Source organism: Sarcophilus harrisii, chromosome 2 (genome assembly GCF_902635505.1).
Source record: "Sarcophilus harrisii chromosome 2, mSarHar1.11, whole genome shotgun sequence".
Classification (NCBI taxonomy): Eukaryota; Metazoa; Chordata; class Mammalia; order Dasyuromorphia; family Dasyuridae; genus Sarcophilus; species Sarcophilus harrisii.
Genome location: NC_045427.1, coordinates 146,724,426 through 146,796,514, shown reverse-complemented (window position 1 = coordinate 146,796,514; position 72,089 = coordinate 146,724,426). Strand labels below are relative to the sequence as shown.

General features: G+C 34.6%; 1 long non-coding RNA gene across 1 annotated transcript; it reads left to right on the top strand.

The window, feature by feature from the left end:
* Positions 1-14,246: 14,246 nt before the first annotated feature.
* On the top strand, positions 14,247-42,197 carry LOC116421441. Its single transcript, XR_004231810.1, has 3 exons — positions 14,247-15,546; positions 39,487-39,593; positions 41,545-42,197. It is a non-coding gene; the product is annotated as an uncharacterized LOC116421441 (long non-coding RNA).
* Positions 42,198-72,089: the final 29,892 nt, after the last annotated feature.

Here is a 72,089-nt window from a genome sequence, read left to right as displayed (position 1 = left end):
CCAGTCCTAAGCTATCTGTTGACCACCAATCTAACATCTCCAATTGCTAATAGACATCTTGAACAAAATATCCTATAGAATTTTTAAACTCAATAATTCCAATGTTGAACTCATTATCTTTCCCCCCAAACCCTCTCCCCTTCCAAGTGGTCCTATTACTGTCAAAGGTACCATCAACCTTCCAGTCTTTCAGGCTCAAAACCTATGTGTCATCGTTGATGCTATACTATATTTCATGTTCCATATTCAAACTGTTACCAATTATTTTATCTTTGTAATATCTCTTTCATATATTTCCTTTTTCACTTTAACACAGTTAACACATTGGTTCAGGCCCTCTTCATCTCCTCAGTGGACTATTGCAAAAACATACTGATTATTCCCCCTGACACGAGTCTTTTCCCACATTTTGTCCTCTATTCAGCTACCTGGGTGATCTTCTTAAAATGCAGATCTAATCATGTCATTTCACTTCTAAAAAAAAACAAAAACAAAAATCTATAGCAGCTTCTTATTGCTTCCAAATCAAATAGAAAATTCTATGGCTTTTAAATCATTTTATAACCTGTTCCTCATCCCCTATTTTCAGTCTTTTTATACCTTATTATCTATTTATTGTTCAATTTTTTTCAAAAACTGCCCCCCAACCATATCTTTTTAGTGTTCTTTTTATGTCCTAAATGTCTATACTCTCTGATCCAGTATTGCTGGCCTTTTATCTGTTTCTTGCACAAACACTCCATCTCTCAACTCTGAAAATTTTCACATCTCCAATGCCTGTAATGATCTTCCTTTGCCTCTCATCTTTCCTTTGCTTTGCCTTCAAATTCAAAGGTAAAATCCTACTTTCTCCATGAAACCATTTTTCATCCATCTTAATTCTACTGTCTTCCCTGTGTTGATTATTATTTACAAGTTATTCTCCATGTAGCTTATTTGCACATAGTTTAAATGTTTTCTCTCCTTCAGATTGTGAGCTCCTTGAGAATAAGATGACATTTTCTTTTCTTTGTATTCCAGTACTCATCATAGAGCCTGGTAAATAATGGATGCTTAAAAATATATACTGATGGACTAGCTGACTGGCCAGCTTGTGCCAGCTTACAAGAGCCTGTTGCTAAATTTTCCTACTTCTTAATTGTTCTTCTCTCTCAAATTATTTATCTGTGTACTTATTATCTGTAAATTTGAAAGCTCCTTTTTTTATTCTTTTGTCTTGAACTCCTAATACTTAACATAGCACATGATATATAATAGGTGATTAATAAATAATTGTGTTATTGTTGTTGAACTAGGTTGATCGGATTTAAACCCGAGACTTTCATCTGAAAACACATAGTTTCCTTTGAGAAAGTTGTCACCTTTACCGGTGTCAATAAAGAAAATTCTATACCAAAACTTTTTTACTTCCCTACTGGATTAATAATCTCATGAAAAATATAAAACCCTGTGGTCCATTATTAAACCCTACACTCTAATATCCCTTCCTATAAACCACTGCCATTATATCAAGATTTCTGAATTCTTCAGGGTTATACTCCCTCACGTCCAAATGAGATGCGAAATAAATATTGATTTCCAAGGAAACAATTAATCCATATATAGAAAAGATCCAAGGAGTCCTAGAGTATAAAAGTTAATTGACTATAGGGAAGCTACAGACTAAATTCATATTCTTTCAACTAAATTTAAACTCCTTCTAATTCCCAGTAGCTGTTCTGCCCAGAGAAATGACATTTTGCATGAGGAAAATTCTCATCGTGTGACATCTCTTTTCCAGTTATGATCATTTCCCAGAATCATTTCAGAATGATCATTTCAGAATGATTATAAATGATCATTTCAGAATGATCATTTCCCTGCTGTGACCCTTTTCCCTCTTCAGGAAACAAAGAAAGTCCTATGTGTATGAAGAAAAGAGCTATTGTCTAACAGCTAGCTTTCTTCTGGTTATCCTAATGTTTAGTCTCTGAATCCTACCAAAGCACCACCTGAGAGTACCGAGGCTGAGCAAATTCCTCTCAGTAGGATCTATGTTCCTTCTTAGAAAACTAATGATTTTTGGCTGAATCGCAGCCTGTAATCTCAAACTGCTGGGAGTCATCAATGGTAATTCCAGCACTAGGCTTCCACCTCATCTTCCTTCCTCTGTCAATTCTGTTTAGAGAGACTTTCCTGCCACCAGAGAGATGGTCTTTTCCATTCCTGCTCTACCAATATCAGCTTCTGATACCCAAAGGTCCAGTAAAAACTGTTAACACCTGCCTTACATAGAACTTGTCTGAGATACTGCCATACATACCCCAAACTTTTATCTCATTAATTTCATTAAGCATTTCCTAAACATATATATTCTACATTCAAAGCACTTTGCCAAATTCTGAAGAAGAGATGAAGATATGTTCTTTTCTCACTAATATGGGTAGGACAAGGGTTAAAAATGTACACAAAAATTATCAAAGTAAAAAATGCACATTTCCATAGTATTTTAAGTCTGTAAAAATACTTTTCTCCTAATAATTTTGTGAGATATGCAGTCCACATATCTTCATCCCTATTTTCAAGATGAAGAAAATAAGGCTCCAAGAGGATACATAATTTACCTGAGGCTACTCATATAGTAACTTTAACCAAGAATTGCACCCAGGTCTTCTAAGTCTAAATCTAAAACTCTCCCTTTTATGTGGATCCTTCTGAATTACCTCTGTGGAACTAATTTTCACTAAGAAATTAATACCTCTAGGGATTAGATGTGCCCTTTAGGGATTAGGTTGGCCTTTTAAAAGAAGACCAGGTAGACATCAATTTTAAATCCAACAGAATGGATATCTAATGGTAGAATTTTAAGCTAATGTACATAGGTAGGAAGGGGGCAAGGAATTTTGACATCTCTGAAATCTCACCATATAGGTTTGTGTTTAAAGCTAGCAATAATGCCCTATTTCTACTTTAGAAACTTGCCAGGTGTTCCACTGGATGTTTTTCTCTAAACAGAATTTATGGATATAATGTTGTCCCAATGTTATTTTAGCTACTGCTTTTTTATTTTTTTTGTTCTTTTCTTAAACCAACTGCTCTCCCCCCTCCCTTAAACTTCCTTCCAGGCATTTTGAGTCATTTCCCAAGCCCTTTGGTGGCTTTAGTTAAGGAACTTGGTACAAGCAGTGATTCTGTCATTTCTGGTGTTTGTCTCTCTGGAGAATTTATAAATGGGTATCAGCCTAAGCTAATTAAAAAACCAGCAAAGAAAGTGGAGCCTGGAAAGACTGATGCATTAAACTGATGACCTTTGCATTAAAGCCAAGCATTTATCACTCATTCTGATTTTTTTAAAAAAAGCATTAACCCTTGAATTTTATAGGACAAAAGAACTTGAAGAGAATCATAAAATATCAGAGTTGGAAGGGACTTCAATCCCTTCTAGTACAACCCAGACTTAATGAATCACTCCCTTTATAATATATATCAGACAAGTATGAAGACCTAAAGAGGGAGAATCCATCATCCCCTAAAGGAACCCATTGCACCTTTGGATGAATATAATTGTTGGGAAGTTTTCTTTTTTCTTATATCAGGCCTAAATTTGTTTATTTAGCCAAAATTTTTCTTGCTATTTACACTTTTTTCTTCTAGATCTACTTTCTGGGGTCAGCAAAATATAAGATAGCCCTTTAATTATTTGATGTATTTCCCTTTCTTCCTTCCTATCTCTGGTTCCTTCAATTATATCTCATTAAGTACCATGATATTTGTTCATAACGTCTTACTGGATGACTAGTATAGTTGAAGTTCCTCATTTGTATAATGAAAGCACTGTATTGGAGAATTTATCTCTAGGGTCCTGTCTAGCTCAACAGCCTATAGTTGCGTGATCTCAGGTTCTACAGGGAGAGGATATACAGAAAGAATAAGAATGGAATCAAAAGGAGATGTTCAAGACGCCAAAGATTTACTTTGCCTACTTCACAAACTTAAGTGAGGACAATCCACATCAGTTTCATATCCAATTCAATTCAGTACAATCAAAAATTAAGCTAGCTTTTCCCAATAGATTACAATCTTCTAGAGAGCATGGACTGATTTTTATATATATTTTTCCCCTTAGCACAGGCCTGGTACATTATAGGTGATTAATAAATGCTTATTGACAATACATATGAAATACAGAATTATATGCTTAAGATACAAAGATAACAATGAAAATTAATATTCTCCAGAAGTTTCTCTACTATATGCTTGAGACTATAATGTGTACAATTCTTTCTTTCTTTTTTTTATTATTATAGATTTTTATTTGCAAGATATATATATTTTTTCCAACATTGACAGGTGCAAAATCTTTTGTTCCAATTTTTCCCCTCCTTCCCCCCCACCCTCTCCCCCATTTGGCAGGTAGACCAATCAATATATGTTAAATACAATATATGTACACATGTCCATACAGTTATTTTGCTGCACAAGAAGAATAGGACTTTGAAATAGTTGTACAATTCTTTCTTGCTGACTCTTTCATTCACTCTTTCTCATCATATTCTGTAGGCTTTTTATGTGGTATTTAATGTGTGACTAAGTGCATATAAATAATTTTTTAATTTTTTGTTTTGTTTTTTGTTGATACACTGACATTCATTGAAGGTTTAAAACAATCAAATACTTAACTATATAGCTGAATCTCAAGGAACTCAAAGCTATCTATGTCTTTGCAATGCCAAGGAAAGAAAGAATGGTATATTTTGGTTCTGGGTTATTGTCAGAAAGACACATACACCAAAAAGGGCAGTAGTTTGTTCATGATCATTACATATTGGTAACAGACCTAGAAACAAAAACAAAAACATCAGTCCTTTAAAAATGGGGGAGAGAGAAAAGGAAGGGAAGGGAAAGTCTGAAAGTAGAGATTTAAAGCTGTGAGGAGCCTTAGAAAGCATATAGTTAAAGATTTTTATTTAATGTTCTTTTTATTTTGTTTTAACTACGATCTTAAGTATCAATGAACACAAACATTCTAATAAACAAAAAAGTTACATAAAACCACGAACTTGTGTGGTATGCATTTATATATATATATATAAAATTTGAAACCAGAATAATTTCCTCCTTTTCTTTTTCTTTTACTTTACTTCCTCCCTTCCTTCTCTCTCTCTCTCTCTCTCTCTCTCTCTCTCTCTCTCTCTCTCTCTCTCTTTCTCTCTCTTACTTTCTCTCTTTTTCTTTCTTTCTTTCTTTCTTTCTTTCTTTCTTTCTTTCTTTCTTTCTTTCTTTCTTTCTTTCTTTCTTTCTTTCCTTCCTTCCTTCCTTCCTTTCCTCTTTCCTTTCTTCTTTCCTTCCTATTTTTTCCCCCTTTTTTCTTTTCTACTTTGGTATGTCTGTTGATATGACAGTCTTTTAATAGGAATTTAAATGAATGTCTATGGATAGGACAAAAACCAATCTCATTATTTAGTAACCTAATAACTGGTCATTTTAATTCCCCTAGAGAGACAGTATTTCCTTCTCCTTGCCTAACCTAAGGAGGGAAAAAAAGCTAAAATATTATGAGTGGTCCACAGGAAAAGAGTATAGAAGGTTGATGGGTCTTGATGGATTCTAACTGCTACTTACTGTTGCAAACAACAACCAGGGGGGCAACACACTTGGGATATACTGTAGCTAAACCAGCAGGGTCACCAGGTGCCAAAGCAGAATGGTAGTGATTATACTTGAAATAAAGAACAGAATGGTAAAACTCTTGTCTTATCATCATTTACTTTGCTGTGACTCTCATATTGAGGCTACATCCAATTCCTCATTTCTTTGAGAGTCTGTTTACTTTCGGTATTTGTCATCTATTTAAAAAAAATTAGTTGTTTTAAGATTGTGTTTATTTTTTGAGGGGCTTCAAAACAAGACAGGACTATGATCATCCTAAGACACACAGAGAGGATATTCCTTTTCAAACATTGGTTTTTCAACCCTGTGAAGAGTTTGAGTTTAATAATTGAGACCACATATTATCATGAATTATCATGTATTATCATGTAATATCAAATTAATCTGCACTTATACCTGAACACAAAATAAGCCAAAGATGTTTTGATGGGTAGGGGCTTGATAAGGAAGAACAAGAGGCAATGATCAAAGGAATCTCCTCTCCCATTGTTTTCTCCATAGCTTATTCCAGAAACTCCTCTCCCCTAGAGGTAAATTTACCCTAACTAAATAGAAAACCAAAAATTAAGATGAAAGCTAGGATACTATAGTTCCCTGCACTCAAAAGTAGAAGGACAGAGATAGAAGTTAGTCAATTTTCTTCTTCAGACAAGTATTTCGTATCATCCCACCCTCCCAATTTTTGCTAGATATCGCTACCCACTAAATCTCACTAGAAGTTCTCCCCTGTAACAAGTAAGTATGATCAAGTAAAATGAATAAATAATATACTGTTCATGTCTGAAAACATATACCTTAAAATGTATTCCTATTCTGGTTACACCAGAATACCTTTTACATATCTAGCTTTTGGTTTTCTCCTTCCTTACTTCTCCTTCCCCCTCCCCAACTCAAGGAATGTTCCTTAGCAGAGTATGTTGGCATACTTACCATGCACATGCACAAGTAGTAAGTAAAAAGGCTTGACATTTTAATCCACTTAACTTTACAAAAATGTTTTTCCTCAATTAACAGAAATTGTTTTCTCTTCCTTTCATTCCCCCATTATTAAAAATTAATAAAAATAAAACCAAAACTCATAATAAATAGGTGCAGTGAAGCAAAACAAATTAAAATAATGACTATATCCCCCCCAAAAAATGTATTCTCATTCTGTCCCCGAGTCTATCATCTTCACTCTAACTCGTGAGTAATATCCTTTAACTTTCATTCTTTGGAGTCATGGATGGTCATTGTATTGATCAGAGTTTGTCATTTTTTCAAAGTTGTTAACAACTATTGCCAAACTGCTTACTATTTTAGGGAAAGGAGAAGAAGGAGTGAGAAAAATTTCTGATTCAAAATTTTGTAAAAATGGCTGTTAAAATTGTCTTTACATATAATTAAAAAAATACTGTTAAAAAATAGGACATGTCTTTGTATACTTAGCACAGTGCCCAACACATGGTAAGCTTTTAATTAATTCTTGTTCAAGGGAAAAATGTTAATAACACTATTATTATTGTATAAAATTTTCTCTTGGTTCTGTGTCCTGACAAATTTCGGCTCTTCTTATGCCTTTTATCTTATCTGACATTCCAGGTCTAAGCATCCCCTGTACCTGTGCCCTGTCAGGATACAGTGAACTCATTGTCTTATTTCTCCTGTTCTTCATCTCAACCTTCTTATTGTTTCTTTTCATAAATTCACCTTTTCCTTCCCATCACTCATCTTTTTAGGATTCGAAAAATAAAAATAACAAAACATATTTTTCATTTGCTGTTTCCTGACCATGTCACTATTAACTACTTTTGGCCTAAGTTCCAGACTTTTCTGGAACTCATTGCCACACCCAGGGATGGTGCAAAAGGGTTAGAGGAATTAGTTTTGCATGAGCTCACTTTGGTGGGGCTAAGAGGACATGTAGAGCAGAATGGCATTTCCATAAGGCACTAAACCAGGATATATTTCTTCTGATCTCAGGGACTGGGCAATGTGATCACATGGGCAATTTTTCCTTTTTGGAGGAGCTGACTCTGTTTCTCATATGTGAGTATTCTTTTTTCTCCTTTTTTCCAGCAGCCTGTAAAAGATCATGCCTGTTTTCCAGATGCCCTTCAAAGAATCTAAGTAGTGACTTGCTCATTCTTCTTCCACATGTCTTGGAGAACTTCCAGGTCTGCAGCCTATGATAGGTTCCAGGCCTTCTCAGTTACCATTGCTGGCAGAGATACTTGAAGAGGAGTAAATGTGGGGTGAAAGAATATACTCACTAAAGGAAATAGCTTACCTCCTAGAGTCCTAGGAATAGTGTGAGGTGGAGAGGAGAACTGTTGAAACTATTATAGAAAGGTGCTAACTACTTTTCCTCTTACTAGGAGGTAATAATAATAATTTATTTTTATGAATTGCTTGTTCACAAAACATTTTCTTTATATTGCATGAATTCATATTCACAAAAAACTTTTGGATTAGATACTTACCAGTATTGTTATTGTTATTCTATAGATGAAGAAAGTAAGAACCAAGTAGTAGAATAATTTGCTCATAACTTGCCCATGATACCTAACAAATATCAGAGGCAGCATTCAAAGACTTGTTTTCCTGATCCAAGCCCTACACTCTAGTTGCTATTCTATATTGCTGTGTCTTAAATATTAACTAAAGATAAGAAAATTTATCTTAAATTTTTTTTTTTTATGTATGGAGAGAGAGACAGCCAGAAACAGAAAGAGAGAGACAGAAAGAGACAGATTCAGAGACAGACAGAAATAAAGAGAAAGGGAGAGAGAGAAACAGAGCGACAGAGACACAAAGAGACAGAGGCAGAGAGAGGGACAGAGACAGAGACAAAGACAGACAGATGAGATGAGATGCTGAGTTTCTTTTAATCTAAAGAGAAATAATAGTTCTAATAGTCTAATAGTTCTGGAAGTAATCATAAGAGGGTCATAGACATCATAGTTCCATAGCTGGAAGGGAATTCAGAGGTCTTCCAGTTCAACTCTCATTTTTCCAGATGAAATCGTCTCTGGAGTTTGTTACTCACCTTTGCACATAGCAGTGTACATCAGAAGTGAGATTTGAACAAAGGCCTTAGGACCAGAACTAGAAGGACAAAAAGCAAACAACTTTCTAGCACCAAAATGGAGACTATCACAAGACCAATTGAAATATATGTGTAGAGCAAAGAACTAAAGTCACTGGAATGATTCATCTTTTTTTTGTTTCCTTGACTAGAGAAGAGTCACAAAAGATGAGGAGAAATGAGTATATTACAACCTGTGCTACTTCAAGACAGGCAACATCAATGAGATAATAGGTGCAATGAAGCATCACACCAACTTATTACAGGCATTTCCTCATCTATAGAATTTAAGGACACAATGATTCCAGAGAAGAAGATGTTTGCTGTAATAAGCTGATTGCATCATAATGCTTTTTATGGCTTAACAGGAATATTATCCATTTCCAAATCTAGACAGAACACATCTCCTTATCAAGATTCTGACATATACTTACTGTGTAATCTTAGAGATCTTCTGGGCTTCTGCTTGCTCATCTCATAAAATGAAGCTAATGGATCAGATGTTATGCAAGGTCCCTTCCAGAGCTATTAGACATCATTTCTTGTTCTTTTCCAGGGTCTTTTCTGGATTCTTGAATAGATGATGGTTGTTCTGATGCCTGATTTCAACTTCTGTTTGTGTTCCTCTTTTGCTTCTGTTTTGTGACCCAGTTCATATCATGTTTCTATTTCTGTTTATTTCCAGAATTTTGTCATTTCTACTTCCATTTCTCTCACTTTTTCCAAAGTTCCCAGCTATTTCATCTCCTCTGAGTACCTATCATACCAAGCCCCCCAATCCATATTATGGGAGACTGTAGATAGTCCAAACTTCTACCCTTAGTTCTAATCAGGGCAGGATCAAGCTAAACATGACATGTCCTACTACAGGGCATAGCACAAGAGAACTAAAGGGGATTTAGGAGTAGAACATTAGGTGAGGCAGTATAGTGCATTAGAGAGAATGATAGACTTGAAATCAAAGTATCAGCTTTAAATCCCAGTTTGGTTTCTTATGACTTATACAATGTAAGACAAATCAGAATAGAACACTAGGCCAGAATATGGTAATGCATCCAGTGACTTTAATTATTTGCTCTAAAAATCTATTTCTATTAGTCTTATGATCATCTCCATTTTGGTGCAAGCATTTTTAAATTTATTTTTACCAGCTCTGGTCAAAAGCCTTTGTTCAAATTTGACTTCTGATGCACTTTGCTATGGGCAACAAAAAGTAAAATCTGTAAGAGGTCACTAAAACAAGAGGATTGAATTGAATGGCTTTTGAGGAAATGGGAATAAGGAAAAACTGAGTTCAAATCTTGTTTATTGTAGTTTTCTCAAGTATAAAATGGAGATAATAGTAGCACTTATCTCCTAGAATTGTGAGAATCAAATGAGGCAATATTTGCAAAGGGCTTAACACAGTATCTGTGTTATTATGTGATTAATAAGTGCTTATATTCTCCCTCTCCTTTATTTTCGTGGACCTCAGTTTCCATGAAAGAATTGGATGAATTTGCTTCTGTAGCCCCTGCCAGCTCTCTTTATAAGATGTTCCCAAAATTCCCCCAAAATAAAACTATTTTAGGTTATAATATTTAATATACACATTTCTATATAGGTCATGTCTAAATAAACCAAAAGTTATTTTAAGAGTGAAAAAAAACCTAATCTTTCAAATGTTTAATTTAGTAATAAGTTTAATAATAATAATTTTATTATTTAAGCTAAATATTTAAGCTTTAATAGTTTAAAGTTTAATAGTTTAAAACATAAAAGATTTTAGTGTACCCTATAAATGCTATTATTATATGTATTTGTTAGGCAATTCTAAGACAATTCAAATTCTGTATAAATAGCTAGCCTTGACAAAGCTATTTAATTTCTATGTAAACTATATAAGTACTCATGGTCCAATTGTTTTTAGTGGTCTTTTATGTGCTGGAATAAAAAAGTCCAAATATTTTATGAATGACAGAAAACTTAGAAATATCAACAAGAATAGCTGGTGGAAAATAAGAGGACTTATGTTTGGACAAACCTAGAACATGAATTAGAACTTACAAGGCCTTAGATATTAGGAGTATCAATCCATTTTCAACAAAAAGAACAATTGGATGGAGAAACCTAGTAGTATTAAAGTCCCAGAAACTGTTGTATGGGGGGCTTAAAACCAGTAATAGAAATTCTGACCTCCTAAAATTTTGAAGTTAAAATGGAAATTTTATATCATCAGAATCCACCCACTCATTTTTTAAACTTCCATTTGCATTATGAAGAATTTGCATTGTGAGAATTGCATTTCTCAAGTTTCTACTTTTATATGATACACTGTGATACATACAACAAATGATACAAGATAGAATCATATAGTTGACCTATGAGATCACCTAGTGAAACAAATTAATTTTACAGATGGGAAAAAAAGACCCAGACACATATTTGAGGTCACACAAATAATAACTATCAGAAATGAGATTTGAACCCAGTTCTTCTCATTCCAAAAATCTGAGCTCTTTTCGTGGTACCAGACTGACTTCTTAATTATCTCATATAATTCCAAGGAATCTGTTGACATGGAGATATTGAAAGCAGAACAAGAAGCAAATCATATATGTTTAATTTCAGAGATCTTTTAGAGAGTCTGTGTTCTCACTATTGACATGTCCAAAGCTAACTTTAGAGAATAAGGAAATGAACTAAGATGAGGAGACTAAACAAGATTGTCGTGATTTCTCTCAGAAAATAATCAGTGATTCAAACTAGAAATAAATGTTACCAACCCCAGAACATAACAAATAAGGCAAAACAAATCAGACATCATAGTCCAGTAGTAGTAGTAGTAGTAGTAGTAGTAGTAGTAGTAATCCTAAAATCAGTATATTAAAATAATCCCAAAGACTTAATGAAACAAGAGCATTTGGGGAAATTTCTCAACCCAAGATCCTTAGATCTTCCTGGAAAATAATTCCTCCCATTTTGTCCATTTGATCAGAGATAAATTTCTTGATCTTTGTCTTCTTTTGAGTATTCCAGTGACCAATGACAGAGCCAACAAAAAGGGCAAATCTTAGCCCATATATTTTTATAGTTAAGCAAACAATCCCAAAGAAGTTAAATTATTTGTCCAAAGTCACACAGTTTGTATCAGAACCTAAATCTTCTGAGTCATAATTCTGTATTCTTTTTATCATTTTTCATCATATTTCAAAATTCTTCTATAATCTGGGACAAGGCACAAATGCTCTGGGCCTCAGTTTTCTCCTGTATAAAATGGGAAGAATAATAATAGCATCTACCACACAAAGTTCTTAGGACCATATAAGATGACACTTGAAAAGGGCTTTATAAACCTTTCAGCACTATATAAATATTAACTATTAACACTATTAATATTTCCATTATGAATATTTTCTACTTCCCAAGTAGAATTAGAGCATCCTTAAATAAGATGGTGGGAATTTGAAGATACTATTAGGTTTATAAATTTAGAACTAGAAGAGACCTGAGATGCTATCTGCTCATTCATTTCCCATGTGAAGAAATTGACCAAGGAAGGTTAAGTATGTTTTTCAAAGTCACTAAAATAACAAGCATCTAAGGTAGAATTTGAACCCAAGTCTTCTTACTCCAGAGGCAGTATTATTCCCACATTGATTCTTACAAGAAAATGGCAAAGCCATAAACAGAAACAAGGATTGATGAGACCTAGAACACATGATAAGTGAATTAGACCATGAGATCATCCCATCTCTCCCTATTTTTTCCTTTCCTCCAACATTTTCATTGACAGTTTTTTTGTTTTTTAATTCTGCATTTCTCATCCCAAAAGTACTCTTTTCATAGTCCCAGACTGAGGTTCTAATCATCTCATATAATTCCAAGTAACCTATTGGCATAGAGATAATAAGAGAAGCCATGTGAAGCAAATCATATATGTTTAATTTCAGAGATCTTTATTTCTGACTACATTTCTCTTTCTACCTCTATTCAGGGAATTTCATTTTATAGCAAAGGATAAGAAAGAAAAAGATTAAGAAGCAGTTCAACAAAACCAACTCATACATCAATTTTGTCAAGCAATATATATGATATTCTACACCTATAATACTCTACTCTGACAAAATGGGAGCAAACCTCTGCTTTGTATAAGGGATTACCATTGCTGAACTGATTATGAAGCAATCACATGAGCTCTGAAGACAATTTGAACAAACACAAATTCATTTGCTGGTCAAGACACAATCTATTTAGGACAAGGAGTCCTTGATTAAGGACTCCTTAGATAAAGAGCATGCATGATTCATTTCTCTAAAGCTTTGAGATCATAAATCAATGGAACGATGATGAGTAAAGTATTGCCAAGCCAGCTGCTACTCCCTCGCTAGTAGAAATAATGATAATTATAGCTATTTATATAACACTTTAAGATGTACAAACAGTTTTATAAATACTCTTAGTTTCTCATCACAACAACCTTTTGAGGTAAAAACTATTATCATTCCCATTTACCATGAGAAAACTGAGGCACAGAACAGTCAAATGATTTGTTTATGGTCACACTGCTAGTAAATACCTGAGGCAGAATTTGAACTTAGTTTCCCTACTCAAGGTTGAGTGCTTTACTACTTAACTGCTCCAGCAGGCAATAGGGAAAAGAAGAATGGGAATACTGGAGATGGTGATGAAGGATGGACAATCAATTGGACATCTAACATGTAAGTCTTTAAGATCTACTGGTAGAGTGCTATCTACCCAACTGCGGGCCTCTGAAGCATTCAGAACTACAGTGATTCTTTTCCCTTCTTTATTCCCATCTCCTAAACACACAATGTTTTAAATCAATTGTGAAAAAAAAAAGTAATAAAGTCATGAACAAATTGAAAATTTGTTTTGGAAGATTTAGGCAAATGTAGATTTTTAAACTTCTTCTGGTCTAAACCATGCCAAGAAATCTCTTTTCCCTATTTCCCATTCTCTTAATATCAAAGAAATTTTTAGGAGATCTATTTAATCATAATCTTTTTCAAATGGATCTTAGGAAGAGAATGTTTTTAATTAAGACAACTTATCAAAGTAGGATCCTGACTGGAAACAAAGCTAAATTATTTTCTGATATTCTAAGTTTAAACAGTTGCTAATTCACTCTTTCCCATGCACACCCAAACACTGTCTTTGCTGACCTCACCTAGGTTGACACTGGACATATTTATGTAGATCTATACCCCATCCTAGTGTCAAAACTATTCTTTGTGCAAAGGGGAGAAGCAGTTGTCAGCCTCTCATTTTTTCTTATGCAAAGCTCTGAAATCTGACTTTGATCTTCTTTGTTTTAGTCAAATAATTTAGCTTTATCCTTAGCATATTCTGAAAAAGTCAGGAAGACATTGGAACAGGTCAGGGCATGAAGAGTGCGAATATACAGCTAGAATTAAGGTAAAATGCTTAGAGCATTTTTCCCAATTCAGAAACTTGAAGATTAATAATAATTATGATGATAAAAACAAATAGCTTTTATATGAACTTTTTTTTTTGAGGTTGGGAAAGATTAAATTACTTGCCAGGAACCATTTATCAGTCTATATTTGAGGTAAGCTTTGAACTTAGGTCTTTTTAACTCTATATCTTAGTTCTCATCTCTCTAAACTTCAGGTAAGCTCTCTGCCATTCTACTTTTAGGTGGAATGATTTCGCTTTATCTTATTGTCTCTACTCTCCTATTCTCCAGCTGAGGACATCTATAAATTTTATTTCAAAGACTTTTTATATTCCACTTTCCTTTTGTTGCATTCAATGTTGCTTTGCAAAGTTAGAGGCCATCCATCGTATCTCATCATTTAAGTGCCCAGGCGTACACAGACTTCACCTTGTATAGGACTTCCTCCTGTCCTACAAGATCCCTCTCTGGGGTCATGCATCTCTTCTGTATTTGAATGAATTTTGGGATGTTGTGCAATATTTGGTGACTATCAGTAAGGAAGCCCTGTTGTACAGTCAATCAATTCTAAGATTTGCATAGCAATAGAAAAGCTTCAATTCCTCCTACAGTGAGTCTATAACTTATTTTTGATATAAATGACAGCAAAAGGTCAGAGCCAGAAATAGATCTGGAAATAGTCTGGAGACTCCAAATCTTCCCATTGCCCATATTACCTGTAGTGTGGAAGAGTTTAAAAACATACTTAGCAAGTAAAAATCAATATTAATCCCTGGGGTTAATAAGGTGTGTATGTGTGTGTATGTGTGTGTGTGTGTGTGTGTGTGTGTGTGTGTGTGTGTGAGTTTAACTTCTAATAGAGAGACTTAACTAGGGGAATGGTACCTATGGAAGCTGTTTTGATTTAGAAAGTCACTGCTTAGGACATTCAATTGATATTTTCTTTCTAGGTTTAATGGCACTATTCATTTGATTATTACTCCAAAGCTGGGGAAAGGGAAGTCAGAAGGAGCTGTGCTGCTTCAAGTAGGGGGTGGATAGTGAGAAGATGACTGAGATGTAGTGTGAAACATTCTGGAAACCTCCCTACCTAGTGCTGTTCATGAAAGGGCATTGCTAAGGTGATAAGGGAAATGGAGAACAGGAATTACAGAGCTGAAAGCCTTTTAGATCATGACCTCTGGTCCTAAAAAATGTAGGGGGAAATTACTACACCACACTAGGACTTGTGCTGTAACACTATGGACCAACTACTAAAACTAATTCTGGCAATAGAGGGTCATTCCAGAGGAAAACTCTATGTCATAAAGACAAGTCAATTGTGTGATGCAATGGACTGAGTATAGGACTTGGAGTCAAGAAAATATGATATAATTCCTACTTCAGACACTTGGAAACTGTGAAACCAAAGGTAAGCAATTCAGTCTTGTTTTTCTCATTTGTAATATGGGGATAATAAGAGTACTTACCTCTCAATGATATTGGGAAATTTTACTGAGATGACAGGAAAAACATTTTGAAAATCTTAAAAATGCTCTAAAAATGCTATCATCAGCATTATTATTGACTGGTACATGATCTTTGTCAGGACAGTAACTCACTTCTTCAGGAAAGAATAACAATAATTCATTTTTTAAAAGTATCTGATGGTTATAATATAACACAATACTATTTGCAAGCAGAGAGGTATTCAACAAGTCATCAAAAATTTATTAAGCAGTTACTATGTGTCAAGGACTGTGCTAAGTGCAGAGGATACAAAGAAAAGCAAAAATAGTCCACCATCTCAAGGAACTCAATCTAATAGGAAACACATTGTGTAAGCAACTGTTTATGGATAAACAGTATCAGATTAAATTAGAGGTAATCTCAGAGGGAAATTCAATTGTTTTACAATCATGTCTGACTCTTTGTGATCCTTTTTAGGATTTTTTTTTTTTTGGCTAAGATCTTAGTGTGATTTATCATTTTCTTCACTATCTCATTTTACAGATGAGGAAACTGAGGCAACATGTTTACATAGTTAGTAAGTGTCTGAGGACAGATTTGAATGTAGAAAAAAAAAAGAACTTTACTAACTCTAGCCCTGGTATTCTATTCATTGTACCATCTACTTGCCCAGGAAGCTTCCCTTCAGAGGGAAGGCATAAACATTAAGGGGGATCAGGAAAGGCTTCATTGAAAATATAAGATTTCACTGGAGCTTTAATAAAACCTGCCCTTTGGATATATTTTGTACATCTTCTTGTGGCTATTGTTTCACAACTCAATTTTAAAGTCTTTTTCTTATGTAGATGTTGCCCACTAAACCAACTCTTCATGAATATATATGATCAATCTTCTCTCACTCTCCCAAGAACATAGGCTTGGGCATTGGATAAGACTGCATGATACAATAGAAGAACATTGGATTTAGGGCCAGAACATTTGGTTCAAATCTACTTCTGTTACCTATTACCTTTGTGACCTTGGACAAGTGATTTTACCTGATGGACCCCAGTTTCCTTATTTTAAAAAATGAACTATTTGTACAAGATGACTTCTGAGATCATTTCCCAGTCTAAATCTGTTATCCCCTTATGCTTCTGATAATTTTGACTAATGACTACATGAACAAGAGTGGTTCCTTTATTCTACTTATGCCTTATCCCATCCTGCATATTTCTCAAGGACTAAACTAAGGAGATCAATCTAGTCCTCTACTATTTATCATTCTCCATCCCTCTGCCCTGTCCATGGAAGACCATAATGAATAGGTACTTTGGGGAAGGCTTTTTTTTTTAAATTTTGCCTTTATAACAGAATAATTTGTATGTGATAAGTTGTTGTCCTGGCCTGCAAGGAGCCAGGGAGGAAAAGACAACCTTGATAAAGAGCTACTCAAATGATATGAAATTCAATCTATAAGGGAAATACTGGGATATAAGAAGGTCTTTGCAAGCATGGCTCTCAGATAATTACAAGTTAATGGCAGCTACTCTATCATCCTGCTAACACTGACCCTACTTAAATGGAGATAACTCTACTTAGTGTGGGGTAGACAACAGAGGCCCAGGCCTTTAATTTTCTTCATTTTGAAAGAGATGAGGTGAGATCTCTCAGGACAATTGTGAAAATTGAGTAAGGCTTCATCTACTTCAGAGTTGGAGTAGGCCTGAAGGTCCTTGAGCATTGACTCAAGGGCAGACCTAAATCTCCTTCCTGCTATCCTCTCATGACATCATTTTCTCCCTACTTCAATCAAATATGGGCTACTATGTACTTAATGGCCAAGTTCAATTTCTTGGGTAGTTGCCATGTTTAGAATGTGAGACCCTTAGCCAATGAGGATGATGATTAGTGGTGGGAAGGGTGTTTGCATTAGGGACTATTTAAAGCATAAAACCTATCCCAGAAGGTGCCTCCTCGGAGAACATCCAATAAACTTTTGCTTTGCTCCTAGAGATCTCTCCAGCTTTTTTATTAAATGGTGACCCATCACCATTCTGAGCCACACAATTTCAGCTCTTGTTTCACTTTATTACCTGATTAAATTTGTAGAATCATAAAATATAATCATCTTAGAGACCTTTCCAAGCTGCTAGGTGAACTCTTACATTAGCCCTAACTTACTTTTATAGTCTCTGCTTGAAAGGCATGTAGTTATGAGGAATTTATCTGATAAAATTCCTTGTTGGCAGCTCTAATTTGAGAATAGTTCTACTTTATTGTAATCTAAACTCAAGAGAAACCCCTCTCAGTGATTATGGATCTGTTTTGTTGCTATTATCTGCTCCAGTCAGATTTTCTTTTATTTGTAAGACCTGAATTACTTCCTGCCCCTCATCACACACCCAATAAGTCAGTGAGACAAGAAACATTTATTAAGCATTTACTATGTGCCAAACCCTGTGCTGAATCCTAGGGATTCAAAAAAAGACAAAAACATCTCTGTCCTTGAGAAGCTCAGTATATAATAGAGGAGATAATATGCAAACAATTACATATAAAAAATTATATAGCAGTAAAATCCAAATTAGAGTAAAATTTCAAATTCAGAATTACAAAAAGCAATTTAGCATTTCCATTCCAAATGCTCATATAGATAAACTGTGATAGAGTATTTTGAGTACACATTGGTCTGATCAACCACAGTTAGATGCTATACTTGACCCAACATTGTAATGTCAATTTAGTCCTCTTTGAGAATGAAGAACAACCAATACTAGATAAATAGGAAATAACTCAGAGAAGAGACACACTAGAATTAAGGATTGGAAAAGGTTTCCTTTTGAAGGGTTAGCTGGGACTAACAGCTAACTAAGGAAACCAGTAAGTGGACATGAGGAAAGAGAGCTTTCCATGGAGAGGGGTCAGGCAATGAAAATACCTAAAGCCAAGAGATAAAAGTCTTGTTTGAGGGTAAGTGGCTTCCACCCCCGAACTTTTGTCCCCCTATTGTCTCCCTGAACTTTATTTTCCCTCTCCTCTTCATCACAATAGGACCTTTCCCTGCATACCACACTTTACATACAAATTCTTAGAGAAAACACAGAGATAATTAAAGCCGCAGGGCCCTCTCTTAACATTGGATCCCTTTGGCAATTTGGTGAAACCTAATGATCTCTGATCAGAGTATGTTTTTAAAAATATAAAATAAAATGCATAGGATTACAAAGGATAACAATCGTATTGAAATATGATTTCATATCTTAATAAATATGAAAAAAACTGGCTGCCCCCCCCTTTGAGATATATTGAGATAGAAAAAATCCCAAATTCTCTGATGTCTTGAATCTATTCATGAATTCTTTGGGATCCCAAAAGGAGTCCAATTCATGCATTTTACATTTTAACTTTTAGCATTTCTGCATTATTCAATTCATCAACATTTATTAAGCATCTACTGTGTACAAGGCACTATAAAAGAAGTTGTGTGTGCAAAGACAAAATTAGACAGAATTCTTGCCTTCAAAAATTTCTAATCAAATCCTCCTGTCCTGAATGTCCCTCACTTTGAACAATGTTCAAGGCAAGAAGTGTGAGTTGCCCAAGTGTCATGATTACAGAAAATTCTTTCCAAAGCTACCAAAATATTTTTGCCACCTGCTCCTTTTTATCATCATGAAAAGTCTGCCATTGGCACTTTATTCCTTGAATTGAGGCATGCTAAATCCCCTAGTAAGACAATAAGATGCCTTATCAACCTTTTAATCAACTCAATCAAAAAGGTAGAGCCATTGATCTGTGGATCAGGAAGTCATTGAATGTTGCCAACAGCCCTGATGCTGAGTTTCCCTTTGCCTCTAAAGCTTTCTTCCTATAGCTCTCCTTCTCTTTGTAGACAATCTTCTAGAGGAAAAAAAAGTTTGCATCTATTTTTCCAACTCTCATGGTCTGTATATACAAATTTGTGACCATCATGTATTCCTATCTTCCTGCCCAATAAAATGTGAGTTATTGCTCTCCCATTTTAATATATAATATTCCCAGCCTCTGGTATAGTGCCTGGCACATAGCAAATCCTTAATATAGGTGTTTTAATTGATAGATAAAAGCAGAGTGAGTTCCGACTTCTAGACAAGCAATCTTGACTGGGCTTCCTAATATAGAGATCAAGAGATTCAGGAAAGACCTCAGTGTATCAGAACAGTACATCTCTGAGAAGTATGGAAATTTCTGTTTATGTTTCTTTCAGCTTTTCCACATTGTGTGTATGTGGCCCTTGGAGAATTTTATGTCATTCATCTTGGTTCTTCCACCTGAGATAACCAGAGCAGACAAGGAAGAACAAATTAAAAGGGAAATATCTTCAAATTACAAGAAAAGCTTAGCTGAAATCTAAGTTGTTGAAGATTAAAGTCTTAAACCATAATCCTGAAGGCCTAGGAAATGAGAGAGAGAATGGATGGACAAATCAATAAATGAAGGAATGAAAAAATTATTTGTTAAGCATGTACATTCTGACAAGCATTTTACTGTACATGAAGGATACGAATGCAAGAGAGAAAAAAGAGAGATCAAGAGAGAGAGACAGAGACAGAGAGGAGACAGAAAGAGAGAGGGGAGAGAGAGGAAGAGAGAAAGGAGAGAGACAGAGAGATAGAAATAGAGAGAGAGAGAGAGAGAGACTCTTCCTTTGAGAAATTTATATTCCAGTTGGGGAAGACAACATAGAAAGGTAGATAGATAGATAGACATATAATATATATATATATATATATATATGTATATATATGTATCTGTATGTCTACATATATGTATGTAGGTGTGTGTGTATAGGAATTGTGGCCAGGGAAAGATACTTCAGGCTGAGGAGTCACAGGGATATGACTGTATTCATAAGACTATCAAGTGACATCCTTTCCAAAAGGAAAAGTAACATTGATTTGATTACTGCTCCAGAATAAGAAGTAGAAATTAAGGTGACAACTTTGTCCTTTGTAACCCTTTTTGAGATTTTTTGTATACTCTGAGATGTTCTTGGGTCAGATATTTCTGAATACTAGAAGCCAGATTTCTTGGAATTATGAAAATGCAAATTATGACATAACTTTGTTCATCAAATATTTTAATAAGAGTTAACATTGAGTGGAAGGGGGAAGTATATGTCAAGAGAAAGGATTCCACTAAGAGGGAAAAGGTGTATATGAAGAAGAAAATGAAGGTACCAAAGGATAAATTGCAGTTTTCATAGAGTTGTTTTTAGCAAAACTAATATATGAGCCAGAAATTCCAGCCACTCTTAGACTCTACCCAGCAATTCTGTTTTCCAAATTGGAGTTTAGAGTTAGACCTACCAAGGATTGGAATGGTTATGAAATAAAGCATGTTTTGCAATTATTTATGATAATTGAGGGGTTAACAAGCATCTTGACTGAGTGTGGGTGAGGAAGAATTATAATGACCAAATAAAAATAAGTTATTTCTTGATGTTCTGGAAACTGTCTTATGCCATGAAATCCTTCAATGCACATACTATAATTATGAAAACTGAGTATGATCTATTTAGGACCTTAGTCACTCAGACTTTGCATTGTGGCTTTTAAAGGAATTAAAAGGTCAAGAACATTGTACAGCACAGTCTTATCTCTTTTTCTTTTTATTCTTATTTCATTGTTCTTTCTCTTTCTTTTCATTCCATTTCTTATTTTTCTTAACTAGAGATTCCTTCCCTTACTATGGATCTTATTTTACATCTTAATAAAAAGAAGGTAGCTATAGTATATTTGTTAGAAAGTTGCTCGTCAGAACTAGGAAGATCTGAATTCAAATCCTGCCCCTGATACATGCTGGCTGTGTGACCTTAAACAATTCTTTTAACCTCTCAATGTTTCAGGCATTTCTCTAAGACCATGTGTTGCAGAGAAGATACCTCTATCTGTTGAGGGAATTTTCTCATTTAGGAAAGGTTTGTGTTTCCTCCTATTTCTGGTAAAAAAAAAATTTTTTTTTTCTTAACCATGGTAGGGAATGGCTTTCTGCTTATTTATTTGAAAAATACTTCATATTAAATTAATTGTTATTTCATGGAATAGAAACTAAGAAATCGGAGACATCTTGGTAGAGTGAAAATATCTTTGGACAAAGCATCAGAAGACCACGGTTCTAGTTCACCCATCACCACTAGGATCTACAACTGGAATAGAAGTTAGAGATTATCTACTAAAAGGATCATACATTTGAATCTAGAAGGGACCTAAAATAGTAATGAGCCTAATCCCCTAATTTCATAGGCAAGGAAATTGAAGCATAGTGAAGTTAACTGACTTGCCCAGAATCTCCTTCCCCTACTCCCCTCTCTCTACTTCTCTCTGTCAAAGCAACCTTTGAAATACTCTATCAAGTCTAGTCCCTTTCTTAAGTATCTCTTGGAAACACACTATTCCAATTTCAGCATATATTTATTTTTAAATGTAAATAAATGGAAACAAGTTTTGCTTTATAGAAATTTACTCTAAAGTCAACTTTAAGCAAAATTTAAAGAAAAAATTAATTATATTAAATAATTGCTCTAGTGTGAATCCATACAATTATTTTGAAAAATAATCTTACTGTTTCTGGATTATGTGAGCTCTTAAAATTTTCCCTTATTTGACTTTTTACAACAGTTTGAGAAATAACTATACCATATCAGTAAGCCTCATTTTGGAACACAACTAGCTTTTCTTGAATTAATAGACGTCTTTGAATCACTGTTGATGTTAAATTTGTTTTATAAGTTGAGAGCAGACTCTTAGTCCTAATAGATTGTCAGTACCCAATAAATATTAACTACCTACCAGTAATAATTATTACCTAAGGGAGGAAAGACACAAAACACTGGCCAAGAAGGATTAGAGAATGCCTGGAAAAGAATGAAAATAATGAAATTTAGTGAGAAAACACTTAGCTAGTGAAACTGTGTAAAGGAAGTTCCAAACCATTGCAGTTGCAATTGTGTATCCCTTAGCAATGAGCTGCCTTGACCAATGAACTCACTGAATCCAGAAGAAAAGCTGCTTTAGGAGCTTTATAGAAATCAACTGGTCTTACCAATGCATACAGATTCCTTGTAGAACAATATCAGTATTAGTCTTCTTTCTTCCTGGTATGCCACAGATCCGCAGATGAGCTTTTGTTCATTTGGTCTTAGAACACAGAACTCAAAAAGATCTTAGTGATATTTGAATTTAACCCCATCATTTTACACACAAGGAAATTGAGGCCCAAAGAAGATAATGCAAGAGATAAAAGTCCTAACTTCATGAAGAACTGAGAAACAGCATGACATATTAGAAATATACTGGATTTGGATTGTTGCAAGAGTTCCAACACAGTTCTGTTGTTTATTATCTGTATGACCTTAGGCAAGTCAATCAGTCAACAAGCATTCTTCTAGCACTTACTAGATGACTCCATAATAACTCTTCTATGATTCTATAACAGAACTTGCCTACGGACATACAGACACTAAACAGCACATCTGGGAGTGAAACCCATATGATGTAACTCCAAATCGAATGCTCCTCTTCTATATTCTTCTTCTTCCTAGTTCTTGATCAAGTTAGAACTTTTACCCTCCTATTGTCAGAATTTTTTATTTCCTGTTCTTTGGTTCATCCCATTTCTGTGTCTATTCAACTATATGATTAATCAATCCTCAGTTTCTCTATTTATTCTCCCCTTCCCATTAAACACAATAACTACTATTATTCTTCAGTGTTACATTGTAATCATTATGATGACTTTCCTAGGCACAATCTCATTGGCTGCTCTGTGAGATGTTTCTCCTTCTCTAGGTCTCAGTGTTTTCTTCTGTAAAATGGGGAGTTGGACTAGCTGCTATCTAAGGTGTCTTTCAGTACTAAATCCTATTAATCTATGAATCCTGAATTACAGCATGACCAACTGTAGAGGGCTGGAACTATTGAGTCAATGCACTGAGGTCAGGACTGCCGAGTACTTGAGGCTAACTACCAATTGGACAATACTCTATGAGCATATGCTTGGAAAATGGTCCTTTCCACTATCTGTACTGGCTCAATGATTGGTGTATACAGAGGATTGTAGGAGGAACTAAGGGGTGGAGTAAGACTAGCCAGAGTCACTCTTTGGTGGTAGATGAGGGAGAAGGCGGTTGCGGAGATTCTGCTTCCATCCTGTTCATCCTACGTCTAAGACCAAGAATAGAGACTAAGGACTTTTGCTTATCCTGACTCTGGATGATTCTGAGATATCTGGGGTGCCAGCACAGTTGTCACAATCAACACTATAGATATCTTGTTGGAGGTACTTAAAAGCATAAGAAAAAGTTGTCTTCAAGGAACCTACAGTCTAGTTGGGAAGGTAGTGAGACAGAGGTCATAAGTTTAATGAAACTGATGTGAGAGAGATATCATTGTGATCTAGAAAAATATAGAGTTTTGTAGAACTAGAAAGAACCTTGTTAATCATCTAATCACACCACTTGAATGAGCAGGGAGCCATTAACCACAATTCTTCCAGCAAAATGGAGGACCACAGAACCTTACCATTTGCTCTGGCGCTGACTCCTACTTGTTTTTTTTTTCCTGAGTAGAATATAAGTTCTCTAAGAGCAGAGGCTGTCTTGCTTTTTGCATTTATATAACCTGTATTTAGCCCAGGGCTTGACACAGACAATGCTTACTAAATGTCTTTTCATTTATCTTACAAATGAGGAAACTTAAGCCCAGAGAGGTTGTGACTTATGCAAGATCATACAGTTAGTGGCAAAACCGAAACAATTCTGGTTTCTGTCTCCCAGGATAATGTCCTTTTGGCCAATGAAAAAAGATTGCACTGAGGACAACATTATCTTATTCTTTTAAGGATGACTAGAATTCTATTGGTAGAAATACTATTAAAATTTCCATCCTGTGGCATAAATTTGGGTGAGTAGCATCCCCAAGAACTCCTTTCCTTGTAGTCATATGAGTAGTGCTCAGATAAGTGAATCTATATGAAAATGGGTGGTATAACAGATTCTAAGATACCTAAGATGACCTCTGAACAAAGGTAAAGAGAAAACCATTGTGCTAGGTGTAAGTAAATAGAGCAGAGAGGGGAGAGTGAGGTAATCCTTGGCATCTGATTGTAACCCAATGAGCAATCTGGCAAGAGTTCAAGAGTACCAGCCCTTCAAAGCAGCAAAAACACACTGTGATGTAAGCAGAGTCAAGATGACTTAAGAAAAGACACCCTCTAAATAGCCTTAAATAATGTTATAAGACAACTCCTAGAGAAGCAGAACCCACAAAGGAATGGAGTGAAATAATTTTCCAGCAAATGATCATTTAGAAGATCAGCAAGAAAGCTCTGTCATCCTTGGGTGAGAGTGGAACACAGTCTAAAACAGGCTGCACGAACAAAGAGGCAGGCCCAGCAAATCAGGAGCAGGTATTAGGAGCCACCAAATCAGCAATGGCAGCAATCCACAAATGGTAAGAGAATCAAACAACTGATCAGAAGGAGATTAAAGAAGTCTCTTAGCTAATAGTAAGGCAGGACTCTGTTGCTTTGTCAGTACTTGAATTCAGGTGGTAGTCTTGGGTGACAATCCCAGAGAGAGAGTTTCTCTCAACAGAATTTGCAGCCATAATGGAGTGGTGACCTTCTTCATAGTTCCAAAGCAGAAGAGAGTATTTGTGGTTGCTCATAGATCAGAGCATAGGCCAGGAAATCAATAAACCCAGCTCTTGTTAGGTAATACCACATTGGAAGAATTGGAAACTTACAAGTCCCTAGAAGTATCTATGAAAATAGTATCACAAATAATATCATAATAGTAGCACAAAACTCCTGAAACTTGGGACAGTGTGTTCTTCACTCTGGGAGCAGAGCCCTATTTTAACAAAGAGTTTAAAAGTCAAGAAAAAGACTGAGAAAATGAGCTAATAACAGAAAAAACCTGTGACCTTAAGAAGTTACTATGGTGACAAAGATCAAAACAATATTCAGAAAGTAGCAAAGCCAAAGAGCCTACATCCAAAGCTTCCAAGAAAAATAAGAATAAGCCCCAGGCTATGGAAGAGCTCAAAAAAGTTTTTGAAAATCAAGTAAAAGAAGCAGAAGAAAAATTGGAAAGAGAAATGAGATTGATGCAAGTAAATCATATAAAACAAGTCAACATTGTAGTAAAAAATACAAAAAATAGTAAAGAAAAAAGTTAGGCCAAATGGTAAAGATTACAAAAAACCAATGAGGAGAAGAATGACTTAAAAAGCAGAATTGGACAAATGGAAAGAGAGGCATAAAAATTTACTGAGTACAAAAACTCCTTAAAAAGTAGAGTTAAAACCATGCATACCCTCACTAGCAATACCATCACTAGTACTGTATCCCAAAAGGGATAAAGAGCACAAAGGAAAAAAACCTAGATAGATATCGAGAGGGGGGGGAGGAGGAGGGAGCAGAAGGGAGAGGAGGAAGGAGAGGGAGGGGGAAAGGGAAGGGGAGAAAGAGAAGGAGAGGAGGAGGGAGAGGAGGAGGGAGAGGGAGAGGAGGAGAGGAAGAGAGAGAGGGAGAGAGGGAGAGATCAGATCTCTTCTGGTAGCAAAGAATTAGAAATAGAAGTGATGACCATTAATTGGGGAATTAGCTGAACATTGTGATATGGTCATATGATTGAACACTATTGTTCCATAAGAAATGATGAGCAGGATGCGCTCAGAAAACCCTGGAAAACATGATCTGATGCAAAGTGAAATGTATTATGTGCAAAGTTAACAGCACTATTTTAAGATATTTAGGTTTGAATTGTTATTTTCAGCAATACAATGATTCAAGACAATTCTGAAGAGCTAAGTATGAAAAATGCTATCCATCCCCAGAGAAAGAACTGATGGTGTCCAAATAAAGATTGAAAATTACTTTTTTTTTTAACTTTATTTATTTTTCTTGAGGTTTGGGGGTTTGGGTTTTTTTTATCTGTTTTCCTTTGCTATATGACTAATATGGAAATGTTTTGTATAACTATACATGTATAACCTATATCAAATTACTTGCTTTCTCAGTAAAGGGGGTGGGAAAGAAGAAAAGGAGAGAATTTGGAACCAAGATTTTAAAAATCATTGTTAAAATTGTTTTCATATGTAACTGGGAGAAATAGAATACTAATTTTTTTTAAAAACCTAGTGTAGTAAGTATTAGGATTAGAATTAATCCTCACATTTTGCTGATGTATAATTAGATGCATCTTTTTGAAAATGTAAAGAATTCATTCACTCTTGAAGGCAGAGCCCCTGTAAGGGTATAGGTATATTGTTGCTTTAAGGACATTTTCATTACTGGTAGACAAAACATTAAGTATCACTGAACTGAACTCTTGCCACACTCCTCCAGACTTTAATTTCAATTTATAAAATACTAAAATATTGTTGTTCTGGCTTCTTCACTGGGATCTATAGAAAGCACTATTCTAGACCCCTCCTCCCCCCACCTTGCTATTTCCCTTCATTTCAGTTTAATAAAAATATTATCAAGAATTTCTTTAATATGGAAGGCACCATACTCAGACTTTGCAGGATAAAATTTTTAAAAAAGAAAATAAAAAACCAAAAATACTAAATGAAAACTGGTTCTTCTCTCAAGTCCTGACATTTTCCTGGAAATATTTGTACCGCAGTTTCTTCCTAATTTCTCAAATGATCCACAATATCTAAAAGCTGAGGACATCTATTTCTCCTTAGCCGTTTTATCCACTGACAGACCAGGACACTTGTAAATAAATTTCATTCCCAACACTTATTTTAAACTCCTTATTTAATAGGGCAGCTAGATTGCTCAGTACTTAGAGTATTGCACTTGGAGTCAGATTTAAGCTTATTTGTCCTCAGACGTTTACCAGCTGTGTGACCCTGTGAAAATCATTTACCTGTACTGTTTTGGTTTCTTTATCTGTAAAATAAGAATAATCACAGCATCTGCTCAGGAGTGCTATAATGAGAAAATAAAATAACATTTACAAAAATGCTTTGTATATCTTAAAACATTAAAAATTCTAATATATGTCACCAAGCAAGACTTTATTTTTTCTGAACCTGTTTCTTCTTCCAGAAAAATTGATAATACTTGGATTAATTTACCTGACATTTTGTCAGAATTTAGCCTCATTTCTGTCTGTCCTATGTAATAAAGAAAATGAGAATTAAGCAAAGAAAACTTTGCTATTTATGATGTGATAAGCTCTATGTTCCTATTACTCCACTTCATATATATTGAATGCAGCAGAACATGACAATAAACCTTCACCAAACATTTAGTTAGAGATGTTTAAGACATATAGCTTATAAACAAAGTGACTGTTGAAACTTTAGCAATTCATTTTACCTCCCTGGGTTTCAGTTTTCTTATTAATGAAATGGGAAATTTGAACTAGTCTTTAAGGTGCCTCTCAGTTCTAAAATTTGAGGATTCTCTAGTCTGGAAAAGAATCTGTTGGTTAAAATAAGGTTTTCATCAGACTAACTAAGCAGTGTTACAATATACTTGGCCATGTGTTGATTATATTAAAAGAGAGCTAAATAAAAGCATTGATCCCTTAGGATTGTAGTTTATGAAATCATTCCAGGTCTCTCAGCCCACAGAATTGGCTGCAAGTAGATAGTCAGACTCCAGCCAAGGCAATACTTGGGGGATGGGAAGGAGGAAGATTTAAGAGGTTTCCAGTTGACCTGACAAGTCATGAAATAATTAAAACACAGAAGTTTGCAAGGAATAATTTCTAAAGTCATTGCTGGATGGAAACCCTCCATTTGACCCCAAAGTTATTAGGAGCTGCAACTCAACCTGACGTTGTCCAGAAAGATTATTATTCAATGGATTTCAATTCTGTGGCTACTCATACAGTATAGATACTCTTTAGGGGCCAAACTACAAGGTAAGAGGATAGGATTTAATATCTAAAACTAAAGACACCAACTTCCTTCTGGTATAAAGAAACTTCTAATTCTTATTTCATCTCCATCTTTCCATTCCTAGCTAATATCCCATCATCTGCAAGAAGCCTTTTCTGATCTCCTTTAATGGTATTTTGTTGTGTTTACCCCAATTTATCTTGCCCATAGCTTGTTTGTAAAAAGCTAATTGCATATTGCCTCCCTATTCAACTGTGAGCTCCTTGAGATCATGGGCTTGTCTTTTTTTTTTTTTTTTTTTTTTTTTGGTATTGCCCATACTTAGCACAGTATGTGGCACATTTGTTGTTGTCATTATGTCATTAGTCATGTCTGACTCTTCATTACCTCATTTGGGACATTCCTGGCAAAAAAAAAAATCTGGACTAGTTTGACATTTTCTTTCCCAATTCATTTTACAGATGAGGAAATTGAGGAAAACAGAATTAAGTGACATGCCCAGGGTTACAGCTAGTGAGTGTCTAAAGTCACATTTGAACTCAGGTCTTCTTAATTCCTAAGCTAGCATTCTTTCTACTATGCCACATAGCTGCACATAGTATGCTCTTAATAATTGCTTGTTGACTATCTTAACTCCATTCTAAATTATTTTTAAAAATGGACTGGAAAGAAGAAAATCAAATGGGACAAGATTCAGTGGTAGAGGGAAAGAGGGAAGGAGGGAGAAGAGGGGATTGAAAACCACATCGTTGGATTTAGCATAAGGAAGCACAGATTTCAGGGGCAGCTGTTCCCTAACTTATTGATTCATTTCTCTACCTTTCTGAGTCATAGTTTTTTCACCTGGAAAATGAATGATCTGGTCCATTTATAAAATCCCTCAGAGGAAGAGAAGAGTACAAAGTTCTTTAAGTTGCCACATATGGTGACACATCTATATAAAATATAAAAGCCATTCTCAGTTTTGTCACCTCACTAGCTATTCAGCACTTTCTTTTCCTATCTCTCCTCCTCCCCCCCCCCAACACACACACATGCACACACCCCATTCCATAGTTTCTGGGTGGCTTCTTGTTTACTGTAGGGACATAAAGATCTGATCAGGTGAATATTTGGTCTTTTACATTATATGATAGGAACTTTTGTGCTTGTTGTTTACTTGGTGTTTTTGAGTAACCTACCCCATTCCCACCCTTCTTTCCTTCCATTTCAATTTGAAGAAGACCAGACCAGTGGAAATTCCAGGAAAAGGCCAAAAATGTTGAGGTTAGTTGTAAACAGTTATAAACAGACTGCAAACAGGTGGGAGTGTATTATGGTTGTGATCCAGAGACCTAAGTTTTTCATGTTAAACACCAGCTGCACTGGAAGCTAACGCACTGACAGTAAAGAAGAGGCAATGATTGTGATTTCTCTTTGAGCCTCTGTTTCCTTCTTAGCCAATGTACCAGATGTTGTTAGAGGGAAGACTGCCTCATATTGAGCCTGAGGCCAGACAAGATAACTAACTCTGTGTATTATTTTTTAATGCAAGTGTGTCTCATTTTAAATAACTGCTGTGCTGAGAAGAGTCTTTCATGGCTTTCTCAATGTGGCATACTTTGCATTAAACTTATGTGTTTTTTTTTTTAAGTGGACCGAGGATTTCCTTGGTATAAGAAATTCTCATTAAGATAACTTCCTCTACAAATGCAGAATAGCACATCCTCTCCAACTTAACACTCTTAAAAGATTTGTGTGAGTTTGTACTTTGCCTAGAATCGCTCAGTTTATTACATATACACAAATATCTATGGCAGATCCTGAATTCAGACTTTTCTGATTGTAAATAAAGCTTTGGCTTTATTCACAACACCAAACAAAAAATTCAAACTAATATTTTTTTTGTTTTGATCTTTCAACAAAAATTTTATTCTTGGGAATTGTAGGTCAATTTTCCTTAATACTTTATCCAAAGTTTCTTAAACAATGGTTTGCTACTCCTTATGGGGCTGTGTAACAAAATGTGGGAGTTGTGTGAAAAGTTTGAAAGCTATAAAAGGTATGAAATATTCCACCAAGATTTAATTCTTTATGTAAAAATAAACAACTATATCAATCTCATTAGTATGCAAATTTGCTTTCATATTTAATAAATGGTAAAATTATATGTATATTAAATAATTGTTTTAAAATAAAGTTGTGATTTATTACAAGTGAATGTTTGATTTGTGTGCCTATTTTATACATCTATATTACTCAGGGTCATGAAAAAATTTCTTGGGAGAAAAGGGTCACAAATACAAAAAGTTTTAAAAACTCTGCTTTATGCTATTATATAATTTACTATACATTCACTTTTTATTTCTCACAGAAACTCGAACAAGAGAATCTAGCTATAGTTAAAGGATTCTTGCCTTAGCAGAGTTAAAAGGAATTCTCCCTCCCATGTCTGAAAAGGTACCTTCTCTATCATACCCTTGACAAATGGTCAATAGAGTTCCATTTGAAGATATCTAGTGATGGAAAAGTCATTATATATTGATGTAATTCATTCTTTCTTTGAAGTAATGAAGTTTTCCCCCCTTATGTTTACCAGTTATATAGATGATAGTGCACTCACTGTGGCCTCTGAGGCTGAGATGTAACAAGAATATGGACTGATTTTCTACTGTATGTGCTTATTTTATCCAGACAATTAATACTAATGAAACAGAGGCTCTCCACTAGCCAGCCCTGCACCATCCTTATGTGCAACCATTGTTTGTAGCAAATAGAGAAATTTTAAAAGCTGTGGTTAAGCTTTGGCAAAATACTTTCCAGCAATATCTATATAAATGATGAGATTGACACACATATTGCCAGAGCTACCTCAGCATCTGGAAGGCTCCAGAGAAAAGCATGGGAGAGAAGCATTAGGCTGCCTACCAAACTGAAGATCTACAGAGCCTTTGTGCTGACATCATTGTTGGATGCCTATGAAACCTGAACAGTCTATCAGTGCCATGGTAGGAAGCTGAATTGCTTCCGTTGTTTTAGGGAGATTCTGAAGATTCCCTGGCAAGATAAATTACAAATACATGTTGACCTAAAATACTAACAGAGAACTTACAGAAAACAAGTGCTCATACAGATGCCAGAAGTGGTACAAAGACACTTAAAGCAAGAACTTTCTAAGAAACTACAAAATTGATTGTAAGACATGGGAGAGGCTGGCACAGGATCACCTAACATGATACGCTGCATCAAAGAAGGAACTGTGCTCTTATCAATGAAGCAGAATCATAGCAGTTCAAAAGAAATGTGAGATGCACAAATCTAGAGACATCCCCATCCCAAATCTTCAAAGGGAATATTTGTCCCCAGCTTGTGGTAGAATCTTCTGAGCTCATATTGAACTGATCAGCCACAGCTGGATCCATTGTACCTTGACCCCAACATAGTAATGTCATTTTGGACCTCTTCAAGCACAAATGATGAACACCAGCTGTTGTAATTAATTGTATAATCTGATGTTTCTCTGTTTTCTCAGCCTATCTCTTAGGTATCTTCCCATGAAATTATAGACAAATATTTCAGTATATTGGGACCATCAGTCTAAAGCAGTAAAGGACTTTAGGGACCACCCAGCAAAACATTATTATTTTATATTTGATGGCTTCAGTCTCAGAATAACTGACTTGTTCAAATTCATGCAGATAGTAAGTATCAAAGGCAGGATTTGAACTGAGATCTTCTGCCTCTTGAGTTAGTGCTCTTTTTCTTATATCATGTTGACACCTTAAAAATGTTGCTAAGCAAAGCATATAATATTTTAATTTTAGAGTTGGAAAGGACCTTACAAGTCATTTAATTTGAAAGTCTCATTTTCCTAGAGGAGAGTATAAAGATTATCAAATCAAACCTTTTATTTTATTTTATTCATTTTTTTTAATGATTCATTCTAGATTTACACACCAAACAGAATTAGCATTTCCATGCACAAAGCAGAAAAGAAAAGAATTGTGGCAGAATACATTTTTCTTTTAGGTATCTAAAAAGCATAATATATAACTTTCAAACTTATCCTACTTATTTGTATTTCCTTCTGGTCTTCCTTTTGTTCTCCTCTATTGATTAAAAAATGCTTCAATGATTTTTTTTTTTTTTTTTTTTTTTTTTTTGCTATCACTACTTCCTCCCTCTAACCCTAGGCTCTCCTTAACTGAAGAGGAAAAACAAATCTACATAGTCAAGCAAAACAAATCCCCCATGATTCACATCCAAAAATACCTATAAAACTCTTCTCTATTAGAGTAGCATGCTTCATCTTTGGTCCACAAAAATCACAGTAGATAATTTTATTGATCAGACTTTTTAAGTCTTTTAAAGTTGTTTTTCTTTATAATACTGTTGCTATTTTTATAAATTGTTCTCAATAGTTCTAGTTAGGTAATTCTGCATGAGTTCACAGAAGTCTGCCCAAGTTTCTCTGAAATCATCCTTCTTCATTTCTTATATTAAGTCAATCTTCATCTCTTATGTTAAAATGATGTTCCATTATAGCCATATGCCATAATTTGTTCAGTTCTTCATTAATTTGTGGCTCCTTCTTTAATTTCCACTTCTTTGTCATAAAATAAACATTGATATTCTACAATTTTTGTATATATGGGTTATTTTCCTCTCTTATTTATGTGATAAAGGCCTAATAGTTTGCATTACTGGGTCAGAGGATATGCACAAAGTAGTGAATTTTAGGACATAGTTTGAAATTGCTTTAAGAATTGGCTCTTTCATAGTTCTATTAATAGAATACTAGTGTTCTGTTGTTATATTCCCTTTTTGTCATATTTGTCAATCTATTAACTGTGAGGTAGAAATTCAAAGTAATTTTAACTTGCATTTTTCAAATTGTTAATCATTTGAAATATTTTTACATAAATGGAGATTATTTAGATTTTTTTTTCCCTTTGGAAAATTCCTTTTTTTATCCTTTCATGTCCTTTGTCATGTATTGGAGAATGTATTTTACCCCCATATATTTGAATAAGTTCCTTTTATATCTTGAAAATAAGACCTTTATTGGAAAAACCTGCTCCATACATTTTTTCTGGGTATTTATCATTTACCTTTTAATTTTTAATGCTTTTATTTTGTTTGTGCAAAAAGTTTATACTTTTTAAATTTTATTTTCTTATTTTATTTTCTGTGATTCTCTGTTTTAGTTATCTGGCCATTTATTCTTCTTGTATCCAAAGAGATGATCCTTTAATTTTTCTGGTAGTTGAACTGGAATTTCTAAAGTACATTTCTGGTGTATAGTACATGATGCTGGTCCATACATAACTTCTGTTACACTTTTCCAGTGTTAGTAGCAGTTTTTTGTTAAATCATTAATTCTTACCCCAGTAGCTGTGACATTTTGGTATATTAAACCATTTCTATGTTTCCTTGTTTCTATGTATCATATATCCAATCTACACTACTGATTGGAATTTATTGTTTTATATTGTTCTGTATTGTATTGCTTTAAATTATTTTGCTAATTACACTTTTATAATATGATTGAGATCTGATACTGGTATTTTACCTTTCTTTTTGCTTTCTTTCATTGTTCCCCTTTAGATTCTTGAACTTTTGTCCTCAGGATGAATTTTGCTATTTTTTTCCAGGCCTATGAAGTAATCCTTTAGAATTTTCAATGCTATGACATTGAACAGCTGGAATAATTTAGACAATATTGACATTTTCTTTAGGTTTGCATAACCCAAATGTGAGAAATTAATCTCTCTCCAGTTATTTAAATATGTCTTTATGTAAAGAATATTTTATAGTTGAATAATGTAGCTCCTATGTATACTTTGTTAGTTGGATTTTATATTCTTGTTACTAACCTAAATGTCTTTTCAATAGTCTATTTCTGGTCCAAATTATATTTTTGTCATCATAAGCAAAATTACCTTTACTTTGGGGAATACAACTTGCTAAGTACCCTATAGTCCATTGCTGTAGTTATACCCTGTGGTTATTTAAGATATAATTTCTTTTTCTGTTTCACCCACATAATCACACTTTCATTTTCCTGGCCTAGCATTAATCTTTCCTTAGGCACCAGAAAATTCCTTTCAAAAGTTATGGAGTATAGAAGATGCCTTGGTATTTTCATTAAAATTAAATCTTTTTCAGTAACTGGCATAGCATATTGATCAAAGTAAGTGATTAATAAATAATTATTGAAGAAATGAAAATGTGACCTCAAAATAATGGTGAAATCGCTTTAAACCTGTAGAGTTTTCCAATAGTACCTCTTATTAGAAGCTTAATGACTTAGCCATCTTGGATAATATTATGATCTCATCTGACACCAAGTTATCTTCTAGCTGTCTGGAATGCAGAAGGCAATCAATATCTTTATCTTTATTCCATTCAACTCTAGTCAGAGTACACTTACAGCAATAAATCCTTTGATTTGATTAAGGATATGGCTTTCTGGAGGTAGAGTCAAGATTGTGGAGTAAACTTGGGTATTCCTGAGTGCTCTCCCAAACTTACTCCAAATACTTGTAAATAGTGTCTCTAAACAAATTTTAGAGCAGCAGAACCCACAAAAAAGATAGTGTGAAGCAATTTCTCAGTCTAAGACAACTTAGAAGGTCAGCAGGAAAGTCTATTGCACCAGAGTTAGAGTGGAGCACAGTCCAGCTCAGACTAAGCCATCATAGTACAGGCCCCAGCATATCAGGAACAGTTCTTGAGAGTCACTGAATCAGCAGTGGCAGCAGATATTTATGGTTCTCTTAGCCCACAGATGGTATGGGGGCCAAAAAACTGGTTGGAAAGAGATTACAGGGAGCTTTTTTGCTAGCACTGAAGCAGGACTCGGTTGCTTTATCCATCCTCAAATACAGGACATGGCTTTCTGTTATCAACAAGGCAGAAAATTCTTGATCCAAAATTGACTTGTCCTTTGAAAAGGAAGGAGACATCCATTGGCTCTTGAAACTTGCAAAATAAAAGAATCAAGATTTCCTTTGTAACATCTGACATATGCTATGGTATCAATCTAGAAAGTAGTCTTCCAGGAAGAAGCAAATGAGCAAGGATCACATGACCAAACCAAGTTGGAGTAATCAATGGGACTAAATGGCATTAACTATCCTTTCTATGAGCCTCGTTCCTTTCTTTAATCCTACTGATTAGAGTAGGAGAAAGTAGGGTTTTTGTTTGTTTGTTTCTCCTGCTGATTTCTTTCTTCTTTCCTTCTGGAAAACAGAGCAGCAGAATATACCAAAGGTTTCCTTTTCTGAGGAAGGCTTTCTTGAGGAGAAAAAAATTCTCCTAACTTGGTGAACAAAGGTACAACTAAATTTCTCCTTACTTTGAGGTAATTTAGGAAGCATTACCATTCTACTTATTTGTGTGTCATAAAATTATAGGTTTGCTTCGCAGAATCATATTCATCATTTATAAGTGCCATTCAATAATTTTGCATCTTTTTAAATTACCTAAGTATTTTTTTTCAATAACCTATTGCTAGAGGGGCAATTAGATGGTGCAGTGGATAGACCACCCGAGTAAGGAGGATCTGAGTTCAAATCCAGCCTCAGGTACTTAACACTTACTAGCTGTGTGACCCTGGGAAAGTCAGTTAACTCCAGTTGCCTAGCCACAAATAATCCATATCCTGTCTTTATTATATTTTTGTTCTTATGAGCAATATTGCTTATTTATTTTGGAGGTTATAACCAGCCAAGTGCCCTATTGTTCATTGCTTTAAAGATATCTCCATCTGAAAATCACTGTTCCTCAATGGATTTGGTGTTCAAAACATTTTTGGTGGAGAAAGAGACGCATTCTCTAATAATTTCAATTTCTAATTCCACATCAGTAGGAAAAATGCTCCTAAAAGTTTAAATCTACGTACCAGACTAAGAACAACAAGGAGTCTAGAAAGGCTTGAAATTTACTAGCATCTATTTTCCATAAGCACAGAAAGAGCCTCTCTCATCTAAACTCTCAGTCAATGACCTGCCACTCATCCCCTATTTTGTCCACAAGAAGTTATGACCCAGATAGTAAGTTTTTAGGCAAATGATCTGACAAATTCCTCATAAGAGTAGAGACTGAACAAAGCTTATTAATCAAGAGTGTCACATTATTTATCAAATGATATTTGAGAATTTTAAAATGAATTCTTTCCTTTGCAAATGTTTTCTCTTTGGAAGTATCCAGTGAGCATACCACAGTCCTTTTAATGTCTTAGAAAAATGATATGACACTAAAGAATCTGATGGAAGCATGTGAAATTAGAATTGTGATCCTGATCATAAGAGGAATCCAAATTTCTTGCTCCCAACGCATTCCATTTATAGGTCACAAGGACTGATGACGCATAATCCAACATGATGATCATTCCATACATTCTGACCACCTGCTGAGTGAAAATTAGATCCATTCAAACAGCCTGGGAGTTGGCCATGGGAAAAATCAGGCTCTGTTAAACAAATGTAGTTTTTTAGTCTATATTTCAAAGATTTGGAGGGATCTGCTAAAAGTGGTGGGTCTATCTCTTATTAATAATTCATATGTGCTCAGTGGTGGGGTTAGGTTATAGTATAGTTGATTATCACAATACAAATAGCAGTCCTCTTCTCTCTCCAGGAATATAATATCATTATGCTTGCCAGTAGTCTCTTCATATAAATTCTATAATAACAAACAAATAGAGGCAAAGAAGACTCAGAAGGAAGAAAGCAAAAATGAATTTCATTTTTAAGTGTCAGAGAAGGATTTTTTTTAATCATCACAACACTGACAACTATATTTGAAAAACTCTGGAGAAAAAAAATAATGCCTCAAATTTGTCTTGTAAAAAACAAATCCTTGAGAAAAGTTCAAAGCTAGGATGCTTTTCTGATATGGAAATAGAAATCACCTGTACTGCTGAGTGACTCAGGTCTGAGACCAATCCAGATTAATGGAAACATTGAGACAGTCTTGAAAGTGAATTCGGATCATGGTCTCCAGAGTTGTCAGTTTAATTCACCAAGAATATATTAGGTACTTCTTATGTGCCAGTTGCTTTGGAAGGATACAATATAAAGAAAAAAAATTAAAGCAATCCTGGCCCTCAAATATTTTACATTTTACTGAGTGACATGGGACTATTTCAGAAGGGATGTATTGGCACAGCATGAACAGATAAATATGAAATAATTTTTGGAGGCATAGACAGAATCACAGAAAAAATAGACACAGAGAGAAAAAACAGAAGGGGAGAGAGAGAAAGACTGAGACAGAGACAGTGAGACAAAGATAGAAGAGAAATGGAGCTAGAGATAGAGAGATGGCATTAACAGGCAGTAAGTTAAGAAAGGTTTTGTGTATGTTAGATAATGAATGCATTGAATCAAACCTTGAAGGGAATTTAGCAGACCAGAGTAAGATGGCAATGCATTTGATCCACAAAAAAGAGCCAGTATAAACTCACAGTTAGCAAATAGATATCCTGTTTGACTACAATTTGATTGGACTTTAGAATGTGTGAAAGGGAAAGACTGTATAAGGCTGTAAAGGAAGATTGACCCCAGACTGTGGAGGGCTTAAAGTTTCAAACACTACTGCTTCATCCCCTGAGATATTCTTACCCTGAAATATCTTTCCACCATGCTAGCCCCTTTTCTCAAATAGTGAGGTTCTGCTAGGGGAAGACCCTCAGTTTGGGAGATGAGCCCAGGCTAGACATTGTTCATCCTCTTCCTGATTGTGTTTCTGATTCTCTAGATTTCACCACTATATCTCCGAGGAAGTAACTTCTTTCTGCTTCTAAAATCTGTCCACTCTACTTTTCAGCTCCCTTCTAAAGGCCTTCAGTAATTAAGATGTCAGGTCCTTGAGAACAGGAATTATCTTTCTTTCTGCTTGTATATGTTTTTCTAGCATTTAGCACAATATCTTGCACACAATAAGTATTTAATAAATGTGGTTTTTACTCTGCCATACACAAAGGAGTTTTTATTTGATGCTAAAAGTAAAAGGGAATCAGTAGAACATACTGGAAAAGCAGGAATATAGTAAACACTGAATAATTTTTTTGTATTAACATGAACACTTACAAAATATTTTTAAAGAACAAATGTATTATAGCTGTATAGCATTACTGTTTATTCTCACCTATTTGTGCTAAGAGGAGGAAGCAGTTATGTAATCAATCTCAAATCTCCTCTTTTTTTTCCCCAAGTTGCATTTAAATTCTACCATTCTATGTTATCCATTACTTCTGGTTATTTGTATTATTTATTGTATTCAATTTTTATCACATAATCCTAAAATAATCATATATATTAATAAAATTAATATTATCTAGCATCTATATAGCATTTTAAAGTTTGCTAAATTATAAAAAAGTATTTCTATCACAATAATCCTATGAAGTTATTTTATTATCTCCATTTAAAAAATGGAAAAAAAAACTAAGTCTAATAGAGTTTAGTGACTTGGCTTAGGTCATTAAAAAAAAAATTACCAAATGAGGTTACAAAGAGTCTGGTATGACTGAAAAATGATCAAATAAAACAACAACAAAGGAGCTGGGATCATTGATATTGTGATGAGGATCCATTCCTGCAAATCCTTTGGGTATTTTCCATGCCTCAGATCTCAGTCACCTTATCAGCATTACCTTCCAGGGACACTCTCAGGGAACACACAACACACAAGAATATTGACAAATATTCAGAGAAAGACCTTCAGGAACATTGGAATTCTCAGGTTCAGTGATTTTCACCAAGGAGATCCTTTCTATCCATCTTTTCTCTCCTTCTAATAATGCTATGAAGTTTTATAAAATGAAGGAGTATCTCTCACTTGTAAACCAATTCTATTTCATTTAAAGTCATCATCATAAAGTTGAATAATTGTTTATCAAGACCCACTTTCTATAAATTGATAATCTATATAGTGCTAACAATGAATAATAAGCGACATTTAGTCTTTCCTAAATCACAGAGCGCCAAACCTAGAATCCTAAGTGTATTTCTGGATTTCATTCACAGATATTAGATTCTAAACTGACATCACACATGTCCCTGAGTCATGTCCCAAATGTTATCTACAGACTAGTGCTCAAAGGATGAAAACTAACATCTCTCCTTGTTGGGGGGTGAGTATGAGAAGGGAACATAAGGGAAATAAGTCTATAGCACAAATTATATGACCACAGTGGATGATAAAGTCAAGTAAAATGGACTGAGAGATTACTTTAAAAATTTATATTATCCCCACCATTGCTTCTTTCCAATTCCAGAGTAAATGGAAAAAGTGGGCAAAAGTGAATAAGAAGAGAGCTACAGAATTCCAAATGCATTTTGACTTCCCTCAGTTCTAGATATCATTCTGAATTTCCAAAAGCAACTGAGTGTTTTATTTTATTCTGATTCTTAGAAGAGCAGTTTGGTGTTATAGAAAGTTCAGGAACCTTAAATATCTACTCCAACCCCCTCCTTTTTAAAAGAGGGATTGGGAATCCAGACAGATTAATGAGTTACTCAAGGTCACAGAAGTGACAAAGACAGGATTTGAACCTAGGTTATTGATTTTAAATCCAGTTAGCTCTCCATGGTACAATGCAGTTCCTAGTCAAAACCCAGTACTGACATTTATCTTAATTACCATGGAAATATGCTTCAATCTCTTTGGCCATCATTTTTCTCAACAAATGAGATGTTTGGACTAGACAATCTTTAAAGTCTCTTCAGTTAAAAAAGAAATCCTCATTTCACATGATTTTAGTCAGAATATAGTCTACCTCCTAACTTTATTTTACAAATAAGAAAGCTTGAACCAAAAAAAAGTAAATTTCTTTCCCAGTACAAATTAATTCTCTTCAATAAACATTTAATTGTCTAGAGAACTAGAGAATTAGGACTTTTTGGGTTCAAGCCATGCCTTGGACACATAATTGTTATGTAATGCTGAGTGACTTTTCTGGGCCTCAGATTTCTTTTCTTTTTTTTTTTCTTTCTTTTTTTGTGGAAAATGTGTGTGCTTTATTTTTTTTAATTATAGATTTTTTATTTATAAGTTATATGCATGGGTAATTTTTCAGCATTGATAGGTGCAAAACTTTTTGTTCCAATTTTTCCCCTCCTTCCTCCCACTCCCTTTCCCAGATGGCAGGCTGACCAATACATGTTATATATGTTAAAGTATTATGTTAAATACAATATATGTACATATGTCCATATAGTTATTTTGCTGCACAAAAAGAATCAGACTTTGAAATAGTGTATAATTAAACTATGAAGGAAATAAAAAATGCAGGCAGACAAAAATAGAGGGATTGGGAATTATATGTTGTGGTTCACACTCACTTCCCTGAGTTCTTTCTCTGGGTGTAGCTGGTTCAATTCATTACTGTTCTATTGGAGTTGATTTGTTTCATCTCATTGTTGAAGAGGGCCACGCCCATGTTGAAGGATATAATAAGCTGGTTCTGCTCATTTCACTCAGCATCAGTTCATGTAAGTCTCTCCAGGCCTTTCTGAAATCATCCTGCTGGTCATTTCTTTCAAAACAGTAATATTCCATAACATTCATATACCATAATTTATTCAGCCATTCTCCAATTGAGGGGCATCCACTCAGTTTCCAGGAGTTTCTGGCCACTACAAACAGGGCTGCCACAAACGTCCTTAAACATACAGGTCCCTTTCCCTTCTTTAAGATCTCTTTGGGATATAATCCTAGTAGTAACACTGCTGGATCAAAGGGCATACACAGTTTGATAACTTTTTGAGCATAGTTCCAAATCACTCTCCAGAATGGCTGGATGTGTTCACAATTCCACCAACAATGTATTAGTGTCCCAGTTTTCTCACATCCCCTCCAAAATGCAGCATTATCTTTCCCTGTCATTCTAGCCAATCTGACAGGTGTTTAGTGGTATCTCAGAGTTGTCTTAATCTGCATTTCTCTGATTAATAATGACTTGGAGCATCTTTTCATATGAGTCTCAGATTTCTAATCTGAAAAACCTCTTAGTGACTTGGAGAGTATTTGAAAACAGAGAAAGAAAGCACTCACACAATTAATTATCTGTTTTCCTTTTCTAGGTAACTTCCCCCATTCAAGAACATGGAATCTGGAACCCCATTTCACTTACTACTAGAGAAATCTTGGACAATCAACCCTTCCCTTGTCTCAGCTGCTATTTACTTATCTATAAAATGGGGGAGTTGAATGAATATTTAAGTTGTTTTCCAGATATCATTATTGTTATCCCCTAATTTTTTTCTCCAAATAAAGTGTCAAATTGGCTATATCTCAGTCACTCCCTCTGAATCAAATTTTATTACTGGCCATCTGTTAATGCTAAATGGTCTTCCCAAGTTGACATATTCCCATTACAAGCACTCATAACTCTGAGAAGACTTGCACTCTTACATAGGAAAATGGTAAGAAAAATGGGCCAAATCAGGAGCCAAAGCCTTCAATCATGAACAAGTCAAAGAGCTTTATGTGAGAGGAAAATTATGAATAGAATGCCAAAGATATGCAAAAGAGGGGGGGGAATGAGAACTTCAAATTGACTGAAATAATCTAGATATAATTTGTTATAAATACCCTGGAAATAACTGTGAATTCAGAAGCTAGACTGGGCTAGATGCTTTTTAATAAGGTATCTTCTCTATATGGAATATGCTTCCTCTTCATTTCTACTTTTTGGAGTCTTAACTTCCAAAACTCAGTTCATGTGCTATCCCTTTTTAACTCTCCTAATTTTTAGTGATTTATCTTTCTTCTTCAAATATAGATAGATAAATAAATAAATGGGTGGATAAATTGGTAGATACACACATATGTAATAAATATATTACATATGTGTGCATAATGTTTATATATGTTTGTTTTGTCCGCACACGCCACAAACTTACATATATTTAAAATAGATTATAAGCTTCCTGAGGACAGGAACTGTGTTTTCTTTGTGCTTTGCTTTGTCTTGCTTTTATATTTGCAATCTCTAAAACAACATTATACATCTAATTATTGTTTCATGACTAGTGGGTGCATTTTATTGGCTTGGACTTGCATTCTCAGTGGTAGCTAAAAAGGGATTTTCTTTTTGACTTCCCATAGTGTTTCATGTATAACATGCAATTAATAACTTTTTTATTATTTGCTGATCACAGAATTGCAGAATTTTGGTATTTAAAGAGATTTTTGAAACCATCCAGTTCAAACTGAACAAGAGTCCTTAATATATCATACTCAACAATTATGTGGATTATACTCAAGATGGTCAAGTGAACCAGGTCATAACAAGCCTTATCTGTTCTTCTGAATTATCTTTAAAAAACAGTATTAATTACAATAGCTGAATTATTATAATGCTGATCTGTATAAGTTGAGGTTAATTGACTGACTAAATTGGGACATTAAAATTAGCTTACCTAGTAGTATTTAAAACTATTTTGATTCTACTAACACAAGTAATAAATAGCTATGCTGTGATTTGATGTAGGCTGGGTTTCTTAGGGCATCTTTTTTCCTCTCTGTGATCAACTCTTGCAGAAAGAGATATGTCTGTCACTAAAAATGTAATCAATTTACAAAACATGCTGAAACCGCGTAATTAAATGTTATATTTTTATTTTTCCTGGCCCTTTCTAGTAAGGAAAGAAAAATCCATTAACTCTCATTCATGATTTTGGTGATATCTGTTTCTCATCTAGCCTTTGCATAAGGAGGCTGTATGGTGTAGTTAAAAGAACACTGGTGTTAAATTCCATTTACTAGTTATGTGTTCATGGACAATTAACTTAACTTCTCTGAGATTCCATTCTCTCTAAAGTGGGTATATAATATTTGGTTACCTACCTCAGAGGGATTAGGTTGGAAGAAAGTAATCTGGAAAGTTCAATAATTATACAAAGGGGAGTGATTATTTCTATATCACATCTGTTGCCAGATTAGCATAGACATTGAACAATGACCAAAAATCTAAGAAATCTTTGTTGACTAAATAAATTAATGAATGAAACCATGAGGACACATTATATATTGGCTAGGATACTGAGAAGATAATGAAATCTTCAAGATCCTATTCAAATTCCATTGGGCATGATCATCCCAGCCAAAGTGATTATGCTGTTCCTTGACTTCAGTAAAACCACACCATTCATTGCCCACTAATGTTGACTTTTATTTTTTATTAACTATATATTCTACAGTGTAAGCCCTTTTAGGGCAAGCCCCCTGCTCCGTAATGGATTATGCTGCCTATACTAGGATGTTAAAGCTCACTGTTTGTTTTTGATGATTGACAATTTTAATGGAAGTGATGGGAGGGTAGGGATGATAATGATGGTGATCTCAAACAAATCTGTAAGAGATGAATTCATTCTTTAAGGAGTTTACAATTTAGTTAGGAAAGACAACAGGAGCAAACAGTATCTGATGAGTAATATGATTTTCCCTTTATTTTTTGTTTTTGTGAATATTATTTTATTTTTTTCAAGTGCAAATAAGATAGTTTTCAACATTATTTTTTATAGATTTTGAGTTCTAAATATTTCTCCCTTCTACCTCCCCAAGATAGCAAACAATCTGATAATATATATATGTATATATATATATATATATATATGTAATCATATTAAACATATTTCTACATCAATTATGTTGTGAAAGAATAAATAGAACAAAAGGGAAAAACCACACAAAAAAAGTAAAGAATAATCTACTTCATTCTGCATTTAGACTTCATAGTTCTTTCTTTGGATGTGGATAGCATTTCCCATCATGAGTCGTTTGAATTGTCTTGGATCATTGTACTGCTGAGAAGGGCTAAGCCTATCATAGTTTCTTATTTCACAATATTGCTGTTACTGTATACAATGTTCTCATCCGGCTCACTTCACTAAGTATCAGTTCATGTAAATCTTTCAAGATTTTTCAGAAATCTTCCTGTTCAATGAGCAGTGCCTTGAATGGTAGTATGGTATGATGAATAGAGAAATGAACTTGGAGTTAGGAAGGAAGATCCTTCAAGAAGTTATTAGCTATATAGTTCACTTATCTTATTCATATTTAAAATTTGGAAGTTGCACTAAGTTGTCCCTAAGGCTCCTATAAGGCCTAAATTTATTACACTTCACTCCATAATCATCTCTAGTGTCATGGAGACAATGAACATGAACTTGGACAGATTTCAAGAAGCATTGGAGGATAAGGGGATCTAGAGTGCTGTGGTACATGGTGTCACTAAGAGTCAGACATAACTGAACAAAAACACCAAGTACCAACTGGACCATATGGTGTACATTTGATACTGGGATTCAGAGGATGGAAAGATCATTGTGGTTTGGAAAGATCATAGGAGGCCTCACGAAAGTACAATATGAGTTAGACCTTGAAGGAAAAAGCGAGGTTTGACAAAGCAGTGAAGATAGTATTCCAGGCTTGCAGATGACATGGAATAGAAAGAGGAAATGACATGAAGATTAGGAAATTTTCAACACTGTGTGTACTCTTATTTAATTATTATGGAGAATTTAGAAAGAGTAGTTGTGGGAGACAAATTTGGAAAAGTAGGTCAAGATCAAATTATTTGTCATCTCTGATTCAGTTTATAAGGATTTATTTAAAGTACCCATTATATATAAATGTCTGTGATAGGCACAAAAACAAAACAGAAAAACAATCCTGGCTAAAGAATTTTGATTTGAGCTTGTAGGAAATAGGGAGCATTTAGAGATTCATGAATACAAAAGTGATCTGATTAAGGAAAGGTTTAGGAAGATTAATCTAGCAGTATTGTTCCAAATGGATTAAAGAGGGGAGAGAGTGAAGATGAGAAAAAAAATCTGGTAGTCCATAAGTGGAATGAATAGGACATGAACTAAAAGTTATCATTTCTTTATTCTTTTATATACTCTGAAGCCATTTCAAGGATCCCTGAAATTTCCTAGCCTCTCATTTCATGATAAATGCTCTCAAAGTTTCTACTGTAATAGTGTAAGCATTATTACACCTTAGTATATTATCTGGTCATTTTGGTAGAGTAGCTGGCACATAGGAAATAATAAATCCTTATTTCCATTCTTCTAACATTATTTAAAGAGTTAAAGTTATATTTCTGTAGAGGCAAACATTGAATGCATGATTTCATTAGTATAAGGAAATCCCCAGTAAGAAAATTCTATCTGCCAATCCAGATATGTATTACATGCATATGTGTGTGTGTGTGTGTGTGTATACTTTTATTAGTACTTCATTTCTTCAACTACACATAAAATTGCTTTCAACATTCATTTTTGTAAGACTTTGTGTTCCAATTTTTTTATCCCTCCCTCCCTTAACCCCCCTTCCCAAGATAGTAAGCAATTTAATATAGGTTAAACATATGTTGTTATGAGCCAGAACTCTGTACTTGAAACAAGGATTCTTATATGGTGGTAATTCAGTGGAATTGATAAGACAATGGTTATCTAGTTTAGCATGGTGCTTAATAGTTCTCTAGTTCAGTATGATTGATTTAATCTTACAACAAATAATGGTTCCCTAATGATATAATGTTTGGTTTATATTCAGTATACTACATATAAGCTGGGATAAATTCAGCTAGGAAGATTCATTCCATCTCACACCATCATGTTGGCTTTCCTCCTTTGCTTCTCTATTGAAACCAAGACTACAGAAAGCCTCCAAGAAAGCTAGCCTGAGCCCCAGGCAAGGAGACAAGACTTTGTAAGAGATAATAAAGAATTTGGACTTTATCCTTGGCTATTCTTGTGATGATTACTCAACTGAAATGAAGGTTGATCCAAGCCCTCCAGAAAACCAACTGGAACACTACAATATGTCATACTTTTAAACATATTTCCATATTTGTCATGTTATACAAGAAAAATCAGTCCAAAGGGTGGGGGGGGGAGGGGGCTGGGACAAAGAAAAACAAGAGAAAGAAAAAGCCAACAAAAGAGGGTTGAAAATACTATGATCCATATTCAGCCTCCATAGTTCTCTGTATGCAAATGGCACATGACATCCAAGTCTATTGGAATTGCCTTGAATCACTGCAGTGCTATGAAAATCCAAGTCCATCACAATTGCTGATCTACATTTTATAATCCTAGAAAGTTGCTAGAATATGGAGAGATTGAATGGGAGATAACATCCACACACACATAGCATAGACATTACTCAGCAGAATCACAGGGTCAATATTTATCAAATGTAGGACTTGAATCCAGATCTTCCTAACTCCAACTCCATCTACTACATTATGCTGCCTCTCCATATCTGTATTACAGGAAAATGTTAAAATGTAAACAACTTTTGCAAACATTACACATGCTTCTGAACTTCTCACTAGGCCAATGAGTACTTTTCAAACCTTAAGATGCTATACAAATAGAATCCCGCTTGAGAAAGGCATTTTGCTGCAACAAATAGAAGGTTAAATTTGGAATTGGGAAGTCTTAGACTAAAATATAGGCTGTATTATTATCTCCATATTACACATAAAGATATTGAGTCAGAGAGGTTAAGTGGGTTACAAAGGATCACACAGCACGTGCCTGAGAGGATTTAAACTGAGTACTTCTTTCTTAACTGTCAGTCCTATGTTTTATTCACTTTTTCAACTAGCTGCCTCATGTAAAATGAACCTTAAATTTTGAACCTTAAAATTTGAACCTTAAAGAAAACATGGAATTCTAAAAAGAAAAAAAGTGAGAAGGAAGTATAACATTACTGCAGAGAACCAAACAATGCAAAGACTAGTTGGAGCAATCTAGGAAGCCTTCATGGGAAAAGTGAAAGGTTTTGTACTAGATTCTAGTTCTATGACTCTTATGTGTCTGCTTAAAACTGCTGTGTGCCAGACAAGAAATTATTCCAAAAGCCAATGGATAACAATCTCAGAAAAATAAAAAGCAGACTTCTCCATGTTTGGTTATTTGATGTTTATTCTGGGAACAACAGTTGGAAAATTGCTCTTTAGTTGATCATTCTTCTGCAATGTTAAAGACAAATCATTTTTTTTTCCCAAGGAAAACTGAGTTATAGATAGTACTTAATAAGATGAATGGAACTAATAAAGCAGTTTACAAGAGAAAAGTTTGTGGGTTTCAACAATCTGGAATTTTCTTCATGTTGAATAATAGATATGTTTTCATTTATGAGCGGAAGGGAGAGGCACTGCTTGCTTTTTGTTGTTTTTAAAATTTAAAAATAACAATACAAAAAAGCTACTTAACAGGTATATAGGAAAAAACTGAGGTTTATTTGGGAAGTGAGAAGAGGGGTAGAAAGTAAAAGCAAAGTATCCAAAATTCTAGAACAGAAGTGTATAATTCTTGAGATGTAAATTAGCCTAAACACATGGGTTTTCCTCATTCATCTATATCCTTCACAAGTTTATGTAATTGTATGCTGATTCTTCCACAGATACTTAATTCATCAGGAAAGTGTGACTGAAGTTAATGTGTAGTTTTGATGCACTTACTATTTGTCCATTTGCTTTGATGTATAATTAAATGTGGCAATATCATTATTTCATTTTCCTAATTGTTGAATACATATACATGTATAAGATCTGAAAATGTGATTATTATGAATGACTGGTTGTATAAAGAGAGATGCATCAGTGGGAGCTCAAGACATAAGGTGGTATATAGGGGGAATATATTTTTTTCAGCAGGTTTAAACTTAGGAGCCTGATGTAATGTGAATATGGGGTCTTCTTGAGACATACCTCTTTGAGAATTGGTTAAAACGAGTCATCATGCTTAGAGAATAAATACATCTCCTTATGCCCCTAAAGGAAGTTGGGAAAGGCATTCCAGAGTGGGAGATAACATACACACACACATAAACACATACATGCATGTGTGTATATGTTTTCTCCTTTGGTATAATGTAAGCTCCTTAAAGTCATGGATTGTTCATTCAGATCTTCATACCTGCAGAAAAAAGCATAGACATAAAATAAATACTTCAGAAATGCTTGTTGGTTGAAATATTATTTCAATTAAGTTCTACAAACATTTATTAACCATCTGCTTTTTAATAAAACAGTCCTAAACCTGCAGTGGAAACAGTGATGAAATGGTATCTACTCTCATATCTACCCTGAAAGGAAGCATGGTGGCATGGTGAATAGATTGCAAATCCAACCTCAGAAACATACTAGTTGCAAAAAATCTGAGCAAATCATTTAACCATTGGCTGCCTTAATTTCTCCAACTGTAAAATAAAGAAAAGAGTAGAACATGTTTTCTAGGGATCTCGCAAAGATCAGTTGAAATATTTGTAAAGTGCTCAGCACAGTATCAAGCATGTAAAATACACTTAATAAATGTTTTGTTTCCTTACTTCTTTCTTCAAGAAACTTAAAAAATCAAATATAATAATCTCATAGTTAATATGAGATAGCAAACCTGAAGGATAAGATAGAATATTTTATAATACTAGCAATTTGCATTAATACAAGACTTTAAGGTTTACCCAGAAAGGACAAGAAAGAAAGAGATCAATAAGCCAAAGTTAGGCTTATAACAACAAAGTATACTGTCAGTCTAAAAGATAGGATCATGATTTTTCTTGTGCATCAAAATAACTGTATAAAAATGTATACATATAATGGATTTAACATATATTTTAACATATTTAACATGTATTGGACTACCTACCATCTAGGAGAGGGGATGGAGGGAAGGAGGGAAAAATTTGGAACAGAAAGTTTTGCAAGGGTCAATGTTGAAAAGTTACACATGTGTAAGTTTTGTAAATAAAAAGCTATAATAAAATTTTTAAAAAGTCGGATCATTTTATTTAGAAAAGTGATGAGGACTGAAAATGAATTGTAATAGCTACTTGTTCATGCAAACAGTTATATACTCACTCCCACACATGGCTTTTTATCCAGTATGAAGAACCTGTATGTATGGTCAATACCTCTGGTTTTCTAGCTCCTCTTTTTTTTTTTTTTAAATAATGTTTATTCAAAAGTCCAGTTTATTTTGTAAATGGCTTCCCCAAATTTTCATAAGTGTCAGAATATCTTATTTCTCATTTTCAGTGGTCTTGGGACTCTTTGAAACAACTTTCTGTGGATGTGCTCCTATGAAACACAATAAATTCTCTTAATGGCTACATTTTTCTTCACACAGTTATCATGAGGTCTCCTTTTGTGTCTCTCCCAAAACTGATTTTTTTTATTTTAATAGCCTTTTATTTACAGGTTATATGTAACTTTACAGCATTGACATTTGCCAAATCTCTTGTTCCAATTTTCCCCTCCTTCCCCCCACTCCCTCCCCCAGATGGCAGGATGACCAATAGATGTTAAATATATTAAAATATAAATTAGATACACAATAAGTATACATGACCAAACCGTTATTTTGCTGTACAAAAAGAATTGGACTCTGAAATATTGTACAATTAGCCTGTGAAGGAAATAAAAAATGCAGGTAGGCAAAAATATAGGGATTGGAAATTCGATGTAATGGTTTTTAGTCATCTCCCACAGTTCTTTCGCTGGCTGTAGCTGGTTCAGTTCATTACTGCTCCATTGGAAATGATTTGGTTCATCTCATTGCTGAGGGTGGCCAAGTTGATCAGAATTGGTCATCGTATAGTATTGTTGTTGAAGTATATAATGATCGCCTGGCCCTGCTCGTTTCATTCAGCATCAGTTCATGTAAGTCTCTCCAGGCCTTTCTGAAATCATCCTGTTGGTCATTTCTTACCAAACAATAATATTCCATAATATTCATATACTACAATTTATTCAGCCATTCTCCAATTGATGGGCGTCCACTCATTTTCCAGTTTCTGGCCACTACAAAGAGGGCTGCCACAAACATTTGTGCACATACAGGTCCCTTTCCCTTCTTTATGATCTCATTGGGATATAAGGCCAATAATAACACTGCTGGATCAAAGGGTATGCACACCCCAAAACTAATTTTATTTTGCATTGCTGGAATCAAGAAAAATACAGATTAAAATCCAGCTTCAGCCACTTACTTTCTGTATGATTCTGGGTATGTCCCTTTAACTCTATGTCCCCTAATTACCTTCTTTATAGAATGAGTATATTAATATACCATATGGCATGACTATGAGACAAAAAATTAAGGTATGTTAAATATATTTTATGTCCCTAAGAAAGTTATATAAGTGCCAGTTATTATTCTAAATTTGACATTTACTAGTTCTGTGAGAAGTAGTAAGTCATTTAAATTTTGGTTCCCCCATCTATGGAGCTGGATCTATAATACTTATAATGATTATCTAATGAGTTGTTTTGGAGAAACTTCTTTTCCGCTTTTCTTTTTTTTACTAAAGCTGTTTATTTCCAAAACATATGCATAGGTAATTTTCAACATTCATCTTTGCAAAACCTTCTGTTCCAATTTTTTCTTCTTCTCTATCCCCTCCCTTAGACAGCAAGTAATCCAATATGCTGGACATGTGCAATTCTTTTATATATATATATTTCCACAATTATCATGGTGCAGGAGAAATATCAGATCAAAAAGGAAAAAATGAGAAGGAAAACAAAATGAAAGCAAACAATAATAAAAAGGGTGAAAATATTGTGTTGTGATCCACACTCAGCCTCCACAGACCTCTTTTCTGGGTACAGTTGGCTTTCTCCATCACAAGACCATTGGAACTGGCCTGAATCATCTTGCTGTTGAAGAAAAGAGCCTTGTCCATCAGAATTTATTATCATATAATCTTATTGCTGCTGTGTACTATGTTGTCCTGGTTCTATTCACTTCATTTAGCATCAGTTCATGTAAGTCTCTTTAGCCCTCTCTGAAATCATCCTGCTGATCATTTCTTATAGAACAATAATATTCTGTAACATTCATATGCCATAACTTATTCAGCCATTCTCCAACTGATGAGCATCCACTCAGTTTCTAGTCTCTTGCCACTACAAAAAGGACTGCTACAAACATTTTTGCACATGTGAGTGCTTTCCCCTTTTTTTATGATCTCTATGAAGGACAAGCTCAGTACAGACACTGCTGGATCAAAGGGTATGCACATTTTGATAACCCTTTGGACATAGTTCCAAATTGCTTTCCAGAATGGTTGGATCAGTTCACCAATAGTGTATTAGGTCCCAGTTTTCCCAATCCCCTTCAGCATTCATCATCTTTTCCTGTCATCTTAGCCAATTGAAGAGGTGTGAAGTGGTCCCTTGGAGTTGTCTTAATTTGAATTTCTCTGATCAATAATGATTTAGAGCATTTTTTCATATGATTATAAGTGAAAATTGTTCATATCCTTTGACCATTAATCATTTGGGGAATGGATTGAAACTTATTTTCCAACTTGAAAGTACTATATAAATATGAAGTTATTTTGATAATTATGCTTATTAATCATATCTCAGTTTTTCTTTGAAATGACTAGATTTGTCCCAGGAATTCTGGTATACCTATATTTCTCAGCTCTGTTTGTAGAAGAAAATGGCAGCCTTTGATGTCCCTATATTTCAACCTTCAATATTTTTAATGCAATTGTCTTTAACCCATTCACACAGCTCTTTTTTTTGTGTTCCTATGCATACTCAAACTCACAAATACAAACACAGAAACACATATAAACACAAAAAATACATACATACATTTTTGCCTAGGTTAGAAATAGAGACTGGATGGATGATTCCATAGGGATAGGGAACTTCAAGTCAAGTAGATTAAGAAGCAGTGTTAAGTGCTGAAAAATACAAAGAAAGACAAAAACAGGCCCTATCTTCAAGTAGTTCACAATCTAATAGAGAAAATAACATGCAGACAATTATGTACAAACAATAAATACCCAGGATAAATAAAATATAGGAAATGAAGATTTCTAACAGAAAATGTGATTTTAGATGATATATGAAGGATACTAGGGAAATCAGGAGTCAGAAATAAGGAAGGAGAGAATTCCAGGAATAGCTGGTAGACAACAAAAGTACAAGAAGTTCCATGATGGAGTATTTTATTCAAAGATCTTAGGAGGCCAAAGTCACTGAATCACATATTACACAGAGAAAAGAAAAATAAGAAAGATAAGAAGAAGCCAGATTAGAGAAGTTTTTCAAAGCCAAATATGATTTTATATTTAATCCTAGAGTTAATAATAGGGCATCACAGGATTTATTGAACAGAGATATTGGGAGGAAGAGGAGCATGACATAGTCCAACCTATACTTGAAGAGTTCTACTTTGATAATTGAGTGGGGAACAGACTAAAGTGGAGAGATTCTTTTTTTCTCCACTTAAAAGTATTTTTTTCAATTATATGTAAAGATAGCTTCCATCATTCTTTTTTGCAAGATTTTGAGTTCCAATGTTTTTTCTTCCCTCCTCTCTCTTCTCCTTCTCCAAGACAGCAAGTAATCTCACATAGGTTATACATGGACAATTATGTTAAATATATTATCATATTAATCATGTTGTGAAAGAAGAATCAGAATAAAAGGGAAAAAATACAAGAAAGAATAACCAAAAATGATTTTTTTAAAAAGGGGAAAAAATTTAAAAGGGTATGTGGGTGGCATTTTTCATCATAAGTCCTTGTAATTGTCTTAAATTACTGTATTGCTGAAGAGAGCTGAATCTGTCATAGTTGAACATCACACAATCTTGTTCTTACATTGTACAATGTTCTCCTGGTTCTATTTATTTCATTCAAATATCAGTTCATGTAAGTCTTTCCAAATTATTCTGAAATCTGATTTCTCATCTTTTTTCTTGTAAAAATAGTATTCCATTACATTCATATACCATGATTTGTTCAGCCATTCCCTAATTGATGGGCATGGCATCTTCTCCATTTCCAAATCCTTGCTACCACAAAAAAACTTGCTACAAATATTTTTGTTCTCCCCCCCCCTCCCCGCTTTTTATTATATCTTTGGGATGTAGACCCAGTAGCAGTATTGCTAGGTAAACGGAAATACACAGTTTTATAGCCCTTTGGGCATACAGTACTAAATTGCTCTTCAGAATGTTTATATCAGTTCATAACTCTTGAGACCAAAGAAACAACCAGAAGACTATTGCAACAGTCCTAAGATGACGAAACATTCTCTATATGTCTTAATGAGTTGCATAGGGCAATGAGAAGTTAAATGACTTTCCCAGGATCACAACACTATGAAACAGAAATAAGACACAACTCCAGTTCTTTATTTCTTTAAAGGCAGCTCTCTACTTTTTCTTTCATCTTAATTAAGATGAAGGAAATGAACTGTTTTGTTAAGCTTATGTCTAAATCAGTTAATATTTGCTGAACTCTACACGGGATTCTTGCCCTAGAGTGAGAACTAGACTATATGCATATGTGCCTTTCATCTGCTAATTTGTTCCATTATGACCATTTTCCTGTTCATTTTTTGGTTTCACACATGGAGCCCCAGGGAAATGATGTACTGCATTTTTTCCTATCTTTCTTATTTGAAGTGAAGAGAAATTATGTTAATGGCTCCATTTGTGACTATTGCTGAAACCACAACCGATGCTTTTGTGGGCAAGCTAAATTCTAAAGGAAAGTGGAAATCTTGTAAATGTTACCATTCATTGTTTGTGTTGGGACTTCACGCATGACTTTTAGATGTTGTATTAAGACCTCATAGGCAGGTTTGAACTTCCAGCATGAGCCGCAGTAATATTAGAATATAAATATTTTAGGTTCTCTTTGTCTCTCAATGAATATTTCTGAATGATTTCTCTAGTATAACTGCTTGCTCCTATTCACAAATCTATGTCATGTAACACAGGCAAAAATAAGACAGTGGTTTTTAAAGCATGAGGCTTGTCTGATTAGAAGTCACTCTGTGTGCTAACTCTGAATGATGGTTTGGCATCAGCTTGCATGCTGGAAGGAAATTTATAATTTTTTAATTCTGATCAATTAATTTTTAAAATTCTGACCAATGTCAGAGACCCAATGGAATTATCTTTAGGAAAAATGATAAATTATATAAAGATTTTTTTGCAACATTCTATATTTTTATGTATCCTTTTCCTTTTGTCCTCTCTTATCTTCAAAGTAGCTTAGTGGTCTCACACAGTGTACAGATGCCTGTGGTAGTCCACAATGGTAAGACTTTTAATATCTAATTCATACTAAAATACAAATGAGTGATACCAGTTGGATGTGTTTCCCCTGTGAGAGATACTTGAGTTTTCACAGGTTAGAATGCACTATCCTCATAATGGGGGTTTGGGGGAAGTAGAAGGGAAAGGAAGAAAGGCAAGAAATCTCTAATCCAATAAGCATTTTTTAATCACCTCTGGTATGTGCTTTACAAATATTTCATTTGACCCTCAGTAATTCTGAGAAATAAGTACTATTATTAACCCCATTTTACAGATGAGAAAACTGAGGCAGAGAGGAGTTAAGTATCTTACCTAAGGTCATACAACTAGTAAAGTGTCTAAGATCAGATCTGAACTTAGTAGCTGTCCTAGTTAAAGAAAGAAGCCATAGTTATGGAAGTTTATGTATAGCAATTAGGATATAGTACCCCCTGCTCTCCCACATTTGTTTCTTCAACAATCTATTTTCAAAATATTCTGTGAAGAGTATTCACAGCATGGGGGAATAGTCAATGAGAACATGCAGGGGTTGGGAGATGAGAGGAGTGTTTTGTCTGATGAACAGTGAGTAGGCTAGGGTCATGATCCCAGAGTAAGTAGAAGGGAGAAAGATCTAAGCAAACCAGAAAGAATTGGAAAGGAAAAAGTCTAGAGGTGGGTGGATCAATGGAGAGGACACCCCAGTCATCAAAGGGCAAGGTGATGAGGACATGAAAGGAGTGATGTTGTTTGGAATGAAGATAAAGAGATGAAAAAGGAACTTGTTATGGATGTATATTTAAAAGAGCTTGGTAACTAACAGGTTTGAGGTGAAGAGTTAAAGATGATTCTCAGGTTGCAGTACTGCAGTAGGGGAGAGATTGAATAGGAGCTCTTCAAACTATACCTCCAAGACTTAAGCTGCCATTTTTTTTAGAAGGGCAAGGCCTTTCTACACCCAGGCATCAGATTAAAGAGAAGCCTCATTACTGCTTTCTATCACTTAGGATATTTAAGCAGTATGATATACCATGCTTTTGTTTTAGTTGGCAGCCAAATACAAAATAGCTTTTTACTGTGTGGAGTCCTACCGTCCTACCATAGTCTTATTCTAATGGAATAGAGGTGACTAGAGTGATAAAAGATTATGTTAGTGAATCACAAATTCTGGCAGGTCCTCCAAGATGGAAAAAATGGGCAGTCTGCCACTGAAGACCAAGCTATAGGTAATTTGAAGTCCTTGATCAGAAAGATAGTTACCATATGATTTTTATTTTGTTTTGTTTTATGGGACATAGAAAATCATGAAACTATTTATTAAGACTTGGTAGGGTTCTGATTTGTTTAGATGGTATGTTGAAATCATGAATTTTTGGCAATATTAAAGAATGAAAAAGTGGAGTCATGAGTTAAGGCATGTTCAATAGTCTGTGTCCTGACTTCTGTTCTAACCTGTTGCAACAGATAGCAGGCTACATTTGTGAGACCAAGACTTGAATTCAAATCAAATACTTATTAACTTGTGTGACTGGGCAAATCACTTAACCATGCTCAATTTGTTTCCTTATCTAGAAAATGGAAATCATATTAGTATCTACCTTCTAGGGGTGTGAGGATCAAATGAAATACTTATTTCAATGATTCTTGAGTTTTTTCTCTCATGGATACTTTTGGTAGTCTGGTAAAGCTTATGGATCTTTTTCTCAGAATAATGCTCTGATACTAAAGAAAGGAAAGGGATTTGTATGTGCCAAAAATGTTTGTGGCAGCCCTTTTTGTGGTGACTAGAAATTGGAAAATGAATGGATGCCCATCAATTGGAGAATGGCTGGGTAAATTGTGGTGTATGAATGTTATGGAATGTTATTGTTCTGTAAGAAGTGACGAACAGGATGATTTCAGAAAGGCCTGGAGAGACTTGCATGAACTGATGCTAAGTGAAATGAGCAGAACCAGGGGATCATTATACACTTCAACAATACTGTATGAGGATGTATTCTGATGGAAGTGGATATCTTCGACAAAGAGAAGATCTAATTCAGTTTCAATTGATCAATGAGGGACAGAATGAATCAGCTACATCCAGAGAAGGAACTCTGGGAAATGAACGTGGACTACTTGCATTTTTGTTTTTCTTCCCAGGTTATTTTTACCTTCTGAATCCAATTCTTCTTGTGCAACAAGAGAACGGTTCTGCACGCATATATTGTATCTAGGATATACTGCGACATATTCAACATATATAGGACTGCTTGCCATCTAGGGGAGGGAGTGGAGGGAAGTATCCACTACTAACAGTGAGTATCCCCCCCACACTCCTGAAAAGAAGGAATGAAGGATGTTTTCATTTCATTTACAGCCAAGCTTGGCCATATAATATTATCTGTTTCCCTCATGGTTTTATATCTTTGTAACTCATCTCAATTACATTATAAATTCCCTGAGGGAAAAGGTTGGGTTTTCATACAAAAATAAACTGAACACAGTACTAACCACAGAGAAAGCACTCAATACATTTTTTGATTGATCTCCACTTCATTCCTTTCTTTCTTTAAGTGGTTTCAAGATATGTCTTCATTAACCCTCATATGTTATTGGGATTGAATGGTTAATTACGTTCATAGCCTGAGAGGGGAAAAGACCTTTCTGAAGTTTCTGAAGAGATCAATGACTGATAGAGACAATTGCATGACAGATCACTTCTATGACTTAGCCTTATCACTACATTTTTGGATATGTAACTCCTTTTTAAAGTCTACACTACAGGGTAAGAATGAAACTATATAGATATAAGGTATATGATTTAGGAAGATGGACAATATAGATATGTTTTTGAAACTGAAAGATTCCTTAGAGAAGTAAGAACCAGATAGATGAAAATGTATATAAAACCATTTTCACTTAGTTTTTGGTCTAAGACCTTGCTTTTTAGGGTACCCTACCCTTTCTATTATGTCTATGCATATATCTATCTTTAATTCTGTCGAGGTGTTTCTTTTCTTTCCTTTAGTGGTCTAGATAGTAATGCTGCTAGTTCTAATAAGAACTTCCAGTGACCACACTTGAAGTCTCCCTAAGTTTCCCCAAAATGTGAATTGATCCAGTATATAGCCTTTAAATCTAGTTCCCTTATGAATGTACCCACTTTATTTTCATACAGTCTTAATAAGAATCAGGGTTGCCGGCTGAGTGGTATTTATGCATGTTGAGTGATTTATCATAACTTTACATTAATACAGTATTGGCTGATTAGGAAACTTTAATGAGAATCCAATATCCTAGACTCACTCCAAAATAATCTATTGGGGAGTCTTTAAGATAACCACAGATATTATAATCTAAGTTATGAGGCTACTGCAAGACCAGAAGTAACCTTGTTCTGTCTAGACATAAGCATATAAAATGGATGGGATGGGTAAGAAATTCATAGCAACTGTGTTTTAGGTAACAATCTCATTTTTCTGACAGATGTTCAGCATCTACATCTTTGTTGGTTACCAGAGAAATTGTTGAGCTCAAGTATTTCCCCTTTTATTAAAAGGAAGGATTTCTAACTGGAATCATTTGCTTGATTTGCTTTTTCCACCTTGTTCTCTACCTTTTCCCCTGATATATGCTCAACTTAAAGGCATTGCTTTCTGGATATTTAAGGACAGAAACATGACAAAAGGGAGGTAAGGAGCTATGGAAGGCTTGGCCATCTCTCCATTACAAGGTTTTATTCTTTGATTCTGCTGCTGTAATACTAACTTCATAGTCATATGGTTCTGCTACACATTTGGAATTTCAATGCCACCAACAAAATCTTTATATGTCCCCTGTGTGGAAAATGAATAGCATGGGGTAAGGAGACAGTGGGACTCCAAACTCCCACTATAGACCTGCTGGGAAATGTGCCCACGAGTCAGGACAATGGAAAGCACCACAAATTAAATATCATGTGCATAATACAAATAGTCTGGTTGGCCTATTGTCTCTCATGACCATCAAGACCACCCAGGACTGGTAACACTGTAGAAAAGAGGGGCCAGATTGGTATCACATTACCCAAACTGAGGTAATTCAGCCAATAGTTTCAAGGTTTGTTCTGTGGGAGTTGGGGAGACATCTGCTTGCTTTTACTAACATGTTGGACCTTAGTGGGTTGGGGCATAATCAAATAAAGGAATTTGGTTCTTAACACGGAGACAAATGTCTATGGACTTATTGTAAGACACTTTCTTCTGGAAATTGTAAAAGGCACTTCATATTCTTTAGAGTGAGACATTTCCAAAGTTGGTCAGGCTTCTTCCATACATATGAATGGCTGTGTAATGCCTTATAAATATGGTTTCAAGAAATTCAGACTCTGGGCTTTAAAAATATTATACCCATAATAAAAAAGAAATGGAGGGAAGAAGTGTTCCCACAGGGAACTATCCAAGTAATTTTTATTCCGCCCCCCCCCCCCCCCCCTTAATCTGTCTCACTCTAACTGGAGAGCATTCATATAATTTTGACATTGAGAGACCCTTTGAGATCATCTAGACCAACCTCTTAATTTTAGAGTTGAGACAGAGGCCCAACAGAAGTGGAGTAATTTTCCCAGTGTGACACAATTTGTTAAATATCAGAGCCAAGATTCAAAGTTATATGACTCAACTCTCCCCACAGTATGATTTTTTTGTGTTTTAAAAAGTGTATATTAAATATAACAAATTCATAGTAAAATTGGTATTTTGTTCCCTTTAGAACTTTATTTTCTGTATATTTTTAAATGTTTCATTATTATGATTTTCTTTTTTCTTTTGTATATTTATCATTACCCACTAGTTTAGATCAATTTCTCACTGATTTCTTCCCCTTGTAATAAATAATGGTTAAACCAAAGAAAGCATAGTCTATGTCTAAAGCTGTGCCTCAGTATATCTCATTTTAAACCTCTACTCTGTCACCTTTCTTGTAAGATGTGATAAACATATATTATCATCACCTTTTTATGAAACATCTTTCTTTCTCCATAGGAAATAAATGGTCTATGTGCCTAATCATTTTCAGGCTCTCTTACTTAACCCACTCCCAATCCACTCTATAGTTCTTTTATACCAAACAGTCATTCATTCTGAAATTATTCTTACAGAACTATGACAGTCCTTGTAGTTATAGTCAAAGTTTTAATGATCCTTGTGAAGTCATATGCTTCCCCCTCTCTTAGAACATCAAGTTTATATTGCTTGTTGCTTAAACTTTGGACATTTGTGTGTAAATGTTTTGAGGTCACAGATTTTATTTGCTACTAATTCATTCTATGAATTCTATTCTCATTGTAGTCTCATGAATGTCTAGGCATCTCAACTGCTACTCTATGATGTCTACATGAGTAGGTATTTGTTTTCTCCTCCCCTCATCATTTTTTAGACTCTATCTTTTTTGATTGGATTTGTAAGAACCAGCAAACACATTCTTGCCATCTTTTGTTAAGTATATTCTATCTCTGGCAAAGAATCTATCAAAACTATATTTTATCTTGTGGTCAGAGATCCAGTTTTCATTTCTAGATGCCAATTTTCCAATTTTATTTTTCTTTTGGATTCCTTGTCTTCAATGGACCCAAGACTTTGTATTCTCTAAAAGGCTTAATAAGTTTCTTCTTCAGTCAGCCATTCAACTGATATTTATTAAATACTTACCATGTAGTAGGTACGATGTTAAAAATCAAGTGCACAAAGACAGAGAAAAGATAGTATCTATTTTCAAGGAGCTCATGATCAAATGGGGTAAACAACATGTAAACAATTATGTACAAACAAGACTTTGCCAAATGAATCACAGAAGTAGACAGTAGCAATCTAATTTCAATAAGTTTCAGTAGAGGCTCTTCTGTGTTTTGAATAGAGACAATAGATTTCTCTATTTTTATCAGTGAACAGATAGTTTTCTCAATTTCCTGAGCAATGAACTACCAATATTTACTACTTTTCTCTTCCTCCAATCCCTACTATACAACAACAATATTGTAACTACCTTATTCCATGAAAGATAAACATCTGTTTTCCTAAAAGGAACATTGTCTTCTTCAGGAAAAAAAAAAAAGCACTCAAATTTATGTTAGCTCCAAGTATACCACAGTCTCTTTTCTGTCCTTCTTTCTTTGCATGATAGTTTTCCACTCTCAACAGACACAATTTTAATTCTATTCAATTCAATGAACATTTATTAAGCACTATATGCATATATATGTGTGTTTATATATATATATATATATATATATATATATATATGCCTCTATAAACCACTATATGCCAAACATTGTGCTAATTTTTCCTCTGTTGTCTTGTCATTTTCTTCAACAACTTAATAACCATATATATTTTTCTTTATCTTTACTTAGTATTTCTTACTTTTTCTCCAGTTTTTCTTTAATTGATAATTGCCTTTTCTCTGTTTTCTTGCCAAGTGCCTATTTCTTCTCACCAGGTTCTATTCAGATGCTTTCTCTTCAATTCCTTACCTCTGTCTGATGGGAACATTTACTTCCTTTCACTTATCAAATTCTCCCAAATATCTCCTTGCCAAATTCAATTTTTGTCCTTTTCCACAAATTCAAAGTCCTCCAACTTCTATTTACATTCTTTCTCTTTAATCTGCTCAAGGCCTTACTCTTCACTTGCTCATCCCAAAATGGATCCTTGAAGATTTTCTTCAAATAAATATGTATGTATTTGTATGTGTATGCTTGTATATAGATATTTATACTTATATGTATGTGTATATATATACATATACAAGTATATACTTATATCTCTATACATGTATAGATGTACATATATAAATCAAATAAAGCGCTATAATATATGTGATTATAGTGATAAGTTTGTTCAATGATGACCTTTAGAACCTATAATAAGTAAGGCATAAAAATAGGAAAATATGCTCAAATAAGGCATTTTCTAGTATAACAGAAAATAATTTATTTTCAGCATTTCCTATTGATGGAAATATTCTCTCTTGAAAAATGAGGAAATCTGGGTAGTCTGATAGTCTATTTCTCTGGTTCTCAGTTTTTATTTTTTTATTCTACCTCTAAAATGAAGAGATTAGAGTAGAGAGTCTCTAAGGTTCATTCCAGTTTAAAATTCAGTAATTCTGTGATCTGGTATAGTGAAAAGAACATTGGCTCTTGAGTTGAGTACCCAAGTTCAAATCCTGAATCTGATGTTTTAGGCAATTCACTTAGCTTCCTTGGACCTCAGTTTTCTCACTATAAAATAAAGAGATGGACTGGATTACTTCTGGTGCTCTTTACTCTCTATAGTATACAATTTTTTCATTCTTAGCAACCTTGACTTGAGAGAATGCTATGACAATTTTACTAAGATGAGAAAGATGTTTTCATTTTATTGTTTTATTGTCCCTGGGAAATCAATCACAGCACTCTGTCCTTTGAACTGAAAACATTTCTATTAGGAAATGGTAGGTCTGGGAGGCAAGCATTCCTTCTAGGTCTAGAAGTTTCTCAGATGATAGAATCCCCAACTCCCTTAGTCTCTCTATCTTGGCCTCCCTGGAAATTGAAATAAATTAATCTGTTTCAAAGAGGGAGGCTAATGGCAAGACAGGAAACCAGGAAAGAACAAACCAGTCACACCCAGTTCAGAAACAATTGTTCAGAAACTAAGGGGATTTATAAAATAGGCAGATAAATAAAGGTAGGGATAGAGTATTTTTCAGTAAGAGAACTCGTCCTCTTCCTTCCTGACTCCTGGAACAATTTGACACTTTATACTACTCCTCATCTCCCCCATCTCCTATTCCCAATGAATATACAATTGTCTAGACAAGAGAGCATAAGGAAAGAGACCATCACTGGAAATTCTGCAAACTGTGTGTATCATTTCTGAGATTGTCAGAAGATAAAATGCCCACTATGTTAAGTGGAGTGAGACACTGATGTGGCACAATAATATAGTAACTGGAGACTGCCTAGCACAACCGCTTTCCCAACTTTAAGTTGCCTTTGAGTTTCTAGTAACTTTACTCATATCTTTATACCTCACTTCTCCAAACTTAACTTCCACTAACTGCTTCTTACATTCCTTTGCTGGAATATCATCCATCTCTTATTTTCTTTGGTGCAGATGATCCCCGGAACTTTCTTCCAAGCCTTCTTCCTTTCTCTTTCTATATTTTTTCCCTTAATGGACTCATCTTCTTCATGTAAAGGACTCAACTTTTTTTTTTTTCCACACAGTTCTCCTAATCCCTAGTTCCTAATTATCAACTGCCTTCTAGGAAGCATTTGGGTGCCTCATAGATGCCTCAAACTCAGTATTTCCAAAATGGTGCTCCCCGTCTTTTCCCTAAACCTGCCCCTCCTCCAATTCCTATATTTCTTTTGAGAGCAGAATTATCTTGTCTAACCATCTAGATCATAATCATGGCTCTGTCTTAGTTCTTCCTTTTCTCTTACCTATCACCTCAGTTCTAATTATGTATCAAATGCTATAGCTATTCCCATATCACTCACATTCATTCCCTTCTCTTCACCTAAACAGCCACCACCATAAGCTCTCATTACCTCTAACCCATGTTATTAAGATAACTTACTAGTCTCCTGCTTTCAACCTCTGCTCTCCCTATTCTATTTGTTATTCTGCCAGCAAAGTAATTCATCAGATTCTAAGTTTCCAAGTATGAAGATGAATTGAGACAAAATAGGTGGGCCATCTTACTGAAAGGTCCAGTTAAAAGAGAAAGGAAAGAAGAATGGGTGGTCAACTACCAGGAGGATGGGGTCTTCTATGGTATTTAATATAGTGGATAGTTTGAATAAACAGAAACTTTTGTGTTATTGCAGCCTTTTTATCCTTTGAAATTCTTCCTTTGACATATTAATCTCAGTATTAATGTGGTGTAATACTAGCATTTGCATGTAATTGGTCTTGACATAATCAACTAATTTGATTTTGAATGATGGAGTGTATATGTGGGTGCTGTTCAACCAATCCTATTCTTTTTGGCTTAAAGGAGCAGGCAACACTCTAACCAGGAGTAATTTGAAAATCCACTTTAATTAATGAGGTCTGAGATCACTTTTGCTATTTTAGTAGCCATATCCTTGTATTACATTGTGCTACTTGGTTCCTATAAAATAACCCAGTCATATCTGGGGATGTTTTTAATAGTGGTCTTTACTCCCACCTTGTAATCATTGTCTTGGTACTTAGGAAAGGCAGTTTGTGAATCCTTTTTATATGAACTGTAGGAAGGAACTATACAGGTAACAACATATTCTCCAGCTTTTGCGTTTTATACTGTCTATATCTGCATCCAACTCCACTTTCTTTCTAACCCATGATCATGACAGAATAGGTCATCGCCTTCATCAAGAATTTCCTGGTTATGAGATCAGCACTGCTGTTTCCAGGAAAACAGATTCCCCCATCAAGAGAGTCAAATTACTATCGTATTTGCAATATTCAAGGAAAGCAAAAGGCAGTTGATAAGCATTACAAAGGCATAATAGATTATATGATCCATATTCTAAAAAAAAAATAATAAGGGGAACTTTGCTTCTGATGGGATAATTTAGCAAATCCTTAATTTTGCCTTTAATAGTAAGTGTAAGCAGGTATCTATGGATAAACACAGTTCTGGGAATAATTTTCTGGTGATTTTGTCTCTTCTAGTACAGGTAGAGCCATTTCTTTCTAACTGTGATTATGCCATAGATTTTGTGTGAATCTGCTTGAAAGTTGATGTTGGGAAAATCCTGTACTGAGAAGGAATTCCAAGTCCTGGGGTGTTGTCTTATGAAGATCACAGAGTGATGAAGTTATTATCCAGATAGAATTATTTTCAATGGCAAGTCTACTTTAGAATCTATGATACTATAAAATATATGTTTCCCAATCCTTTGGGATAAGTTAATTAATTGCACAATCAGTGACTGGTTTGGCAAATGTAGTTTCCTGACTCAGGGAATGATGATGCAGACTGAGCATAGAGGAACTGATATGTTTAATAAGAGTTCTTTTGGTGAAAATTGGTCATACACACATACATCAAGAAAGGGATCTGCTGGAGGAAGATAGTTAAAGGCAAAGATGTCACTGCAGTCTTCTAAGATGCCTAATTCTTAGAGGAGTGGATGGAACTTTTAAGCCTATTCTGTATGATTAATTGAAGAAAGTAATCTCAAGGAATCCTGATTAAAAATAGATGTATGGAATGGAGATTGCACAGAATACTTAACCATACTTGGCATTTTTACTGACCTTCAAGAAATCCCTAGTGATAGTTTTATCCAGACTATATAGATCCAGATGATCCAGAAAAAGCTCTTAGAAAAAAAAGGGGTTATTTATTTCAAATTGCTATTCAGATGATTAAACACATGGTGCACTATATTAGTTCATTAGGTTTGGGGAAATAAGGAGGCAAATAAACTTGAACCATCTAATTTTAATGGTAATGTATCGGACCAAAAATGTGTGTTTTAAGTGCTTTTACTTAAGGACTCCACAGAGTGGTTTGTACAAGTGTACAATTATGATCTGTGTTAGATATTTTGTTGTAAAATATATAGAATCCTGAAAAAGAAAAAAAGTGTTTTTTTGGTTTAAAAGCAAGAATTTCTTTTCCTGGGGCTTTAAATTGCAAATCTGCATATTCAAAATGCAATATTTTGAGGTCTGACTATTTTTGGATGATTAACAGAGCTACCTGTTTCCTCTCCATCTACCCTTTGCCTTTGTAGTTTGGCTTAGTGCCACTACATCCAGATCTGCATAAACCTCACTGTTCACATTTTGCAAAACTTCTTGGATAAATAACTTTTGTGTGATAATCACTACTGAGGACTTGAAGAGTCAAGTAGACAATCAGTTGACATGAATTTATTAAATGCTTATTATGTGCCAAGCTCTCAGTTAAGGACTAGACATGAGATGAAAGGTAAAACAAACAAAACAGTACTTGTCCACAAGAATCCTGCATTCTAATGGGGAAGACAAAAAATAAATAGGTACATTTAAGCTATAATATGGAGTATCTGAAGGCAACTAAAAGGGAAAGGCAGCTGGGGGACCTGGAAAAACATCCCGTAAAAAGCAGGCAAGACTTGAATATTCAGTTGAGACTTATAAAACTTGATTGGTTCAACAGATTCTAGCCAGGTGCTAAACAGACTCCCTAGAAAGATGCCTGGGTCCCAGCATTCTATAGCCCTTCTCTTTTATCTAACATGGTGCTATTTTCCCCAGGGCCATCTAAAAGAATTAAACATAAGGATTGAGTAGTGCATATTTAAGCTCAAGTCTTAGCTTTGTGGATTGTTTTCTTCTCTTATCTTTGAATGGTTATCTGGAGAGGGCAAACTGAGCTGAAGTGTTTGTATGTCTGAGATTGTGCTTAACCATCTGGCAGACATTTTATCAGTGATCCTCAGGCTTCATCACAGTGTGTCCTCAATGGATCTTCCTACTGAATTCCTGGCCAAAGCTACTATAATCATAATAGCATCAATACTTCAAGCCTTCATGATTTTACCAATGTGAATACCGTAGCTCATATGGATTACAACCCTTCCATGCCTTAGCAAATGCTTTTTGTGATTTACTATGGGGAAACTGTTCTCATAATAACCAGCTTTCTAGTGGTGCATCTCCCCAACATAGTAAGTCTGGCTGGTTCTTAGATGGCAAATTGCCTGTGGGCTACCTTGGTAAGATCTTGTTATCTACATACTATGCAAAGGGATCAGACCTTTAATAAAATATTAAAATGAAAAAATGTATTGAATATCTACTATGGGCTACCAATATATTAAAATTATTAAATGATCCTTTTTTTTTTTTTTACAAGGTCTCATTTTTTACATATACAACCAATTGTTATGTCTTTCCATTTCTACCTACACAACATCTCTCACAGTGATTTTTCTCATTACTCAGGGGTTTTATTATGTTTCACCTGGATTATTTTAATAACCTTAGAACTGATTTTCTTGCCTCAAGTCACTTCTTATTCTAATCCAGCTTCATCCAGCTGTCAAAGTGATTGTCACTAATCATAGATCTAATTGTGACACTTCCTGGCTTACTAAAATTTAGTTCCTTGCCATTAGTTCTAGAATAAAACACAAATTCCAGTTTTAGAATTGTAAAGCCCTTCCAAGCTACTCTTTTAGCCTCTTTATACATTATTCTGTTTTCCTAACTCTATTGTTTGCTCAAAATGGCTTTCTTCACACAAGGCACTCTATTCTCCATATCCATGCTTTTGCAATGATCATCCACTCCATGCATGCATATGTTCTTCCTCCTCATCTATACTTCAGAGAATTAATTCCTTCATGAACCAAATCAAGCTCTATTTTCCATATGAAGCGTTGATCCTCCTTCAAAATGCTAGTACTTTTCCATTTTGTATTCCTTCAGTATGAGCATATACTCATATCAAAATATATGTTGTCTCCTCTGATAGAATATACACTCCATTTTCCCCCTTATATAACCAACTGGTATAGGCCTAGCATATAGTAGGTGCTTAAAAATGCTTGTTGACTGATTAAAGAAGGTTATAATCTTATTGAGGAGGGGGAAAGGAGGAATCAGAGGTGAAATAATAATAATAATAATATATATATATATATGTATATGTTCAATTGGCTGGTACAAACTAGAGACACAAAAATAATTCAGAAAAAGGACAGATCAGTGTAGTCTAGGAAAGCTCACATAGAGAGGTAGGAGTGGGAGTAGGGATGAATTGAGTATTGAAGAATAGTGAAGATGTTCATAGATAGTTAGAAGGGTCAAGGTTAGGAGGTAGGAGGGGGGGGACAGTATAGCTGATGGGGATTCTGCTAAAAACCAGGAATTAGACCTAACTTTTTCAGTCTTCTATTGGACTCTGATTTTTTTTTAAAGCTTTGTATCTAATCACATCATTCCTTCAGGATACAGTTATTGTTAGAAACTTTTTAAAATATATATTTAAAAACATGCAGTAAAAACAATATAGAGAATAGAAAAGAAATGAGAAAAGGGAGGGAAAGGGGGAGGAAATAATGGAAGGGAAGAGAAAGAGAAGAGAAGAATTTCAGAACCAGGAACCAGGAACCCAGGAAATTTGAAGAGGAAAATAATTTTTTTCAACAGTAACCAACATTTGATTTGGAGGTAGAAAGGAAAGGAAAGAAGTAGATTGTTTGTGATAATCTTTATATGTTCATGGGAAAGATAGATAACTGAATATCCAAGCAAGCATATGAGTTCTCACATTACCAGGTTCCAAACCATCTTGAAAAATGAGACTAGAAGTGGGGTAGGAAAGGTTGGTATCTGAAATCCCTATGAGCATAAATTAATCAAATCATCACAGTATCCTATAACTGGTGTTTTATAAACCATATGTTGGCACACAAAGTCAGTATAATTCCTACTAGAAAGTAACCAATTCATTTCCTAATAATTAGTAAAATATGATTTTATTTTACTTCTCACAGGGATAAAATGATTTGCCCTGTATGACACACCCATTAAAAAGATTTACAAAGAACCTTTATTTTTTTTACTTCCAGATCAGTATTTTTTTTTTACTTTAACTTAACTCCCTATTAAAAATAAATCTAATCTTTCATGTGATAGTCCTTTGATTACTTGAATTCAGCTGTCATATATTATTTCCAATTTTTTTCCCATGGCTAAACATCAACATGGAGTAGTATCTCTAAATTATACACTGCCTCTCATTTTCTTCATAAACATGTTTAACAACATATACATACATACACTACCTACATAGACTTGGAAATTGTACAAGGGTCTGTCGTCACATCCTGTCAGATTTTTATTTAGTGAGCAACCACATGCTCCAACATTGTTTCTGCTGTATGCAAAGGGAATGAAAACTGGTATTAATATTAATCTAAGTAAAACATCAATGCAGAACCAAATTTTCTAATAAAGGAAAATCATAGAATCTATTGCAAAGTAAAAGTATGTCTTTCCGATTTTCCATTATTTTGCATCATCTGTGTTTCTCTTGCCCTACCCAGTGCAGCAAATATTTAAGAGCTAACATTTCAAGAGTCATTTTCTGTAGGCATAAAGATATGGAATGGAGATTTATTCTGAGGTTACCATAAAGTTTTATATTGAGACATACAGACAGACAGACAGAGAGAAAGAAAGACAGACAGAGAGAGAAAGAAAGAAAGAACAGACAGAGACAGAGACAGAAATGAAGTCAGAGACAGAGACAGAGAGACAGAAAGAGAATTAGTGACTGATTGCAAACTTTATATTTGGCTGATCTCAGACCACTCAGCCATTCACCTAGGCTAACTAGTCATCTACCCAATAACCAAGTATGTCTTTGCCTCTAATTTCCTTCTTTCTACCTCTTTCCCTTACTGGACAGGGTAATCAAATAATCAAAACTACCATTGTTTTTGAATGACCAACTTTTCTATGGATTAATTCACTATCTTGTGACTCTACAACCATCTCTCTTATAAGTGTTTTTTTTTTTTTTTCTTGATAGAATATAAACTCCTTTAGGCCAGAGACTGTCTCACTTTTCTTGTTTATATCTGACTATTAAACCAGTCCTGAGTGTATTGCAAGTGTCTACTCCCTGATTTTTCATTCATTAATTCATTCAGTTACTAATATTTATTTAGTGCCTTAAAACTTTATTTTGGGGGCCCTCACAGAAGTCTTGTGAGAGAGATTCTACAAATAATATCATTATTATTTTACAAATGAGGAAAGTGAGGGTCAGAGAAGTTATGTGATGTGATCATGATAACATAGTGAGTAAATATTGTAAATGAAATTTGAAGCTGAGCCTTCCTGACACTAAGTCCAGCTGTTTATCTATCATGGAACATTTCTATCTAAAAAACTCCCAGAAGATCATTAAGGCAGAATTTAATGTTTATACACTTCCTGAATTGACAGAATAAAATTTAAAAATCTAGATTAAAAAAAATGATGTCAATTCTCCATAACTTTTGTCTTCAAGATGCCAAATCACTGTCAATAAGCAAAAATTTATTTAGTGTTAATTATATGATTAGCATGATGTTGATATTACAATATTTGAAACCATTAAGATGATTGACTTCATATTCTTTCTCTTTTTAGTCAGATGTTCGACATCTTCTAGTCATGGTCAAAAAGAATCTTGCTTCAAAATATGTTCTTTACTGTTCATTCTGCTCCCCATCAGAGACAGATCTTTAAATTCACAGAAGAGTCCATCTATCATGTCTTAGTGAGTTGCTCTTTCCTCTGTTCTTTGTTTAGAGGCAGTCAAGAAAATATGGCTCATTCTTTCCACACTGTACTTTCCTTGTTCATATTCTATGGCACTTATGAATTTCAGCTTATCTTCAAACCTCAAGGATCTTCAAAAGGGAATAATCAATTCCCTTAGAACTTAGAATGGTTAGGCTGAAGGTCTAATGCTTTATTTGAGCACAAGTGCCCAGCTGAAATCCAAGCTTAGCTATCTTTGTCTTTTTCTGTCAGTCTCCAGTCATTATTTTGGCAAAATAAAGGATAAAATAAGAATTATCAAGAGAGGGAAAGCATCAAATTTAAGGGGGGTTAGGAAAGGCTTCCTGTAAAAGATGGAAATTTATCTGGGACTTGAAGGAAAGTAGGAAAGCCAGGAAACAGAAATGAGGAGGGAGAGCATCCCAAGTATGTGTAGAATGAGGGAATGGAGTTTCTTATTTTAGGAAACTCAGTTTATTACAAATATCTAGGGACAGGATGATGATGGCCTGCATCAAGATGGTAGCAGTGTCAGAGGATAGAAAGGGGCATATGAGCAAGAGGTTACCTAAATAAAATCTACAGACCTTAGTAACAACAAATTGGATATGGGTAGTCTAAAAGGAGTTAGCACAACACCTGGGTTGTGAGTCCAGGTGACTGGAAGAATAGTGGTATTTTCAACAAGGATAGAGAAATTAAAAAGAGAGAAGAGATTGGAGCATCAATATGAGTTTGGTGTTGGACATGTTGACTTTAAGATGTCTATGAAACATACTGAGTTTTCAATCTTGTCTTCTTGTCACTTACTACCTGTCTAATAAATCAATTCATGAAACCTCCCTAGCATAAGCAAACATAAAATGTGAACTGAGTATGCTGGCACATCTGGGTCAAACATTTTCATGTACTTTTCTGTTGATGAGAATACCTTGATCTATGCTAATCCATGTTTCCTAGGTTTTATTTTTGTAAAAGTAAAAAATTTCTGAAATGAGAGCTTTGATTAGATGACCTAAGTTCCTTTTTAAAACAAAATGAATGATCTTATGGCTATAAATTATAAATGAGAGGTACCAAAAACACTATAGATTTCAGAGGACTGAGAGAGGCCACTCTGGTATTAAATAATCAAGAATTTTTTTTTTTGATGTAATAGAGCTTTAACTGAATCTTGAAGTATAAGAGAGCTTTTGATAAAGTGAAGAGATAGAATCTCATGGTTCTTCGTCAAAACAGTAGAAACAGGTCATAGATGGTATTATTGGGGATTAATGGGTAATTCCATAGTTCTTTTCAACTCTAAGTCAGTAATCCTTTGTTGAGGAATACTCAAGAACAAGTATGCCAAAAGTAAATAGAAATAGATCCCTGCAGGTCACATAGTGACTTGGAAAATAACAAATTATTGTCAATGCAGGACTCTGCCCTAAGGTGGCAAATTTAGCACTTGCAGTCTGTTCATGTTCTGGATGAATTCCTTTTCCTACTCTAAATACCCTTCCTCTTGAAGCTTTTCCATCAGGGAAGCTGTCTCTACTGGTGGCCTTCCTTCCTTAATGTCAATGGAAGACACTTTCCATGCTGCTTTTTCCCAAGCCCAGGTGTGTTTCTCCAAATACAAACTCCATATTTAAGGCTTTGGTCAAGAGATCTTGGCTCTCATTTCAGCTCTTCAATATAAAAATTGTATGACCTTGGATCACTCACTTTATTTCATGGGGCTTCAATTTCCTCATTTGTGAAATAATGAGTTTCAATAAGTAGTAAGTCAGGCTCCTTTAGTTCTAAAGGCTTTTGGAGGTGTTGCAATGGCAATCATATATCTATACTATGTGACTACCTAATCTGTAGACTATACATATACTTTGGGAGGTAGTAATAGTTTTGTGCTACATTCTGACTAGAGTTACGAAGGTTAGGTTGAACTAAAACTTCTGAAATATATAGAAATAAACAGAATAATGAATATAGCCCTTAAAAAGCTAGGCCTACAATATGCTGAACAACATCCTAATTTACTGATTTTCCTATTTTCAATTGTGCTGCTATTGTTGCAGTAGACACAGTGTAGCATAGTGGATAGAATGTTGGATGTAGTCAGATAGATTTGGATTCAAATCCCATCTTTAGTGCTTACTGACTAAGTGATCATGGGTAAGTCATTTAATTTCTATAAGTCTTAGGTAACTTTGTAGGACTTATCTACTAAGACAAAGAGGGACTGTGATCTGCATTGACTATGGTAATGCCTTCCAACACTGAGTTTCCACTTCAAAAGTTGTA